General features: G+C 52.8%; 4 protein-coding genes across 8 annotated transcripts; 2 read left to right on the top strand and 2 right to left on the bottom strand.

Annotated features, from left to right (window-relative positions):
• The first annotated feature begins 35,146 nt into the window (after window positions 1-35,146).
• On the top strand, window positions 35,147-37,103 carry LOC115914572. Of its 3 annotated transcripts, none has more exons than XM_030967144.1 (2): window positions 35,147-35,504; window positions 35,973-37,103. In XM_030967144.1, the coding sequence occupies exon 2, from the start codon at window positions 36,006-36,008 to the stop codon at window positions 36,642-36,644; it is 639 nt and encodes a 212-aa protein (XP_030823004.1). In that variant the 5' UTR covers window positions 35,147-35,504; window positions 35,973-36,005; the 3' UTR covers window positions 36,645-37,103. The 3 variants fall into 3 exon arrangements, with proteins under 3 accessions (XP_030823004.1, XP_030823003.1, XP_030823002.1); XM_030967143.1 differs by having other exon boundaries at window positions 35,970-37,103; XM_030967142.1 differs by having other exon boundaries at window positions 35,956-37,103.
• Window positions 37,104-37,147: 44 nt separating this feature from the next.
• On the bottom strand, window positions 37,148-42,872 carry CSAD (cysteine sulfinic acid decarboxylase). The gene is made up of 14 exons (XM_030967141.1): window positions 42,585-42,872; window positions 41,645-41,771; window positions 40,906-40,996; window positions 40,425-40,531; window positions 40,208-40,323; window positions 39,657-39,736; window positions 39,526-39,580; window positions 38,831-38,947; window positions 38,693-38,757; window positions 38,499-38,580; window positions 38,215-38,414; window positions 38,096-38,147; window positions 37,503-37,592; window positions 37,148-37,396 (listed from the first exon to the last, which is right to left on the bottom strand). The coding sequence occupies exons 1-14, from the start codon at window positions 42,726-42,728 to the stop codon at window positions 37,223-37,225; spliced, it is 1,500 nt and encodes a 499-aa protein (XP_030823001.1). The 5' UTR covers window positions 42,729-42,872; the 3' UTR covers window positions 37,148-37,222.
• A 1,374-nt stretch (window positions 42,873-44,246) lies between these two features.
• On the top strand, window positions 44,247-50,054 carry ZNF740 (zinc finger protein 740). Of its 3 annotated transcripts, none has more exons than XM_030967237.1 (8): window positions 44,247-44,309; window positions 44,994-45,287; window positions 46,728-46,859; window positions 47,988-48,074; window positions 48,179-48,238; window positions 48,382-48,496; window positions 48,614-48,732; window positions 48,822-48,961. In XM_030967237.1, the coding sequence occupies exons 2-8, from the start codon at window positions 45,279-45,281 to the stop codon at window positions 48,912-48,914; spliced, it is 615 nt and encodes a 204-aa protein (XP_030823097.1). In that variant the 5' UTR covers window positions 44,247-44,309; window positions 44,994-45,278; the 3' UTR covers window positions 48,915-48,961. The 3 variants fall into 3 exon arrangements, with proteins under 3 accessions (XP_030823097.1, XP_030823096.1, XP_030823098.1); XM_030967236.1 differs by having other exon boundaries at window positions 44,253-44,309; window positions 44,994-45,173; window positions 48,822-50,054; XM_030967238.1 differs by lacking the exon at window positions 48,179-48,238 and having other exon boundaries at window positions 44,253-44,309; window positions 44,994-45,173.
• A 592-nt stretch (window positions 50,055-50,646) lies between these two features.
• RARG (retinoic acid receptor gamma) lies at window positions 50,647-58,757 on the bottom strand. Its single transcript, XM_030967292.1, is given in 10 exon segments — window positions 50,647-51,783; window positions 52,449-52,607; window positions 52,912-52,957; window positions 53,043-53,213; window positions 53,778-53,954; window positions 54,772-54,926; window positions 55,328-55,469; window positions 56,019-56,161; window positions 58,523-58,571; window positions 58,574-58,757. Coding segments are annotated over 10 exon segments (1,290 nt in total). The 5' UTR covers window positions 58,646-58,757; the 3' UTR covers window positions 50,647-51,607.
• Between the last annotated feature and the right edge of the window lie 331 nt (window positions 58,758-59,088).

The following is a 59,088-nucleotide window of genomic DNA, read 5'->3' as shown; positions in this document are numbered from 1 at the left end:
TTTATTTCCTCTTCCTGTTTCTCCCTTTCTAACCAACACTTAGCATATCTAATCTCTTTGTCACAAGGTTCTATTCGGGTACTGACATATCTAATTAAAGCTATACATAGCCATTTTTCTTTGTCCCGTACCAGGGCCAATAAATAGGTCCTTCAGCAATACTCTGTTTAGGCCATATTTCTGTACAGTATCTTGTCGTTTTTATCTTATCTAGATCCTTCATTCCTTCATTAGTATCCCAATTTATTAAAAGTTCACCTAAAGGATTACTAGGAGGTATTTCCTTAAAAATGTCCTTCCCTTTTCTCTTCCTGCTGGCACTTTTTCCATCACACTGTCCCATCTTTAACTGGCAATTGGTATCCAAATACAATTTTTTTTCTAATAAGGGATATGTATTAGTTATAAATGAGGAAGAGAAAATAAATATGAATTATTGTGGAAAATGTAATAATAATGGTTACTTTAAAAAAGTTCCTGATCATAAGAGACAAGACAAAGATGACAACTTTAAAGAAATGTTTGATGTGGAAATGAAATAAATATGGCGGCTTTGGTGGGAAACAAAACAAAAAAAAGGCAACTTAAATATTTAGCATGGGAAACAAAATAAATATGGCAGTTTAACAAGGGTTTCAGAATAATAATGTCAATTCAAATGAACTTTTATAACCTAGGAATAATGAAATGTTGAAATTAATTCCAAAAGGAAATATAATATCTATCGTTTTAGCGGGAAAACTAAACAATAATGATGGCTATTTCAAGAAATGAAACAACTTACAACCACTCAACTAAATACAAAATAGATGCAGTAAGCCACTTACTCTGGACAACTGGCCTCTGCACACCACACTCAACCACACACAAAATGGCCTCAATGAGCCATTTACTCAAAATGACCACCGCACACCACACACAAAATCAAAACGGCCGCTTCTCAGCCCACCATATGGAAAACTCAAAACGGCTGCTTCTCGGCCCGCCTCACCGAACTCAAAATGGCTGCTTCTCAGCCCGCCTCACAGTAAACTCAAAAATTCCTAAGGAGTGGTGGAAGGACTTTTGGCCTGCCCTCACCTCTGAACCTCACTCCTTAGGGGCCCTGACTATTAACATACAAGAAAAAAAAACAAAAAAAAGAAAAATTCTCCCTAATGGAAGCCAGTTCTAACCTCCCCTTCAGCCCTAGTGACTGAAAGGGCCCTTCCACAGCCGGCGGCCCACCTCCCCCCTGCAGGTCACCATCCCTGTGAAGTCTGTTTTCAGCCACTCCTACGACCCCCTTTAGCTGAGATCCTAGCTCAGGGTGAGCCTACTTCCACTCTATGACCCCCTTCCCACTGGGGTCCTAGTTCAAGGGGACCCTACTCCCCTTGGGTTGGGCACCCTCCCCTTCCCCGGCTTCAGAAAAGGGGCACTCCCCTACATGGTGGCCACTTTATTCAGTGGTCTCCGTATAGGAGTATTTTCTCCCACCCCCCAAGGTCCTAGTTCCTCAGGGACTAGACTCCCCCAGTCTATCCCTGAGGAACAGCCCTCCAGGTAGTTTGAGCTAGTGGTCGGAGCTCTACCCCTCACTGGGCAAGTCCGCCCCACTAACCCCCTTCGGGTACCCCTATGACCCCCCAATGGGATCCTAGCTCGGGATACCAAGTGTGTCCCCCTTATGACCCCCCAATGGGGTCCTAGTTCAAGGGGTACAGTTCATGCCAGGCGCTCAAACCACCCCTAGGAGCCTCCAATCACTGGAGGAACGGGAGCCTGCACGGGTAAGGGTGGCTATAGGTGGGTACTCCCCGTCTCCCCTACTCCCGGGGGTCCATAGGGGTACAGGCACTCCACAACAACACTTGCTTCCCTCCGTTACTGGGAGGACTGCACTTGCTTCAGGGGTCTGTACTCACAGCCCCCATCTCATTCACTCACACGCACTTCGCACCCCCTATTGCCTTCAACCCCACTCATATTGCTCTGAGGCAACATGAGCCCTGCTCCCTCTTGGAGGGCTCTCACCTTTTGGGTCGCTGTGTTCCCTACAGCCTCGGGTATAGGCGCAATCCCTTCCGCAGTCCGACGTAGTCCAATCTCTGGCAGCCAAAAAGGTGGCTGGACGTGTCTCCCAGGTCCTGGGCTACCCCGGACTGTTTTGGGGAGTGGCCTATCCCGGATGAGTCCCCAAAAGGTGTTATGAATATGAACAAGGCCAAACTTTCTCCGCAGAAAGAGGTTCTCGTTTATTAAAATAGCTACAAAGAACGGAGTACCCAGAATAAGCCCAGGCACCCACACAGCTAGCCAAAAACCAAACTAGTACCCAAAAAGAAGAACCCCAACCCCACCAAACTTCCCCCATTTATAGCCCCCTTTGAGTCCAGGATTGGTCCATTTTGGATCTGCATGATGACTGGTCCATTTCCAGGCTTCTCATTGGTCTTTAACGCCATTCATTCTGGACCAATCGTTTCTGCAGGGCTTTGAATGATTGGTCAGGTCTTCCATCCAATCCCTTTTCGACCTCGCCTTGCCCTGCCAGACCATTGTTCCACCAAATCCTGGACCCTTCTCTAGCACCTTCTAATAAGCACCCCCCCCTTAACATAATACAATTAATATAACATAATTAATACAATATAATTGAACTATACCCTAATTTAACTTAACTTTTACCTATAACAGGTATGCAAGGCAGGGAATGGGTTTACAAGGCAATGTGAGGCAAGGGACAGGTGGGCAAGGCAAGGCAAGGCAAGGCAAGAACACAGAAAGGTTTGTAAGAGAAGGGAAAAGAAGGCAGGGATATAAAAGGCAAGGCAAGGGGGAGGAAGGCATGGCATGGCAAGGCCTGGGAAGAACAGCGTAGGCAGGTCAAAGCAAGGGATGGGTATGAAAAGCAAAGTGAGGTAGGCATGCCTAAGGTTGGGTTAGCAAAGCAAGGCAAGTAAAAGTTAGGCAAGGCAGTGAGAGTCATAGGTGGAGCTGGCAAGGCAAGGCAAGGCAAGGCAAGGTATAGCAAAGTCTTGGCAGAGGATAGGTATCCAAAGCAAGGTAGAAGTAGGCAACGCAATAGAAGGAAATTAAGGGGAAGGCAAGACGAGACAGGATATGGGGAGTTAAGACAAGGCAAAAGAGAGTTAGGAAAGGAAATGGAAGGCAAGACAAAGGAGAGAAATGCAAGCCAGGGTAAAGCAAGGCCAGGGAAGAAATGGCTAAGCAGATAATGGTGGAGGATGACTATGAAAGACAATGCAAAACAAGATACAGGTATTCAAGGGATGGCATGGCAAGAGAGGAACAGGGATGGCAAAGAAAGTCAAGTCTGGGTAGGAATGGCAAAACAACGCAAGGGAATGGTAGACAAGGAAAGAGCCAGAAAGTGTAAGCAAGGCAAGGCCAGGGAAGAAAGTGTAAGCAGGACAAGGTGGGGGATGAGTAATAACACAATGCAAGGAAAGGGGAAGGTAGGCAGGGCAAGGCCTGGGGTAGGTTTGCAAGGCAAGAAAAGGCAAATCAAATGATAGGCTTGCAAGGTAAGAGCAGGCCAGAAAAAAAAAAAGGAGTAGAGAAGTCAAGTTGGGGAATGGGTGAGAGAGGCAAAACAAGGCAATAGTGTTAGGAAGGGTAAAAGTAGGACATCGAGGGGTCATTAAGGCAATGCAAAGTCCAATGCAAGCCTTGCATTGCCTTGCTCGCCCATGCACAGCAAGGAGGAGAGGGCAGGGCAAGGGCAAGACAAAAAGGCATTGGGAGTTCGAGGTTGTGAATGGGTGAGAAAGGCAATGCAAGGCAGTGGAGTTGAAGGAAGGACAAGGGAAGAACAAAAAGGGGTTGCTAAGACAAGGCAGGGGGAGTAGAAAAGGCAAGGCAAGTCAAAGGAAGAGAAGGCAAGGCAAAGCAAGGCTAGGGAAGAAAGGTGTAGGAAAGTGAAGGTGGGGGATGGGTAAGCAAGGCAATGAAAGGGAATGGAGTGGTAGGAAGGACAAGGAAAAGATACAGAGGGGTTGGTGAGGCAGTGCCAGGTTAGAGTAGGCAAGGTTGGCAAGACTAAGAAGGGGCAGACAAGACAATGAAGGGCAGGGAAGAAAAATTTAGCAATGTCAAGGTGGGGATAGGTATGCAAGATATTTCTCTTGCCTTGCCTTGCCTTGCCCATTTTACACCTTCCTTGCCATATTTTGCCATTCGCATCGTTTCTGTCCCTTGTCTTGACTTGCCTTTCCTTCTCCAGCTATGCCTTACTGATCTCTCATGTCTTTCCCTTTTACTTCCTATGACTTCATTGCCTTGCATTGCCTTGCTCACCCATCCCCTACCTCGACTTTTCTTCTGCTATTTTCCCTGGCCTTGTCTTGCGTTGCCTCCTTCTCCTATGAGTCTCACTTCCTTGCCTATTCCTCCCTTGCCTTGTCTTACTTTTCCTACTCTACCCCAAATACTTTTGCCATGCCTGACCATTCCTTCTCTTGCTTTACTGAGCCCTCTATGTCCTTCCACGCCCCATCTTATGACTCCCTTGTCTTGCATTGCCCTGCTCACTCATACCCTACCTTGACTTTCCTACCCCTTTTTCTCCTGGCATTGCCTTGCCTTGCCTACTCCTCCTCTTATTCTCTTTCCCTTGCCTACCTCTCACTTGCCTTGCCTTATAAGCCCAACCCTTTACTTACATTGCACTTCTACCCCTCCCTTGCCTTGCATTACCTTGCAGACCCTTTGCCTCACCATCATCTGCTTATTTTTTTTCTCCTCCATTGGTTCATCAGTCCCACCCCCTCAAACTTAGCTTGCCTTTCCTGTTTCAACCTTGCATTGCTATACTAACCCCTCTCTGTCTTCCCTTGCCCTTCCTACCACTCCATTGTCACAGTCTTCACTTACTGCAATCCCTAGTTCAGCTTGGCTGGGGGGAACTGGCAAAATAAATGAGGAACAGGTACCATGGTCTTGCCTGAAAAATAAAGACTTTAATAAAAAAATAACAAAAGTGGAAAGCTGCAGAGTTCAGAAGCAAAATCCAAAGACCCAGGGGCATGGTGAACACAACAAGGCATAGGGGTCTCCAAGGGCAAGGGTCCAATCACAAATGCAAACTTGGAACATGACCTTACAAGTAACAGATTCCAAACCCACTGAGAACAAGAACCAGAAACCTGACCAAGTATAGGATAGTTCTATTAACATATGGACTCCCATAACCCCACTCTTCTCACCATGACCTGACTAGGTATCCTGTTTCCCATGGTCTTGCATTGATGCCTCCTGTATATGCTATTGAGGACAAACCACCACTCATTCTAACCAGATGTGTTTCCATATCTCCTCCTCTCTTTAGAAAAGTTTTCCGTAAAGATTTCTGAAAAACTCTTAACAGACAACTTATGAAACAAGGTAACAACATAAACACAGCAACAACTACAAAAATCAATAAACCTGTTTGACCAAAGATAAAGCCCAAGCAGATAAGTTCCATTTTTTGAATAGTCCATTGAGCCAGTCTTCATCATCTTCTACTTGCAGTTTCTTGATTCCGTCAATGAGAATTTGGATGCTTCTGTGTATGGACTCTCTGTGATCTGAAAGATTCTTGCAGCACATGCCCTCAAAGTGCTTGCAATCATGTCCTTGTGCTAACAACAGGAAGTCAACTGCAGCTCTATTTTGCAGGTGCAATAATCTGTTGGTTCTCTGGGCTTTATATGGGTCCAAATCCAGCCAGCTCTGGACCCTGGCCCACACGGACTTGCACAGATGTAGGACGAAAGACAGAGAAGCGCTCTTCCCCACGTGGGTGCAAGAATCCTGTTTATTTGCTTGAGGCAGGACACTTCTGTCATGGGAACCACCCAGGTAGAAAAGAGGATGTGGCCTCCTTGCAGGGCAGTTTTGTGCCTCAAGGAAAGGGGGCGGGGAAAAAGGACCGTGGCCAATGGGATGCCACTGGGGAGGGGCGAGGGGAGGGGTACCCACGGGCCGACCACCAGGGGTGCATGGGGAGGAACCATGTGATAGGAAGGGGGAATACGCCATCCACGTGACCCAGTAACATTTTTCCATCACCCAAATACAAAGGCAGCCACTAAATAAACTATTTACTACAATACAACATGCAGGGTAGCATGTCTGATACTGTCAGCATCTGTTGGTAGCTCACTTGGTGCCTGAGACATTGCATTGGTTTGCTTACTCAGTCAACATCCTAGATTGCCCGTTTTTAAAGCTTTTGCCACAACAACTAGAGGTGCCAATAGTGAGGCTGCTGTTCTTTCTTCTTTACTCCAAAAGTTAGTTTTGTCTTTGCAATCTGATTCAAATTGGTGGATAAATGTCTTGTGCCTGACTTTTTCGTCACTAATTAAGGCTATCTCAGGTGCTAGCACAGTAAGCCTCTCCAAGCTACACGGTCCGCTCTTAATGCGAGATGGAATGACAGACCATGCTCTGTCTCCACAAATGAGAAATGTCCCAGATGGTAATTGTGACAGGGAATCACCGGACCAGGAAAAAATGGGTGAGGTAGTTACACTAGGTACTTTCATTTTTATAGACTGGATGATCTGGGGAAACATCCCACCATGTATTTGGTTGCTTTCTTAGAGCCTGGACATCAATGATACTTCACATTAATTTGTGAGTCTTTTTGATATAATGAAATTTAACACAAAAATCCATTTTTACAGAGCCCAGAATTTCCAGTTCTTGGGGTTCTAGTGGTGTGTGCAGTAGTTTCCAGGCCCAGTAATCCCAGTTATCAATGGGATTGGAATCCATTAATTGAGGGGACACAATACACAGATGGCGTCCTTGGTTAGCGGCCACACACCCATTGGTAACCCAACTAAACAGGTGGAAAAGGGGTTATCAGGGGTGACAGACACAGGATTTCCTGCTTGGTGATGCTAGCTAATGTAACACAGACGTTTTTCTTTGGCTGCAGGTCTTCCCAGGTCTTAGTGATGAGCATGGCATCAACTAGGATGGGTATAATGAGCAGGAGTCCTTTAAGAGTCATGTCTGGTGGAAAAACCTGCAGATAGAACTTAATAATGCTTAAGGGGTTAAGAAAACAGTGGCATTAATCAGCAATGGGTAGGAGGTGAGAGATGGCTATTTGCAAGCATCAAGGCGTCTTTTCTGTAGGTTCTTGCTGGGGTTCCTCTTGTTGAGCTTCTTGGTGATCTTGTAGAATCTGCAGGTATGGCTTGATGTTCTTTGCTGGAACCCACCGAGGTCCTTTACCTGTAGAGACACAAGCATATCCTTTCCCCCAAGTAATTAGAGGAAAGGGTCCTCTAATTTGGCCTGTTTCAAGATATTTCATTAACCCTGGGGGTCTGTCTTTTAATTGTGCCTGAGTTGTATTAGAAAAGTGCCTGATAACTGGGGGATTTGGTTCCATAAAGGAATTATTAAAAAAAAATTAAATACGTATGTGGCCTTAGCAAGCCTTTCTACTGTGGATAGCATTTCTATTCCTCCTTTTTTTGTTCTCACATGAGTTCTTTCAATAATTGATTGGCCTGTGGGAGACTGTGGAATGCCTGTGATATGTGATATGTTTGATTCCCCAGAGATTAAAAAACGTAACCTTACATGTAATGGGTTCTGAACAAACTGAGAACAAGAACCAGAAACCTGACCAAATATAGGATAGTTCTATTAGCATACGGACTTCCATGAGCCCACTCTTCTTGCCATGACTTGGCTAGGTGTCCCTTTTTCAGTATCCTGTTTCCCATGGTCTCAGGTTGATGCCTCCTGCATTTACTATTGAGGCCACACCACTACTCATTCCAGCGAGACACATTTCCACACTCCATTGCCTTGCAATGACTTGCTCACTCACCTCCTACCTTGACTTCCCTACCCCTTTTTTCTTTCCCTTGCTTTGTTTTGCCTGCTCCTCCCATGACCCTCATTGCCTTGCCTTGCCTTTCAGCCTAACCTTGCACTTCCTTGCCATTCCTGCCTGACCATCACTTCCCTTGCCTTACTGACTCAGTGTCATTCCCTTGCCCTTCCTACCACACCACTGTCTTACACTGCCTTGGCCACCCATTCCCCACTTTGGCCTCCCTACTATTTTTTGCCAGCCTTGCCTTGGCTTGGTTGTTTCTTCTATGACTCTTATTGTCTTGTCTATCTTGAAGCTATCCTGCTTTGCAAACAGAACACTGTCCTGCTAACCCTCCTGTCCTGGCAATATCTTGCATGCCCATCCTCTGTCTTGACTTGTCTAATTGCTTTCTTCCCTGGCCTTCCTTTACTTTGCTTGCCACTTCCTTGCCTTGCTTTGCCCTTCTTTCCAACCTTGCATTTCCTTGTCACTCCTTCCCTTGCCTTCCCATGCCTACTTGTTACTGATAGATTTGGGGTTTAGATAAGTCCTTGCCTTTTGCCCGGGCCTCTAGCAGCAGACAGGAGCTTTATTGAGGTGGCCAGCACCCTAAAACCCACTTTTGTTTGCAAGTTCTTTAATAATGGCTGATTTGGTGTATTATAGAATGAATTATTTATTTAATAGACAAAAACCTAACAAACGTAAGACTTAAACTAATACTACACAGGAATAGTGACAAAAAGAAACTACTACTAAACAAATACAATCCAGGGTTAAAGGTACCATTAATGCTACAGCTAGTGAAGAAATAATATAACTTAGGATCCAATGTACCTTACCATCCAGTTGTTGGTGGGGCACACATTGAGATCCTTTCCCTCAATCTCCAGGGAATCATCCACAGAATTTGTGTCCAAACTCCAAGGAGAAGTCTTGAATGCTTCAGGGTGTGCATGTAAGAGGCTTCTGTTTCTGTGATAACTCGTGTGTCTTTTATAGTTTGCAAAACATAATCTCTCAGTCAAGAATGTTTCTTTTATCTCTTCCCACATCTGCTCTCCAGACAAAGATGTTGATTCTTAGCTGAGGCCTGAGCCCTTTTAGTGCCAAAGATGACCCCTTGCTGGACCTTTCAGCCTTTCAGCCCAGGTTATGTCTTTATGCACCAACTATCTGTGGTAGAGAAGTGGGTGCAGGGGGGGAGGCTAGACATCCTGCCACACTACTTCAACCTTGCATTGCTTTACTGACCCCTCCAGGTGCTTCCCTTGCCCTCCCTACCACTCCAATGCAAGCCCTACATTGCCTTGCTCATCCATGCCCTACCCTGATTTCCCTGCTGCTTTTGTGTTGGCCTTGCCTAGTCCACCTCTGACTCTCCTTCCCTTGCCTACCATTCACTTGCCTTGTGTTGAAAGCCAACCCTTTTTCTTGCCTAGCCCTGCTGCCCCTTCCTTGCCTTGCATTACCTTGCAGGCCCAACCTCCCACCTTGATCTACCGACTGCTTTCTTCCTGGGCCTGGCCTTTCCTTGTCTTGCCTTTGCAGGCCTCCCTCTCCTTTGATTTGCCTTGTCTTGTCTAGCCATACCTTGCCATTCTTTACTGATCCTTCCATGTGTTTTCCTTGCCCTTCCTATCACTCCTTTAGTTTCCATTTTCTTACTCCCCTACCCCCACATTGCCTCCCTTCCCATTTTTCCTGGCCCCACCTGCCTTGCCTAGCCTACCTTGCCGTTGCCTTGTCTTGCAAACTCAGCCCTGGTCTTTCCTTGCTCTGCTACCCCTCCCTTGCCTTTCATTGCCCTACACATCCATCCCCTACCTTGAGCAGCTGTCCTATATTGCAAGCAATGTGTATTCTATTGGCCGTCTGTTAGAGGCGTGGCAGTTATCTTCTGTTAATGGGCCATTGCCTGTCACTGCATGACTGATAAAATTACATCATCCCATTGTGCAATGTTCGGCCCAGAGGGAGGAGTCAAGCATTCCTACCTGGATATATTCTGAGATCTTTGGACACAAGAACAGCATTTCCACTGGATTCCCAGAGGAACAGCTGCCTCTTCCACAGGATCTTCAGAGGAAGGCTACACCTTTCTACAGGATCCCTGCTTCAACAGAACCACACCTGACACTCCAGGAGGGCTGCAGCCACAATTCCAATTGGACTGCTGCCAACACCCTGACCCACAGGGTGTCAGGTTGTGTTCTGACTCTGTCAGTGTTGTTTTGATTTGCTGAATTGTTTCTTTTTTCTTTTCTTTTCTTTTCTTTTCTTTTCTTTTCTTTTCTTTTCTTTTCTTTTCTTTTCTTTTCTTTTCTTTTCTTTTCTTTTCTTTTCTTTTCTTTTCTTTTCTTTTCTTTTCTTTTCTTTTCTTTTCTTTTCTTTTCTTTTCTTTTCTTTTTTTTTTCCCTATTAAAGAAGTGTTATTCCTGCTCCCATATTTTTGCCTGAGAGCCCCTTAATTTCAAATTTATAACAGTTCAGAGGGAGGGGGTTTACATTTTCCATTTCGGGGAGGCTCCTGCCTTCCTTAGCAGACACCTGTCTTTCCAAACTGAGACAGCAGCCTACTGCTTTCTTCCCTGGCCTTGCTTTGCTTGGCCCTTCTCCTCTCTTGCCTTGCCTTGCCTTTCCTACACACCCTGCATATCCTTGCCATTCCTGAACATCCCTTGTTTTGGCACTCAATACCTCATTCTCTACCCCTGGTGTTTTTAAGGCTATTTTTAAATTAGTCCCATTGTCCGACTCAATTCTTTCATCACTGCCATGTTGCCACAGGACTTATTTTCCAAGGTCCCTGGTGGTGTTCCAGGCACTTGTGTGAGGCACAGGGTATGTTTCCAGCCCTCCTGTGGTGCCTTCTACCATTGTCAGCACATAAACACTAGCCTTGGAGGGGCTGCACACAATTGCAATGTGATGCAATTGATCTGCCAGGCCTCCCCATACTTTTATTTAGACCACTGTCCCCCAGATCATAGGGGTTTTACCTACTTGGCTTCTTGATTAGAGTGCACATACCAGTCATGGGTTACCTGAGATATGGTGTCCATGGTTGGGTACACCCCTCAGTCAGGAGCCCATTGGTATGTTGCATCTCTTTCCTGATGACCGGAGGCATCATGGGCCCACCAAGGTAGAAATAACTGTCCCTTGTCTTACCCATGCAACTTTATTCTTGGCAGCCCAATCCATGTGTTCATTGTTGTGATGATGTTCATTAGCCAAGCTCTTAGCCACATGACAGACTTTTTCACAGTCAATTTCTTTAGCCAGGCAGTGATGTCTTGCCACAGTTAGGCAGCCCAGATGGGCTTCCCTCTGCACTGCCAACTGGCCTTTTTCCATCATTCCAGCCACTCCCACAGAGCATTTCCTACCATCCATGAGCCAGTGTAGAGGTAGAGTGTTGGCCACTTGTCTTGCTCAGTGATATTCAAACAGCTGGACAGCTTTCAGCTCTGTAACCTGACTTGATCCACCTTGTCTCTCAAAAGTTTCCTTGAGTTGCCCAATAGCAGAGACTCTGGTCCGCACTGACAAGGCATGGAAAACATCCTCCCTATGCTCCATTCTGAGTTTCTGATGGTTCACTTCAATCCACTCATCCAATTTCTGCATATGCTTAGTCAGGTCTCTTTCCAAGGCTGAGACTTGGGCTGCTGTCAGGGTGTGGACAGTATCTTCCTATGTCTGAAGATTTCTTGTCACAGCACCGACTGTCTAATTTCCCTCATCCCATTGTGGTGTCACTAGGAAGCGGGAGTATGTTTGTGGCATGAGTTGTAAGAGTTTCATCCACATCATTTTATAAGGTCTGTACATAAAGTGGCTTGGTTGTTATTTGAAAAAATGGTCTCTAGCAGAGCCACTTCTCCCATGCATTAGATTCCTTGCTCTATGGATTTCCAAGGGCCTTGCTGCAGCTCACATGTGGAAGGGGCTCATAGCTGGCCTGTGAGTCAGAAAGGGTTAGTGAAAGAGACAAGATGATAAGAGTCACCTTTGCTCCTGAAATGAGCTTTACCAAGGGCATGGAAATGAGGGAGAGAGAGAGATAAAGGAGGGGCAGGCCACCTTGCTCCAATGAATACTGTGTTGATTTATTCTGACCAATGTGTAAGTATAAACTTTGTGAAAGACTACAAAAAGACAGCATAGTGTAAAATAAATAGAGAGAAGCGTTTCCTAAATACAGTATGTTCTTCAGTCTGTTATGACCATCTTGACAGCAGCACTCACACAGCCAAAATTTGGAATGCACTTTTGAAATTCAGTACAGCCAAGGATTGCTTACAGATAAAAGCAACAAGGACAGACTGGCCTGGCTGCCCTGGATCTGGTATGTGCCAGCTTAAATATATACATGAAACGCCCTGGATACATGCTTTGGTTCCTGTGCAAAAGATCTGTCATTCTAGTCCTGGAGCCCAAGGGTGAAATGTGGATTGCCTGTTCAAAATTCAAGACATGCAAGGATTGGTGGTGGACAAAAACTGCCAAGGACAAATAGGTCTAACCTCCCCTGGGTTTCCTGTCATGTGCACCTGAAATAGTGGGTCTATGTGCTTTCCCTCCTGTAGAAGAAAATGTCATTCTGGTCCTGAAGCCCATGGATTGTCTGTGGCAAAATGTGGATTGCCTGTCCAAAATTCAATACAGCCAAGGATTGATCCCAGACAAAAGCTGCCCAGACAGACAGGTCTAGCTGGATGGGACCTCTCCTGGGCTGCCTCTCATATGCATCTGAAACACTGGGGTCTGTGAAGGCATTGAGAGCCCTTGCAAGATCAAGCAGGGCAGGGCAAGGCCAGAAAATACATGGAGAAAGGGGGTCTTGATTTCCAGCAAGGTAAAGCAAAGCAAAGGAAGGGTTCAAAGACCAAGCAAGGCAAGTGGTGGCTTTACAAGGCAAGGCAAGGGAGAGATAAGCAAGGCAATGAGAGTCCTAGAAGGACAAGGAAAGGCAAGGCTGGACCAGGAAAAATGGTTAGGAAATTCAAGGTGGGGGATGAGTGAGCAAGCCAGTGCTAGGCAGTGGAGGGAATGAAGGGCAAGAGACGGCTCCAGAAGGGGCAACAAGGTAATGCAAGGTGTGTGTAAGCAAAGCAAAGTAAAGGAATGGTCAGGAATGGCAAGGAAATGCAAAGTATGGTAGACAAGGCAAGACAAGGCAATGCAAGGCAATGGGTGTCCAGACAGAAACAGGTAAGGCAAAGCAAGGCCAAAAAAAAAGCAGTAGGGAAGTCAAGGTGGGGAGTGGGTGAGCAAGTCAAGGCAAGGCAATGGAGTGGTAAGAAGGGCAACAAAAGGACACAGATGGGTCCAGAAGACAAGAAAATGGAAGGGATTGTCAGGAATTACAAGGAAATGTAAAGGAGGTACAGACCTAGCAAAGCAAGGCCCTAGAGGAGAGCAGTAGGCAGCTCAAGAGTAGGAGTTGGCATGCAAGGCAATGCAGGGCAAGGGGGGGTGCGCAGGGCAAAGCAAGGAAATCATTGGGTTTCCAAGGCAAGGCAAGTGAGCGTTACGTCATAGTACCCTCCCAGATGAAATTTGCCAAGACAGACAAGTCTGGCTGGCTTTGACCTTGCTTGGTTCACCTCTAATCTGCTCCTGAAACTCCGGGATGTGGAGGCCCATGAGTCTACTGAGGAAAGGGCAACGGTGATGCCCTGGAGAGAAGCATTGTAGCTCCAGGCATTCCCTACAGGTTGGGGTGGGGAAAAAGGCTTCCCCCATGGTGCCCCACAGCACAATGTAAATTATCCCCAGTTCTGTCCTCCCCACTGGCCCGTTGGCCTTCCCTACCCCTTTTACTCTCATATGTACATGTTCCAGCAAGTTCTTCACTCCCCGTTCCCCCACTGGCTCCTGTAACCCTGCCTATTCACCCTGGCATCCCTATTGGTCCCTTCCCTGTGTACTGCCCCTGTGCCCTCAGATCATTAGCCTTCTGATGCCCTGCTCCACCCCCTCTCTCCCTGCATTTAACCCTGGACCCTCCATTGTATTGGGTCTTCTGTCCCTGGACCCCTTTGGCATTGGACCCAAATAACCCTCATTGGAACCACACACAGAAGACCGTCCTGTGTTTCCTTGTGGACAGCTATCCATTAATGTGGTTTTTAGGGCTTCCAGGGTCTCCCCAACCCTGGCTGCCATGGGTGCCCAAGACAGAGAAGTCCAATTAAGCACGACCTGTCCAGGCCCCTCAGGCAGGCTCCAGAGGCAGAGGCAGTCTTAGCAAGATCAACTCTTAGTGATTATCAGCTTATTCGTGATTTTAGCTCTTGGCTTGCTAAGTGCCTTTGGCAGACTCTGGGAGAGAGATGAGAAGCACTGTGTGAGGTTACACAGAGATGTCTTTATTGGTGTCTTCTGCGAAGGGTCCCAGTGGCAGCTCTTCTACCAAACTGGGCAGGAATAGGGTTTATATAGGGTACAGGAGTTTTAGAAAACAGTCCAATAGTAAGGGTCAAGGTGAAAGTGACCTATCATCTTACAGAGAGATAAGCAAGGGTCTGAAGGCAGAAGAGGAGCTTCTTAGGTCCAGTCATCATGACTAGGCTTTTCCTATCTTAGGCTGCTGACTGCCATGGAGGCCTTGCAGGCCCTGTGCCTGCTACAATCCGTGGCATGCTTGAGTGCGAGTTGTGTGCGTGTGTTGTGAGCCTGCTCGAATGCAGTCTCCCCAAAGATGCTTTTAGGGAAGGTAGCGGCATTTTACCACCTCATTTGGCCTCTACACTGGGGCTGTATGAAGTCAATGTGAGGATCAAGCAACAAGGCAAGAACTGGGAAAATCGGGTAAGGAAGTAATGGTGTGGGATGTGTGAGCTGATCAAAGCAAGGTGATTGAGAGAAGGAAGGGAATATAAATTGCACAGAGGGGTCAGAAAGGCAAAGCAAGCAATGTTCAGGAATGACAAGTAAATTCAAGGTTGGGTAGGAATGGCAAGGCAAGGGAAGGATAGATAAAACGATAAGAGTCTTTAGAGAAACCAGCAAGGCAATGCATGCGAGATCTGTAAAAAATGGTTAAAGAAGTCTTTGTGGGGAATGGGTGAGCAAAGCAATGACAGGCAATGCAGTGGTAGGAATTGGAAGGGAATGGCATGGAACCCTGGAGAAGTCAATGGAAGATTGGGGGATGGAAGACAAGGCAAGGGATGGTCAGGAATTAAAATGGAAAGCAAGGTTGAGCAGGAAAAGCAAGGAAATGCAAGGGTGGGAAAGGCAAGACAATGAGAGTCCTAGGGAAAAAACATTGGAGAAATCAAGGTGGGGGTGGGTGAGCCAGGCAGTGGAGGGGAAGGAAGAACAAGAGAATGAATGATGTGGAGGGGTCAATAAGGCAATGCAAGGTGTGAGTAGGCAAGGCAAAGGGAACTGAAAGAAGGACAGGCAGGGTAAAGTCAGGCCAGGGAAGAAAATTAGTCATATCATAGCAAGGTGTGGGCATGCAGGGCAGCAAAGGCTATAGAAGTGTTAAGCAGGGCAAGGCAATTGATAGGTGTGCAAGGCAGGGGAAGTGCTAGACAGGCAAGGCAATGAGTATCCTAAGAGGAGTAGGCAATGTACAGCAAGGTCAGCAAAACTGAGGTAGAGAAGCCAGGGTGGGAGATGGGCAAGCAAGGCAATGGAGTGTCAGGAATAGCAAGGGAAGGACACAGAGCAGTCAGCAAGTTTTGAGAAGGAAAAGAAAGGCAAGACAAGAGAGAAGATAGGCATGGAAGGCAAAGTCAGGCAAGTGAGGGGTAAAAAGGGCAAGTTGAGGAAAGGTAAATACTGTTTATTGCCCTACATGCTCATCCTCCACCTTCACCTACCTAGCCCTTTCTTCCCTGGCCTTGCCTTTCTGTTGCCTGCCCCTCCTTAGATTTGCCTAGCCTTGTCTACCCCAACCTTGCATTCCCCTACTGAAAACTCACTGCCCCAACTTGTTCAATTATGGAGTTGATCTCCATCTTTCAAGGTAGTCTCCTGAAAGATGCAATTTGGCATGTAATTTCCCCTTCCCAAAGGTAGTCTTCTGAAATTTTTGGCAGTGCATTTATTTTGGACAATATAAGAAACTATGCTGTATCTTGATGTACAGCTGATCTAGGGCCCTGGGCAGGTAATGCCCAGTAACACAACCTTTGCGTGGGTTCAAATCCCATGGCACCCAGGAGAGTTGTTTGCTTACAATGTTTTGCTACAGTTGGGCAGAAGAGAGAGGAAAAAAAAAGAATTAATGAAGGGTTCGTGAGTTGAGATAAGGACTGGGACAAAAACACTCTAAGGGCAAAACAGGTTCAAATTTAAAGGCATAAAGTAAATTTATTATTACCAGAGTCAGAGGGGGACAAGGAAAAGTAAAATAAGCCCTTACAATATCTTTTTTCCCCTCCCTCCTTCCCACCAACAGCACTGGGATACAGGGCATGGAAGTTTTGGTCAGTTCATCACTCAAGATCTTCTGTTTGCTCAGGGAGAGGAGTCTCTTTTCTGCTTTGCCATGGGGTCCCTCCCATGGACAAAAAATTGCCGCAAAACTGTTGTGGCATGGGTCGCTTGGCCTTGGGGTGCAGTCCTCTAAGAATAGGCTACTCTAGTTGGGAAGCAAGGGCTCTCTCTCTCTGTGTCTGGAAGCAAGGGCTCTCTCTCTCTATTCGGGTCTCCCACTGGGTTACAGCCTTCTTTGGCATCCACTCGCTCCAGTGTGAACGCTTTTCCCACAGGCTGCAAGCGGATGTCTGCATCCCCTGTGGATCGTGTGCATCACAGGGGGACAGTTTGTTTCACCATAGTCCTCACCATGGCCTACAGAGGAATCTCAGCTCTGACACTTGGAGCACTTCCTCCCCCTCTTTTTTCCATTGACCTTGGTGCTGCCATGTTGTTTTACCTCACATGTCCTCACTTCCTCCTCTTCTCTGCCTGGAAGAAAAACTGCTGCCCACGGGCACCATTGCCAACAAGTTCCACCAGTTCAAAGATTCCTGCAGAATCCTGCAGCACTGTTGGAATGTTGGGGGCTACAAGACAGATGATGGACTTTGGACCTGGTTAACATAAGAGATTTGATAACAGGATGCCTTGGCAAAAGCAAATGGAACTATGAAAATTAGACCTAGATTGCAAGAAGATTAAATCAAATGGGTTTACTGGTAAAAGAAAATCCCATTTGTTGTGGTGGGACGTCATAGCTCGCCTCAGTTTCCCGGTGCTTCCCCAGGTGCCTATCACCACCCCTTTCCCTCTTCCTTGCCCCCTGCTGAGTGCTGTTTGTCAGTCTTGGCATTCCAGAAGGGTGTCGAGTGATTGGCAGAGTTCAAAAGATGCCTTTCAGCCCTGGGGACATTGGGCCATCCAGGAGTCATTTGTCCTCTGAAACTTCCCCTCCCTTACCTGGTTGGTGGGATCCCTACCCCTTCCCTCCCCCTCTCCCCGGGGTTAAAAGACACAGCAACCACATGGTTTGGGAAGTTCTGTTAGCGCTGTTGCTGGATTCAGTGGCTTGTGGGCCAGGAATAAAGCTCTGGATCAAAACCCTCCAGCAGAACCCAACACCTTTTCCTTCACCTCACCTTAAAGCTTCTCTGCCAGAGGTAAACCTGAGCTCCTGCATGCCTGGACTTGTCCCAAGTGCCCAGCTGCAACATCCATCCAGCTAGCCAAAGGTGTCTCTGAGGTGAAGCCACCACAGTTGCCTCTTTTAGTCAAGCAGCAAGGGCTGGGCAAGCCCAGGCACATTCCATCCGGCTATATTGGCTTTTAATGCCAATAATTGGTGCCCAACGTGCGGCTGCTTGAACCTGCAGCCCCGAGAAGACACTCCGGAGCTCCCGGACCTCAGAAGATCATGTAGAGACTTTTAAGGCAGCTTAGCGTCCACTGGTAGAGCTTTGATGGCATAGCTCTCCAGCAGAGACTTTGGGACTTATCCCACAGAAGCCTCGAGGATGTTCTGTGCCTCTGGAAAGTGCAGCTCCTTTTTGGTGAGCGACTCTTGAGAGGAAGAATAGGGTAGCCCCTCCTGCCCGTGGGGTCCTGCTCAGGTTGAAGAGAAGACCCTACCAGACCACAGCACCGACAGCACTGATTTGGGGTGAGTATATCTGCTCCATAAGGGGTAGAAACTCAAATACAGTCTCTGCCAAGAGATCTGTTTCTGTTCTTTTTTGCTCTCATTCAGAGCACGAAAAGGCTGCGCAGCCATGTGGAAGGGGGAGCAATAGCACGTTAGGCATAGCCCACAGTGGCGCTGCACCGCCGATTTTAGAACTCACATGGCAGCAAGCTTGCGCCACGGTGCTGGCTCAGAGGAGTGGGGGAGCTCTCCCTGCCCCTCCCCTTCACAGCGGCGCAGCGCCGGCTCAGCTCTCGAGATTTCTCAGGGTGGCATGGCTCGTGCGGCTCAGGGTTGCAGCGCAGCACAGGAGAGTTCTCAGTGCAGCACAGGAGGGCTTTCTCGGTGCAGCTTGGGGCGGCTCCAGTTTCAGGTTTGCTGCACAGGATGGGCCGGGAGGATCTGTCTATCCCCTGGTGCAGTGTGGTGACTTCTGATTCCATGCTGCTGCCGGTGGCACTTTTAAAAGCAGTACAAGCAGCTGCATTGTGAAGGGCTAAAGGTCTGCATGTTTTAGCTTCTTAACTGCAGTTTTTGGAAATCAGTAGCTGATTTGGTTTTGTCTTTGGCCGGCAGGAGATTGTGTTGTGCCTTTTACATCTAAAATGGGCTCTAAGTTAAGCACAGCACAAAAAGGAGTGTATTATCAGATTGTTGGAATTTTAGTTAGTGGAAATGTAACATTCTCTAAAGGAAAATTGAAACAGTTTATAAGGTGGCTTTTTCTACACGTCCCGCAAATTTCTCCTGATCAAGTCCACAATATCCAATTCTGGGACAAAGTAGGGCATGAATTGATAACCTTGGGAAAGTCTGGGGACATGCCCTCAGCTAAATTTGTGTTTTGGAACTTACAAGTTCAATCAACCTTGCTCAAGCAAAGGGAAGTGGAGAAAAAACCAAATAACAAGGAATGTACCTCTGCTCTTCCTGTTTCTCCCCCCCCCCCAGCTCTGAACCCTGTACCCCAAAACTTGGTCTTTTAAAGAGAGTAGACTCTGCTCATGCCCAGGGAAGCCAGCTCCCTGAGCACCCTAAAATGCCTGAGTTCCCCCATCCACAACGTCCTGGCCAGACCGCATGGAATTGTCCCCAAACCCCTGTGTCGCCAGCTCTGAAACCCAGAGCACGTGTTGGCTTTTCGGAGAGCAGTGACCCCCAAAATGGCTCCCAGTCCCCAGAGAGCCAAGAAAATGGAGGATGCCACGTGGCACCATCCCATACCTGGTCTCCTTCTTCCCATCATTCCCTTAAGCATCCCAAAATTCCTTCCTCATCCCCCACCCCTCCTGATCTTCGTGACACCTTCCCTCCCTCTCCCTTACCGGCTACTCCCTCAGCTCCGCCCCTCTACCCCTCCCAGGGAGATGTCACCGGGTGTCCCCACCCCCTGCCAACACCCTGTCCCCGCCCCCTGTTCCCACGGTGTCCCTGCCCCCTCCCCGGGTTCCCACGGTGTAGGTGCGCACGCTGCTTGTCTCCATAGCTGTACCTGGGATCCCAATGCTTCCGATTCAAAGGATACAGGGCAGGGAACAGCAGACCCAATACAGGGTCCCACTTTGTCATTCGCTCCTGTTACCTATCAGTATGCAGGGCAAGGGGGAGGAGTCTCAACTGCTAATTGGAAAGCTTTTCAACCAGAAATGATAAGAGAGGTCTGCAAAGCACACAAGGAGTATGGCCCATATAGCCCATACTTCCGTGGCCTTTTAAATGCCGAACTGAGTAGGACTGTAGTAGTCCCACATGATTTAAAACAGCTTTTATCATGCCTCATGACCTCTACAGAATTCAAATTATGGGAATTGGCATGGAAACAACTGCTAAAAGAAGCTCTCCCAGACTTGCATGTTGCCCCAAACACAGCAAAAGATGCCAATGGCCTGCCAATTACCATTGAGCATCTCTTCGGTGAAGGCTAATGGTCCTTAGCCCCAGTCCAAACTGCAGTAATTCCTGTAGAAGCACTTGAGAGAGTCAAAGAAGCAGTTGAAAAAGCTTTTTTTACCCTCCAACCTGAAGGCCCATTCAAGCCATATAGTAAGACCAGTAGCTACCATCAGAGCCTTTTTTGAAATTTGTAGAAAGGTTGACTAGATTTATTGAAATCCAAATTAAAAAAAGAGAATTCAAGGGAAGAAGTTTTAGAAGAAATGGCATTTACAAGTGCAAATGAACAGTGTCGAGGAGCCATTTTAAGCTTACCTCTAGAACTCCCCCCTACACTAAAAGATATGCTTCTAGTTTGTAACAGGAAAGTGTCTCTGATGAGTGTGGCTGAAGACACCAGACCATAGCTGCTGCCAAGACCACCTCAGCGTGTCGCTGTTGCCAGCCCTGTGCCCATTCCCGCAGCACAGCAGCACACTGGGCAGCAGCAAAGACCAGCAATGGTTGACCCCACAAAGCCATGCGTGCTTTGCAACAACCTTGGGCACTGGAGTAGCCAGTGCCCCCTGAAAAAGCAATTCGATGAATTTAGAAATTGCAAGGGAGGAGAACTTCAAGCGTTCCCAGAGGGTCAACAACAACAAAAAAACTGAATGGGGAGCGCCAGCCTGCCAGGCCCACAAACACAAAAAGAGCAGGCCAAGGAAATGAGGGAAACAAAAAAGTTTCCATCAGGTAACATCCCTATTTCTCTAAGTGAAGCAGATGCTTCAAGGACCACTTCCGCTGGTCCGCCATTGAAAGTGAAACCAAATAACCTTTACTATTACTTAGGTGAACCTATGTTAACCACAACTTCTGTTAATGAGCCTTTCAGGTTGCAGCTGACAGAACCACTCCACCTGAAAGACATTGACTGGCATTTTGTCTCCATCAACCCACAACAGCAGGGTACTTGGCACCGAATTCACTGTAAGTACATCGTCACTGGGGACATGAAACACACACCACAAGAGATCAAAATTGCTCCAGGAATGACAACATCAGATCCTGAGCAATTTGTTCTCGGGCTGCATTGTTTCCATCCACCCCTGTTTCTTCCCAAAGGACAAATTGTTGCACAAGCCATTCCAGTGCCAAGTTTACCTGAAGGCACTGAAAAACAAGGGCCCACAGTCACCCGGGTCCAAGATATTGGGAAGGACAAACCCAAAATCTGGTGTAATGTCAGTGGGGTTGGGGAGTAAAACCACATTGAGATGCTTGTAGACATGGGTGCAGACTGCACAGTGATCCCAGCACAGGACTGGCCAGCACATTGGCCTTTGCAAAATGTGGCTGGTCACGTTCAAGGTGTAGGTGGCATGCAATTGGCAAGACAATCCAAGAGCGTTGTCCAAATCGAGGGGCCAAATGGACAATTGGCAAATATACGTCCATTTGTGTTAGATTATCCGGAACCATTGTTAGGAGGAGATTTAGTGGCCCAGTGGGGTGTCACGATTGATATTCCAGACTCTCCACAGGATTTTTGGGCAGCAGTCACTGAAAAGTGCTGTACCCAAAAACTGAATTGGAAGACAGACACACCAGTTCAGGTAGAACAGTGGCCACTCAGTAAACAAAAACTGAAGGTGCTTAAGGAGATAGTGGAAGAGCAACTGAAAAAGGGTCACATTGTGGAGACCACGTCTCCATGGAACTCTCCAGTGTTTGTCATCCAGAAGGCTGACAAAAAGAGATGGCGGTTCCTCCATGACCTTCGACAAATTAATAACGTCATTGAAGATATGGGCTCTCTCCAACCTGGTATGCTGTCCCCAGCGATGCTTGCCCAAGATTGGAAATTGACTGTTATTGATATAAAAGATTGCTTTTTCCAAATTTCCCTACACCCTGATGATGCACCACATTTTGAATTCTCGGTCCCCACTATCAACAGGGAAGCCCCAATGAAAAGGTACCATTGGAAAGTTCTGCCTCAGGGACTAAAAGCCTCACCATCAATGTGCCAATGGTATGTCTCTTCCCTGCTGTCCCCAGTGTATGCAGCCACAGAAAAGGCCATCATCTATCATTATATGGATGATATCCTTGTGTGTGCCCCCAATGATGATTTACTCACCCACATGCTTGACCTAACAATCGATGCATTGATTGTTGCAGAGTTCGAGCTCCAGGAAAAGAAAATTCAAAAGATGCCACCTTGGAAATATTTGGGCTTAGAAATTGGAAATAGGACCATTGTTCCTCAAAAATTAGAAACTGAAACAAAGATCAAGACCCTTGCGGATGTCCACAAGTTGTGTGGGTCTTTAAATTGGGTAAGGCCCTGGCTGGGTCTGACCAACAAAGACCTTGCCCCTCTTTTCGATTTATTGAAAGGGGGAGGGGACCTGAGTTCTCCTAGGGCTATTACCCCAGAGGCACAGAAAGCTCTAGAAAAAGTTCAGACAGCAATGTCCCCAAGACAGGCCAACAGATGTTGGCCTGATCTGCCATTCAAATTTATCATCTCAGGTAAGTTGCCACACCTCCATGGAATCATTTTCCAGTGGGAGAAGAAACAAACACCTAAGGCAAAGAAAACACCTAAAAAGGGCCAGGACCAGAGGGACCCTCTCTTGATCTTAGAGTGGGTTTTCCTCAGTCACCAAAGGTCCAAGAGAATGACAAAGCCTCAAGAGCTAGTAGCAGAACTGATCTGGAAAGCTAAGACCCCGATTAGGGAGCTGGCAGGATGTGATTTTGAGTGCATTCACATTCCAATCAAGTTAAAATCGGGCCAAATTACTAAGAAAATGTTAGAACATTTGCTTCAGGAAAATGAGGCATTGCAGTTTGGTCTAGATTCCTACTCAGGAAAAATTTCTATATATCTGCCTTTTCAAACAAAAAGTTCAATTTACTCTGAAATTGGGAAGTATTCAAAGTAGGAGACCTTTAAAAAAGGCTCTTACCATCTTTACAGATGCGTCCGGGAGATCTCACAAGTCTGTTATGACTTGGAAGGATCATCAAACCCAGCAGTGGGAAATGGACATTGCTGAGGTCGAAAGTTCACCTCAGGTTGCTGAGTTGGCTGCAGTTGTTAGGGCCTTTGAAAAGTTCTCAGAACCATTCAATCTAATTACAGACTCTGCATACATGGCAGGAGTAGTATCCAGAGCAGATCAAGCAATACTGCAAGAAGTGTCTAACATCACACTTTTCAAATTGCTCACAAAACTTGTAAAGTTGGTCTCCCACTGAGAGCAACCATTTTTCGTGATGCACATCAGGTCACACACTGACTTGCCAGGGTTTATCACTGAAGGCAACAGAAGGGCAGATGCTCTCGCTGTGCCTGCAGAGATGGCCCCTCTCCCAAATGTTTTTGAACAAGCAAAAATCAGCCACCAGCTTTTCCACCAAAATGTACCTGGCCTAGTTCATCAGTTACACATCACTCGAGAACAGGCCAAAGCGATTGTGGCCACGTGCCCCAGTTGCCAACAACATGCACTCCCTACAATGAGTGTGGCAGCAAACCCAAGGGAGTTGAACAGTTGTGCACTGTGGCAAACAGATGTAACACACATAGAGTCATTCTGACAGCAGAAATATGTTCGTGTTAGTGTAGATACCTTTTCTGGAGCAATCTATGCCTCTGCCCACACAGGAGAATCATCTTCTGATGCCATAAAGCACCTCCTACTGGCCTTTTTTTTCATGGGCATGCCCAAGGAGTTGAAAACTGATAACGAGCCCACTTACAAATCCAAGGAATTCAGGAGCTTCCTGCAGCAATGGGGAGTAGAGCACAAAACTGGCATCCCCTACTCCCCTACAAGTCAAGCTGTAATAGAAAGGACTCACCATGATATCAAAAGTATCCTGGACCAGCAACATCAGGTTCTGAAAGTGGAGCCTCCCCACATCCGGTTGTCCAGGGCACTGTTCACAATCAAATTTCTGAACTGTTCTTTTGACAGCCTGAATCTGCCCATCCTACGCCACTTTGAGGGGGAGCAGTCAGATGTCAATGAAAGAAAAGCCTCTGGTCTTAGTAAAGGACCCTGAGACTTGAAAGACAGTGGGACCTTACAAATTAGTTACATGGGGACGTGGATACACCTGTGTGTCCACCCCCTCTGGTTTAAAGTGGGTTCCTTCCAAATGGGTAAGGCCCTATGTCCCCAAAGTCTCAGGGAAGTCTACAGAAGCACTCCAGGTTGCTAATGCTGCCTGGAGAAGGAAACGCCACACGCATTCTCTGGAGGAAATTCCATTTAAGCCTCCTATCTGGAATAGTTTGTAATATATGTTTATCTTAAGTTCCTTGTACCAGTTTAGATCCCACTGTTCGTGTGCAGTCTCGAGACACCATGAGAGCAACTCTGCTCCTTGTCCTACTCGCAATCATTCCACCAGCGATCTCCTGGATAGCCTCTCGGCTCAAAGCAAATGTATGGACCACCTTGAAATTACAACATCAAGAAAGAAACTAACTACTGGCTGAGTAGACTGCTCGAGGGCTGGGGACTCTCAGGCTGGTTGGGATCTATTCTGAAAACTGTATTTTTAGTATTGTTTATTTTAGTTATTGCTATTGTAGTCATTAGCATTGTTTTCGGACTAATAAAGTGCATGGTTCACAAGCTAATTTCAAGCTCATCTTCCTCTCCTGAAGTCTACCATTTGGAAGCCCTTAGTGCTCCAATGGATGACATGGAAGCCTCAGTGGAAAATACTGACCCTCCTGAAGAGGAGGACCAATTTACCAACCATGCTTTGGCAAGAATTCTGCACCCCAAACCCAGTCCTCTTAATTTTAAACAAAACAAGGGAGAGATGTTGCAGTGTGATGTCATAACTTGCCTCAGTTTTCTGGTCCCCAGGTGCCAACCACCACTCCCTTCCCTCTCCCTTGCCCCCTGCTGAGTGCTGTCAATCTTGGCATTCCAGAAGGGTGTCGAGTGATTGGCAGAGTTCAAAAGATGCCTTTCAGTCCTGGGGACATTGGGCCATCCAGGAGTCATTTGTCCCCTGAGACTTCCCCCCCCTTACCTGGTTGGTGGGATCCCTACCCCTTCCCTCTCCCCAGGGTTAAAAGACGTAGCAACCACGTGGTTTGGGAAGTTCTGTTAGCGCTGTTGCTGGATTCAGTGGCTTGTGGGCCAGGAATAAAGCTCTGGACCAAAACCCTCTAGCAGAACCCAACACCTTTTCCTTCACCTCATCTTAAAGCTTCTCTGCCAGAGTATTGGAATAAAGTCCCAATATTACTGGGTGGAACGTGCCTGGGCTTGTCTGGCCCTCGCTGCTTGACCAAAGGCGGCAGCTGTGGTGTTTCACCTCAGAGATACCTTTGGTTAGTTGTATGTTGCAGCTAGGCTCTTGGAAAAAGCCCAGGCAACAGAACTCAGGCTTGACCTCTGATGAAGAAGCTTTAGGCGAGGCAAAGAGGAAAAGGAGACGGATCCGGCTAGGTGGTCATCATCCAGAGTTTATTCCTGGGCACGCAGGCCTCTTAATGTTGTGACAGCTCCAACTGAATCCAGACCGCATGGTCCCGTGTCTTTTTAAGCTCATGGAAAGGGGGAGGGAAAGGGGTAGGTGAGCTACCAACCAGGTAGGAGGGGGGGGGCTCCGGAGACAAATGACACTTGGATGACCCAATTGTCCCCAGGGCTGAGAGGCATCTTTTGAACTTCACCTATCAGACAACGGCCTTGCTGACCTTCTGAGATTGATGGACAGCTCTCAGCAGGAGGCAGGGAGAGGGGAAGGGGGAAGGATTACTACACCTGGGAGGAAGTGGGAAAGCTAAGACAGGACATTGCTTCACACTGTAACACCAGAGGTAAACCTGAGCTCCTGCATGCCTAGACTTGTCCCAAGCGCCCAGCTGCAACATCCATCCAGCTAGCCAAAGGTGTCTCTGAGGTGAAGCCACCACAGTTGCCTTTTGGTCAAGCAGCAAGGGCTGGACAAGCCCAGCCACGTTCCATCCAGCTATATTGGATTTCATTCCAATACCAATAAACTCTGCAGGCAAGATATGTTGTTATATCCCTAACTGTGTGTATGTGATTTAAACCTAATCATGGTAGTACACATTACTAGTCTCCCTGAAACACTATATAAGTGTTTGTATCCCACAATAAAATCAGATTCTGATAATTGAGTCAGTCTCCCTGTCTCTCTCAATTCCCGACACAGCACTAAGTTGATTTTGTCTAGGTTCTGCATCAGGGAGCTGCTTGTTGTGCTTCCACTGTTGGCCATACAGCCCTGCTGCCATTGCAGGGTAGTGGCAGCCACCGTGGCGCTGGCGCTATTTAATGCCTCTCCTCATGTGGGGTGCTGGGAAGGGGACGCTGCTGCCACTGTCCCTGCCCTTTCCACCAGCAGTGCAGCTGGCTCGGGGCAGCCAGGCAGGCAAGGCTCACCGCAGGCCTTGCTGAGACAGCGGGGGCTGCAGCGCATTGCTGCAGGCTGCGCAAGGATGGCCCCGGCAGCAGGGCTTTGACACCCCGGGAAAAAACTGTGCAAACACGGTTTTGATTTTCTTCTTAAAGATGTCATCACAGAGGTGTTACCAACCTCTCTAATTGGGCCAGCAGCACGTCCATCTTCACAGCTGTCCCGATCAGACCCAGGGGGGTGCAGATGACGGGGTTGATTTTTTAGGTGCAAAATAACCAGAAAGGCACAGAGGATTTACGGCAACAAATCAGATACAGTTTTATTGAAAATCACAGCAGAATGGCGTTGGTGAAAGGGGGGAACCGGAGAGAAGAGGAAAAGACAAGGAAAAAGAGGGAGGAAGGAAAGGATATGGGCTATAGCTACCAAAACCGTGGTCTTGCTTCTCGCGATCCAGCTGTCAGAGGTCCAGCAGGGTACCAGGTCTTGGGGAGATCTCAAGGGGACAGCTGTTCTGGGATCCTAATTATACTGTTGTTCGTTGGGGGAAGGGAAGCGGTTTCACAACCGAAATCACGAAAAGGGGGGAAAGAACACAGAACTCGGGGTACAGGTACTCGGAGTCCAGATGACTAACAGAAACCATTGTTTTCGTGCTTCAGTGCCCGCGCTTCAGTTCTGGGCAATTTTCCCCCCTCCCAACAGCACAGCTCTCCCTCCCCACTACCGAGCTGGGGGGGCAAGTTTTGGTAGTTCAGTCCCAGTCTTTACAAGAAGGTACAAGGGGGTCTGGTGATACAGGGTCTTATTGTCTTGATCCTTCGATGAAGAAGCCCGCATCTTTATTTGTCACGATGGTTGAAGGCAGGCCGGGGCGGGGGGTCTCCTTGTTGGAAAGGGGCCATATGCACAGTCCAAAGCCAGCCAGGCCGAGAGGCGGGGAGTCCAGATCCATTGTTTGGAATCAGGGGGCAGGATGCCCCATGAAGTCGACAGGTAACTACCTAGGTAGCTAAGAGGCACACAACTTCCCCACCCTGCACTGGCTCAGCAGGTCTTTCGGTGGTCTTTTTGGCAATCGTGAGGCAGAAAAATGCAGGATTTCGGACAGACTCTCACACGACCCCGTGACTCACGATTGTCTTGAGGGATCTTCATCGGCAGAACTCTGGAGTGCTGCTGGCGATCGGAACTCGTCGCATTTCGGTAGCATAACCCGGAAGAAATAAAGATGTCAGGAAAGAAGAGGGGAAAAATAAAGAGAGAAGGAAGAAAAAGAGGGAAAAAGGGAAACAATAAACAAACATAATTAATATTGATTATCATAACATTTTTCACAAATGGTTGATTAATATTATAACAATTTCAAAATGATTTCAAAAAATAGTTGATTAATTTAAACAATATCATTTGTATAATCAATTTAACAATTTTCCAAAATGATTAATTGATTATAACAATATTATTAATTTAAAAATGAATCACAAATAATCAGAATAAGAACAACAAACAAATATAACAGTTTCAAAAGATGATTAATTAATTATGACAATATCATTTATAATTTTAGAAACATAGCAAACAAATCATAAGTATTAATTCTTACTACAGATCAAAAATTAATTGTAACCAAGTCATATTCAAGAATCAGAATTCCTTTAAAGCATATGTGATTAATTCATAACTGCTTTGTATCAGCTGTTTTGGGGATGTCCACTGTGTAGAGGACATCAGCTAGGCTATGGGCATTGATTATAGTCGTCAATCTCCTCAACCTTTTCATCATGTTCCAGTTCATCACAAGTAGGACTGCTGAAAAGATAAAACTAAATGCAATCAAAAGGACAGCAATGGGATGACACATACTGTTCAGGACACCTGTGGCAGTAGGGGACCACCCAAACAGACTATCCCACCAACTATGTCTGGCATCTTGTTTTACCCTCTCCATGACTCGGTGTATTTGTCCCACATCATGATGAACAGTCGCCAGGGTCTTCTGCCCGCTTTCCTTGATCTTCTCGAGGATTTCAATCAGGTCCTGATGTAGCAGGAGTTGTCTTACCAGGGTAAGGTTCATCCCAATAGGAGTAGGCATCAGTTTGTGGAGCAGTGTGTAGTTGGATTGCAATAGGTAGTGAGAAGTGACTGGAACTTCATAAGAGAAATCACATCCTGAAATCTTAGTAAAATTACAAGCACAGAAATTTAAGTGATGCTTTGTATCTACTACAACATCTTCTATAAGCACAGCAAAATGACAGATATTTTGCAATTGTCTTGAGCTATTATTGCATTGTTTTCACAGATGAACTCTTGTTGTTCTCGGGCAATACAAAATTCCAAATTAGCAGTTTGCCATTTCTTAATAATTTGATGGGCCCATTCTCTATGTTCAGAAAGATAGAGAATAGCTCCATCGTAATTCAGTTTTAATATTATAACAGGGAAAACCAAATGTACAGAAGCATTGTGTACAGTTGAAACAAAAGCAGTGTCTGTGTTTGAAACAGGGTCATAGGTAAAGTTCACTAGGTTCCACCAGGATTGGAATTCTCTTTCAAAGTCAGTGGCACTGTCTCAGACTATTTTCCAAATTTCTGTGGGGAAAGTGCCTTTCTACCAAATTGTGATCATTTATGTTTACTTTCTCCCAATTTAGTAATACGTTTGATAGCAGCCACTGGTGCGTTCACAAAAGCCAATAAGAATGACTACAGTGGTTGCTGTAATTTGATCAAATCTTTAATTGTGGCAGCCAATTTATTCAAGTTCAGTTAATTTACATGTTATGTGTAATATCATCACCTGGTGTTATCATAAAGGGAAGGGAAAACATTATTTCTGTTGTCCATCTCTAGTGTTATCTTGGTTTATCAGGTCTTCGTGTCCCTCGGAGTTCTTCTGTAAAAGCAAACACAACAGACTCTGCCACGAAGAGGCAGAAAGGATTAGAATGATGGAATTGTCAGAGAGGTTTTGAACAGCAGTGGTACTTCTCCTATAGTGACAGGAGGTCCACAAAAACAGGTTGCCCAGTGTAATGTGCTGGGTTCTTGAAATCATCTGGTCTCTGTAGTGAAGAAATTATGCTTGGAGCTGTTGGGCAAAAAGCAGTGATTTTGGGGCACTCATTTACCCCCCATCTATAGTAAGAGGTGTTAGAAGTCCATTTAATCTTTTCACCTTCTGTCCAATCCTGCACTCCTTTGACAGGAACGTGAGAAACATTATCAGATTGAATTTCCTGTGGTTTTAGGAAAATCCCAAACCACCCTTGCATTGCTTTAACAGTGTTATCTCCTGCAGCTCTTTTAAAAGCATTGGCCTGGACCAGCCCAAATATAAACATAGCATAGAACCTGGTGTAAATACAGACAAGAAAATAATTTTGTCCCTCACTTTGGAAAATACACCAAACAGTTAACAGTTCTTTAACCTGAGCATTGTCTTCTCCCTCTCTGTTAGCAGGAGCGGGGCAGAGAGGAGGGGTTACTTTAATCATAGAGGCAGGTTTATTTTGGCTGCTACCCAAGCTCCCAGTTTCTTGGATCGTCCAGTTCTCTTCCACCTCCCTGAGAGCCAAGCCAACAACAAACAACTGTTCCCAGACACTGCACCTTTTCTCAGCATCTTTGAAACCACAGGAATAAAAACCAACAGGCTTTGTCAGACCCTCAGGACTCCACAGCCAAATGTGTACTGAAGGCTGTGAGGAGGTAAATCCCCACTCCACCAGAAAGGGATCTGTAGCATGGATAGGGTCCTGTGCTTGTTGTGCTGTCACTTCAAAAATCAGCAATTGCAATGTTTTCTTCTGGAAAGAAGTCCAATCCCATTTTATTCTTTTTCTCAGCAAGTCAAAAAGGGGAACAAAAGGGTCATTCTGGTAACTAAGAAGTTTATTTGGTCTTTCTACAGGAGACATAGTTACTATGGTTTTCTGAAGGAAAATTGCTGTAAGTTTAAGTGTTTCTGAAAGCCCTTGAGTTAAAGAGGTAATTTCAGGCTTTACAGGTGATCTCATTGGTGACTCAAAACTAGGAATTAATTTCTTTTCATGAATTATTTGCAGGCAACTGGCTCTGTGAATGTTTTCCTGGAGTTGGTCAGGGGTACTGACCAAAGCGTCTCTCCTTTCCAAGGGGTTAAGCCCCTCTGCCCAATGAGCTGTGTGCTGAGTTAGGGACCATGGGATGCGTCTGTCTGCCGTTGTTAAGAACACCCCATGTCCCCAAAGCCCACCGGCTTCTTGTTCTGACAAAAGAATCTGATCTCTCCCAGTGAGAGACAGTTGGCATACGTATTCTGTTTCAGATTTTTGGGGGAGAAGCCCGTACTGCTTTGCAAGTTTTGTTAATTTGGTAGCAGTGTACGGGATTTCTTCAGTGGTTTTGTGCGGGTTAAGATCTTCATTATTGATATAGCTGTATTCTGTTTTAATTAGAGGTTTCATGTTATCACAGCAGTGTTTCCCGCAATTTTTCATCAGAGTTAATTCTTTTTGAGGGCAATTTTGATTAATGTGAGGAGTTTCTTTCTCCTCTGTTTCTTTTGAGGAATCTGCATTCTGTGAGTTTTTAACATGTTCTTCTCTTAAAGCAGCCCATAACAAATTGTTTCTTCATCCAATTGTTTTTGCAAAACTTCAACTAGGTTTTGGAGGGAGTCTATGATGGCATTTTCCCCACTTTTTCACTTAAAGCGAGTTTCTACGGCGGCAGTGAGGCAGGCTCCCAGAACTGAGCAAAGAATGTTCTTATTTTTGCCCATTTTGAATTTTGATTCATGTTGCAGAGAACATACTCTATCAATGACACTTTCCAGATTAAACCAATTGTTCTCCGCCCAAGTTTCTCCGCCAGGTGATGGCTTTGCATTGTATTTAGCGAGCAACGAATAAAAGTCACCTTTTACTTTCAGATTTAGATGTTCGCTCATTTTGTGCAAAGGGACTAGAATTATACCAGAGAGTTGCTCTGTAAGCTTAAGTTACACAATGATACAGATTTTCAGTGTCCCCTTCGTCTCTCTGGATACACACACACACACAAACGTTTCCTTTTTGAAGGGTTCAGTACTTACAACAGGGAAAAAGCTACTCAGCCAGCGCTGTGCCACCCCTCATCCCCGTGTGTAAGTGGAGGGACGATTTTGTCTAGAAGGCACTGTTCGGCTTCTCAGGTCTGTCCCTCCCTTTCTAGACAACTCAGTTTTACACAAATACAGCAGTACAGTTTACTCAGTCTCAAAAAACAAAACAAAACAGCAGTTCAATTTTACTCAGTTTCACAAAAAATACAGCAGTTCAGTGTTACTCAGTTTCACAAAAATACAGCAGTTCAGTGTTACTCAGTTCCAGCAGTCCAGTGTACTCAGTGTCAGTAATCCAGTATACTTAGTTCATTCAGTTACCCCTGTTTTGCACCAAAAAATCTTTTGTGACAATTCCGTAGCCTAAATACCCAATTGAGCTTGAGATTTGCTTTTTAGGTGTGTGTAGTTTGCGAGAGACACCCTCTCCTGTTACAGACTTCACAGACCCTGCAAATCTCTTTGGCTACTGGAATCCTGTCCGTGACACCAATTATGTCCCGATCAGACCCAGGGGGGTGCAGATGATGGGGTTGATTTTTTAGGTGCAAAATAACCAGAAAGGCACAGAGGATTTACGGCAACAAATCAGATACAGTTTTATTGAAAATCACAGCAGAATGGCGTTGGTGAAAGGGGGGAACCGGAGAGAAGAGGAAAAGACAAGGAAAAAGAGGGAGGAAGGAAAGGATATGGGCTATAGCTACCAAAACCGTGGTCTTGCTTCTCGCGGTCCAGCTGTCAGAGGTCCAGCAGGGTACCAGGTCCTGGGGAGATCTCAAGGGGACAGCTGTTCTGGGATCCTAATTATACTGTTGTTCGTTGGGGGAAGGGAAGCGGTTTCACAACCGAAATCACGAAAAGGGGGGAAAGAACACAGAACTCGGGGTACAGGTACTCGGAGTCCAGATGACTAACAGAAACCATTGTTTTCGTGCTTCAGTGCCCGCGCTTCAGTTCTGGGCAATTTTCCCCCCTCCCAACAGCACAGCTCTCCCTCCCCACCACCGAGCTGGGGGGGGGCAAGTTTTGGTAGTTCAGTCCCAGTCTTTAGAAGAAGGTACAAGGGGGTCTGGTGATACAGGGTCTTATTGTCTTGATCCTTCGATGAAGAAGCCCGCATCTCTCTTTATTTGTCACGATGGTTGAAGGCAGGCAGGGGGTCTCCTTGTTGGAAAGGGGCCATTTGCACAGTCCAAAGCCAGCCAGGCCGAGAGGCGGGGAGTCCAGATCCATTGTTTGGAATCAGGGGGCAGAATGTCCCATGAAGTCGACAGGTAACTACCTATGGAGACCGGTAGCTAAGAGGCACACAACTTCCCCACCCTGCACTGGCTCAGCAGGTCTTTCGGCGGTCTTTTTGGCAATCGTGAGGCAGAAAAATGCAGGATTTCGGACAGACTCTCACAACAGCCATCAGAGATTGGCTATGTCAGACATGGTGGAAGCTTCTAGCAGCTTCTCAAAGAAGCCATCCCTGTGGCACCCCCTTCCCCCTGCCAAAAACCAGGCTGTGCCAAGCCAACACATCTCCATCCTTGTGCCCCAGCCCTGCTGTCCTTGTCCCCATCCCATCCCCTCCTCCCCATCCTCATCCTAGTGTCCCCATCACGATGTCCCTATCCCCACCCATGTGTCCCAACCCCATCCAGGTGTCCTGATGCCCATCCAGGTGTCACGGTTCCCATGCCCCCTGCGGTGCCTCTGGAGCTGGCCAGGGTTCCAGAAAGTGTCCCCACACTCAGGGCAGAGGTGGGGCTGCTCTCAGCCATGCGTACGGTGGTGTTGCCGCAGGCTGGAGCTGACGCTGAAGCTCTTCCCGCATTCCCTGCATGTGTACGGCTGCTCCCCGGTGTACATCTGCCGGTGCTGCACCAGCGCCGAGCTCTCCCCGAAGCGCTTCCCGCAGTCCCGGTAGCCGAAGAGCTTCTCCCTGGTGTGGATGCGCCGGTGCGTGGCCAGGTTGGGATTCTGGCTGAAGCCCTTCCCACATCCCTGGAGCACCCCCAGACCCTGGAACTGGTGTACCCCCAGGCCACAGGAATGTGACACCCCTGTATCCTGAGACATGGAAAAGGGGAATACCTTGGAACTGGGGTACCCCCACACGATGGGTGCGGGATATTCTCACATCTCTGTCCCCCCTTACCCTGGAATTGAGGTACCCCTGTGCCATGGGAATGGGCCGCCCCAACATTCCTAAGATTCCCTTACTCTGGGATGGGGTCACCTCCATTCTCTGGGAGCGGGGTCCCTTCACACCGTGGCACCACAACCCGCCCCCATCCCTGGGACCCCCCGGGACCCGGGTCCCTCCCTGAGGTTTGAGGTCTCCCTGTACCACAAGGGCAGGGTCTCCCCCATTGCAGGTCCCTAAGGGACCCCAGAAAAAGCACCCACCCCCCCTCCACGATTCCAGGAGGCTCCCTCAGAACCTCTTACCGTGGCCAGGGGCCTCTTTGGCAGGAGGTGGAGAGGTCTCATCTGTGGGGGGCCCTCGAGCAGTGGGGTTTCCCGGGGATCCGTGGGGCCGGGGGAGGTCTCAGGGGGCCGACCCCCCCCCACCCTTCCCCCGCAGCGTCCATTGCCGCCGTCCCCTGGCTGGAAGGACCCTGCCGGGGGGGAGAGAGGGGGCAGGGAGAGAACTGGGGTGACCCGAGGACACCCCACGCACCCCACGGGGGGGCCGCTGCCGGTCCCAAGGGAGGTTCGGCCTGCCCGAAGCCTCTCCGGGCCCCTACTGACGCTGGGGTCACACACACAGTGACATGATGGCACTGTCCTCGTCCCACCCCACAGCCCCTCCCACTCCCCCATGGAGGAACCCCTATATCTGGGGAGGGGTCGCTCCCTCTCGCCCCTCCTCCCGCAACTCAGCAGTCGCGGCGGAGCTCTCGGAAGGGGAAGCGGAAAAAAGAAAGGACACGGCGGGGACGAGGGGAATTGCTCACTCTCAGTTTGGGGGGGATGTCCCCGGTGGCCACTCACCACTGTTGGGGAGCACGGGGGGCTCAGGGGCACCGGACGAAGCCGGGCGAAGGGAAGGGCTCCCGCGAGGCCGCCAGTGCCGCAGCGCGCTGCGGGGGGAGGCCTCCGACAAGCCCAAATCCATCCAGGGCGACCCCCACCAAACTCACCCCTGGGAGGGAGCCAACCCCCCCACCCAAAAAAAAAAAAGAGGGAGGAACAATAAGGACCCTCCCACCATCGGTGGAGGGACGGACTTGGGGCAGTCGGGGGAGGGGTGGCCAGGTCAGGCTGGTTGGGGGACACACTGGGGGGACACTCTGGGGACGCTGGGGGGTGTGGGGGATACACGGGGATATGGGGGCTACTGACTGAGGGGATTGGGATACACTGGGGTGTCAGAGATAATGGAGAGAATGGGGAATTGGGGGATTCTCTGGGAACTGGGGGTTGCTGGGGGGATTGGGGAATACTGGGCGGACTGGGAAACTGGGGGGCTGCGGAGACTGGGGAATTGGGGCGATACTAGTGGGCCTGGAGGCCACTGGAGGGTGCTGGAGGACTGGGGTGGACTGGGGTGAGTTGGGCGATACTGGAGGGACTAAGGAATTGCAGGGACTACTGAGGGCTTACTCAGGGTTACTGGGGGGAACTGGGGGAATGGAGGGGCTGGAGAATACTGGGGGGACTGGACCATTGGAAAGACTTGGGTGGCTGGGAGTACCAGGGGACTGGGGGTTTACGGGAGAGACTGGGGAACTGGGGGATACTGGGGGTTTGAGGGATTGGGGGTAACTGGGGGTACTGGAAGTGACTGAAGGACTGGGGGGGATGGAGGATTATTGGGAGATACTGGAAGCACTTGGGGCACTCGGGGCTGGACACTGGGCCCAGAACTCACTCCCCGCACTCCCGAACCGCCCCGGAGTCCCCAAACGACGCTCCGGACTCCGCTCCGGACGGCCCCAGGCCGCCCCCGGGCAGGACGCGCCCCGGGCAGGACGCGCGCCGTCCGTTCCAAGCGGCCCAGCTCCGCTGTGGCGGGAGAGGAGGCCGCGCCCCCTCCGCGCCTCACAAACGGAACCGCCGCGGCGGGAACGGAGCGCGGTGAGAGCGGAGCGGCGGCGGGGGGAGAACGAGGGGCTTGGGGGAGAGAACGCTGGGAATCCGGGCAAGGTAAGTACCGAGGACGCCGCGAGATCGTGGGGAGCCGGAAGAAAGGGCACTAGGCACACGGCGGGGATATCGGGAGGGACATCGGGGGGAGCCAGGACAGAGTGGGGGCACTGGAGTGACACTGGGGGTCCCAGGCCCAAGGAGGGATGCGGAGGCACAGGGGGGACCCAGCCCCAGGGTTGGGGGCCACTGGGGGGAGACTCGGTGGTCTCAGGCCCAGGGCAGGGTGGGGTGCTCTAGGGGGACGCTGGGAGGGTTCAGCCCCTAGCGTCCCCCTAGACGGGAGACGGGGGGCACCAGGAAAGCCCTCGAGGTGGGCGGTGACCCCTCTACCCCCAATTTATGGAGCACAGGGTGACCCCTTTCCACCCACACCCCGAATTGTTTGGGCCCAGGGGTGGTCCCCTTTTTTCCCCACTTTTTGGGCTGCGTGGTGATTCCTCTAGCCCAGCCCTTGTGTCCCAGCAGTGACCCCATTTCCCTACGGGATTTTCTGCCCCGATGGCGACAGACGAGCGGGCAACGCTGCTGGATGTGCACCGGGCGCTCTCGGAAGAGCAGTTCCAGAACCTGAAGTACCTACTGGAAAGCAAAATTCCTGCCGGGCTTGTGCTCCAGGCATCGCGCCCCGAGTTGTGCCGGATCCTCCTCCAGCGCTTCCCGGGGAATTCCCTGCATGTGACCGCCGGGATCCTGCGGCAGATCGGCCGCCTTGACCTCATCCAGCGCTTCCAGCTGCCCCTGGAAGAGCAAATCCTGGAGGAAACGCCCAGGGAACCTAATGGGGACACCCCCAACGTGACGGGGGACCCCACTTCAGGACATCATCCTGGAGGGATTCCAGCTCCACCCGTGAATCCCCGACGCTTGACAGAGAAGGATTTGATGACAGTCGCCCGAAGATTGGGAAGAGAGTGGCAGGAGGTGGGAATTCTGCATCTAGGGCTGGAGCGGAGCCGGTTAGAGCAGATCCAGGAGGAAAATCCGAACAATTCCATCCTGTGGAGTTTCGAGATGCTGCGGGATTGGCAGCGGCGGCAGCGACATGAAGCCACGGTGTCCCAGCTCCTAGCCTGCCTTGAGCATGCGCGTCTTGATCCCGAAATCCTCGACTTCCTCCGGAGCCTCCAGGGGAATTGAGGGACTCCCAAACTCCATTTCTGGGGGAGGGGAGTGTGATGTCAAATTCATATAAAATTGGGACCATTAAATGCTGTTTTATTCCATGAGTGTGGAGTTTTAGGATGAAGCACCGAGAACATCCATCTTTACTCCTGATTTAAAGATCCCAGAAAGAAGTCCAGGCTCTGCTCCACTTCCTCAGGGATGGACGCAGCAGGTTTTGCAGTACTCTCCCAAGAGTTTTTCAAGTACTAACAGATCCTCTTCCCTACAAATTCCAACCTCTAGAGCTTCAAGAAGTCATGGGAATGTCAGGAGAGTCACAAGGCCACAACATCCTGAGCCCAGAATCCACAAACTCCTCTGGAGCTTCCAGGGGAATTAAGGGACCCCCTACACCCCAAACCCTATTTTGAGGGTGGGGTTATACCAAATTATTATCGGATCAGGACCATTAAATGTTGTTTTATTCCATAAGTGTGGAATTTTGGGGTCATTTCCAATTTGGGATGTGGGGAGGGAATCAAGGCTCTGCTCCTCTTCCTCAGGGATGGGGGCAAGGTTTTGGGGTCTTTCACAGGGGTTTTTGGGAGTGCTCACAGATCCCATCCCAATTCCTGTATCTCATCCAGGAAGAAGTCCAGGTCCTGGCGGGTGACAGCAGGATTGGTGATAATCTGCCGGAAGAAGTTGACGTGGGATCCTTGGGGTTGGTATCCCACCATCATGGAGCCCCTCCGGATCATCTTTTCCTTGATGGCTGGGGCCACCTAGGGGGAAACACCATTTCAGGAGGATTTTGTTTTTCTTTTTGGGTGATTTTTGGGGATTTGGAAGGCTGCTGGTGGTGGGGGGAATTTGGAATTCTGGGCTCACCTTTCCCAGTTTGTCCCAGAATTCTGGGGAGTTCTCCTGGCCCCGCAGGCTGGGTGGGATGAACCAGAAGCAGAGGTTGATAAATTCCGGCTGCAGGAAGAGAAAGAGGAAGGAGATCGTGGCCATTCACCCAATTCCCATAGGGATTTGGACTGCCAGGAATTCAGCCATGTGTATTTAGTTGTCTGGGGTTGGAACCTGCAGGATTTAATCCTTCAGGATTTAAACCCCCAAAATGGAAACTTCCAGGATGATTAAAACTCCAGGATTTAAACCCCCGGGATTTCAACCCCTGGGATGATTTAAATCTGTGGAATTCCAAACTCCAGGATTTCAGATTCTGGGATTTAAACCTCTGGGATTTGTCCTCAGGGATTTAAACCTCCAAGATTTAAACTTCTGGGACAATTCAAACCTCTGAGATTTCAGCCTCTGGGATTGAGAACTCTGGAATTTAAACTTTGGAGATTCAAACCTTTGGGATTAACCCCCAGGGAGTTAAACCTCCAGGATGATTTAAACCTGTGGCATTCCAACCTCCAGGACTCTTAGGTGTCCATGTCCCCCATCCTACATTCCACCATTAACCTTACCTCAATCACCAGCTGGAATCCCTCCCTCCTCTTCACCTGCTCCAACAGATACCTGGGGAGAGCAAAGGGGTGAAGCCAAGTTTGGGAGGGTGGAGGGTCCCCCTGATCCTGGGGCTCACCGAGTGGCACCAAACGCCCGCTCCACACGCTGTGCCAGCCCCCGGGTCCCCACGGCTTTCCAGAGGATCCAGAGCTTGAGGCCGTCGGCGCGGCGGCCACACTGGGGGCTCTTGTCCCCTGTGTCCAGGGACACGTCGTAGAACTTGTCCCGCTGGAACAGGTACGAGGCCCCCACGCCATGGCAGCGCTGCAGGAGCCCCTGGGAGGGGCAGGGGGCACCAAAATTAATGAGGGGGCCTGTGAGGCATCCTAGGGGCACGAATTCAGGATGGGGGGCACCTACGGAGCTGTCACGGAGCAGGAATGCCGAGCACTGCAACCCCACCATCAACAGCTTGTGGGGGTTCCAGGTCACTGAGTCAGCTCTGGTGGGGGAGAACAGCAGAGTTTGGGGGGGCCCTGTGGGGAAAAAGGGTATCCCCAAAAGCTCAGAGGGTGGGTGGGAGTCATTTTGGGGGGCTAGGGGGAGGGACACACCTGTGGATGCCGGCAAGCAGATGACGGAGTCGGGGGGACAGGAGGGCGCTGCCCCCCCATGCTGCCTGCAAGAAAAGGGGGATCAGCGCCCACAGGGGGACCCCCGAGCCCCCCCCAGCCAAGCACCCCCGAACTCACGTCCACATGCAGCCACAGCCCGTGGCGGGCACAGACGTCAGCGATGGCATCCAGCGGGTCAAAAGCGCCCAGGACAGTGGTGCCACTCGTGGCACACACAAAGAGGGGCTCCGAGCCCTGGGGGGGGATTAGGGAGCAGTCTGGGGGTATTGGAGGGTGCAGGGGGCATGGAAGCGGGTAGAGGGCAGGGGAGCACAGGGAGTCAAAGGTGGCCCAGGATGGTGGCACAGAAAACGAAGGGGCTCTGAGCCCTGGGTGGGCATTTGCAGGGACTTTGAGGGGTCTCAGGAGGAAGGCTGGGCGGGGCTGGAAGATGCAGGGGGATATTGGGGGTGCAGGAAATGGGGTACAGAGGACTTTGGGGCACACAGGGGACTGACTTTAAGAGGGGACAGCAGGTCTGGTGAGGACAGGAGCCATTGGGTGCACTGAAGAGTTGAAGAGACAGTGGGGGGGCATTGGAGGACATTCAGGTTATTTGGGGGGACACTGGGGAGATTTGAGGAGACATTGGGGGACATGGAGGGTGGTTTGTGAACATGGGAAGGGCTTTGGGAACATTGGAGAGGCTTTGGGGACTTAGAGGGGGACACACGGACTTTGAGGGAGCTTTGGGATCACTGGGAAGGCCGTTGGGGATACTGCGGAGGCATTGGGGAGTTTGAGGGACTTTGAGGTGTGCAGCCTCTCCTGACCTCAGCTTTCACCCTCTGGATCTCCTTCTCCAGCTCTTCTGGGATCATCTTCCCCCTGAAGGGAAGGGATAGGGATGGATACATGCAGGAATCCCCTGACCTGGGTTCCCTCGGGACCTCCCAGCACCCACCTCTCATCTGTCCGCACCAGGTGAACATTGTCCGTGCCAATTCCCAGGAGAGCAGCTCCTTTTAGGATGGAGTAATGGCTCTGGGCAGGAGAACAGGTGCAGGATTGGGGGGACCCCAGGAACCAGATCTGGGGCAACCTCAGGGACCAGACTTGGGGTAACCCCAGATTTTGGGTAATCTCAGGGACCAGACTTGGGGTGACCCCATGGGCCAGGTTTTGAGGTAACCTCAGTGACCAGGTTTTGGGGTGGCCCCATGGATCAGGTTTAGGTCAACCTCCAAGGATCAGCTTTGGGGCGACACCAGGATCAGGTTTTGGGATGACCCCAGGTGACCCCCTGGATCATGTTTTGTGGGGATCCCAGCAATCAGATTAGGAGTGACCCAGGGGATCAGGTTCAGTGTGACCTCAGGGGGCCACATTTGGGATGACTCCAGGAGTCAGGTTTTGGGGTGACCCCGGGAATAAGGTTTGGAATGACCCCATGGATTAGAATTGGGATGACTCTGAGGATTAGGTTTTGGGATGACCTCGAGCCCCCACTCCCACCTCCTGGGATGCAAACAGGCCCAGGCGAGGCAGGTCCCAGTTCCCTCTGTTCCGGCTCTCCGGGAAACGCTGGAATCGCGCCACGTTCATGGCCAACATGTTGGACATAGAGCCCCCTGCCCAGGACAAGGACCTCTGTTTCACCCCCAGGGCACCATGGACAGGCTGCCAGGGGCAGAGGGGGGACAGGGATACTCCTCGGGAAGGTCCGGGATACCGGGAGCGAAGATCCCATCGCCACTGCTCCACCCTACGAGCTCCCGGAGCTTGGTCAGGACCTGCTCCTCCATCAGCACCAGCACTGGGGCCACTTCATATGTGTACCTGGAAGGGCCCAGCAGGAGTCGGGGGCTTCCCCTTCCCCTGAAACCTCAGAACCGCAAACAACTTCCCCCAGAGCCTCAGCACCCCAAAACCCTCTCCCCAGAACCCCCCTCCATCAGCACCAACACTGGGGGCTAGATCAGGGGAGTCAGCACAGGATTTTAGCAGGTCCTTTCTCATTTGGGCTCCTCAACACCCCCAAAACCCTCCCTCCAAACTTGAGCACCCCAAAATCCTCCCCCCAGCACCTCCCACTCCATCAGCACCAGGGGCTCCTTGCAGGTGGGTCTGGGGGAGGGGAGGGGAGGGTCACGGCAGGTTTTTGAGGAGTCTCCCCACCCACTAGCCCCCCTTTGGGAGTGTCGGCGGCTCACGGGCTCGTGTTGAGGGTCTCGGTGAGGAACCGGCCAGCCAGGGCGTGGTGGTCCAGCCCTGAGAAAAGCTGGTTGAAGAACCGAGGGTGACCTGGGGCGGAAACACGTTGGGGATAGAGGGTGGTCAGGGGAGGACATGGCGGGGGGACAGAGAGAGATATGGGAGGGGATAGTGGGAAATGGGGGGAACATGAGAGGGTGGGGGATGGCACATGGCGGGTGGGACATGGGAAGATAAGGGAAGGAGCTGGGAGGTTCAGAGAGGTCATGGCAGGGTCATAAGGAGACTGGGGAAACAGGAGGAGGACATGAAGGGCAGACTGAGGGGGTGCGAGGAAATGGGAAAATGGGGCGGCTAGGGGAGATATAGGGGAATCAGGGGAGACACAAGAGGGACATGGAGGATGGGGGGACATGGAGGATTGGGGGTGGGTAGAGAGGGAACAGAAGGGACTTGGGAGAGTTGGGGGTACATGGCGAGGGTCAGGGAGTTGATGAAGGGGGAAATGTGGTGGCACGGGGGTAGTCAAGCGAGACACAGAAGATCAGGGGGACATGGAGGGGAACATGGCAGGGACCACAACGTTTGACACTGGGAGGCACCAGGGGCCACACTGGGAACCGCTGGGCTGAAGTGAGAGCTGCCGTGCCAAACTGAGTTTGTGCAGGGCTAAACTGGGAGGCACTGGGCCTGCCCTGGGGCTGTACTGGTGTGTACTGGTGTGTACTGGGAGCGCACCAGTGCGGACGCTGAAGCGCAGCACGTCCCGGCAGCGCTGCAGGAGCCGCTCCCGCCCCTCCCCGTCGCTCCGCAGCTCCAGATCCAGCAGGTCCCGCAGCTCCTGCGGCTCCTTCCAGTCACACACCTGGGAAAGCGCTGGGAATGACTGGCAGGGACTGGGAATGGGACTGGAAACCGCAGGGGGAATGGGCTGGGAATGATGTTGAGAATGGGCTGGGAATGGAAACAAGACTGAGAAAGGGACTGGGACTGGAACCAGGAACGAGAATGGGAATGGGACTGGCACTGGAACTGCAAACAGAATGGGGAATGGAAATGAGAATGGGGCTGGAAGTGGGACTGCAAATAGGACTGGAAATGGAAACAAGATGGGGAACGAGACTGGAAATGAGAATGGGACTGCAACTGGGACTTACTCTCACTCCCAACCCCAGTGCCACTCCCAGTCCTGTTCCGAGTATCAGATTGGGAAGGGGACTCGGAATGGAACAGGACTGGAAATGGGAACGGGACTGAGAATGGGACTGGGAATGGGATTAGCTGTTGGAATGGGGCTGGAAGCGGGACTTGTATTAGGAACAGGATTGGGAATGGGACTGGAAGTGGGTTTCAGAATGGGAATAGGACTGGGAAAGGAGCAATATTGTGACCCTCACCCCCTTCCATGTCTGCTTCCAGTCGCACGCCTGGGAATGACTGGGAATATGATTGGGAATGACTGGGAATGAGAATGGGATTGAGACTGGGACAGGGAATGACTGGGAACAGGACAAGCAATAGGGACAAATCGGGAACCCCACCCCCTCCCAGGGGGCTCCTTCCAGTCACGTACCTGTGGGGACAGGAATGGGATTGGGATTGAGAATGGTACTGGAAACAGGAATAGGATGGGATGGGACTGGGGACCCTCCCCTCCCGGGTGCCCCAGTGTCCCAACCTTCTGTGTCACATCTGTGCTCTTCCGCACGCCCTCCTCCAGCAGGATCTGGAACACTTCCTGCAGGAATTCCTCCCCAGCGGCTGTGTCCAGGCCAGGACATTCCAATGGGATGCTGTCCCCAGCCCCAGAGGGCTCAGCCATGGCAGGAGAACACAGGGAGACCCCGAAGTGCAGCAGGAGGGACCCCGGAATTAGCAGCAGGTGGCAGGGGTGGGGGATCCCAGGATGAGCTTCTCCTGGAAGGAGATAATCTTGGGATAAAGTGATCCCGGAACAAGGATCTCCTGGGATAAGGCAGTCCCAGAACAAGGTGATTGTGGGACAAGGATCGCCTGGGAAAAGGTGATCCCAGGCTGAGCTTCCCCCTGGGATGAGGTGCTCCTGGAATAAGGCTCTCTCAGGATGAAATTCTCCTGGGATACGGTGGTTCCAGAATGATGTTCTTCTGGAATGAGGTAGTTCTGGAACAGGATGATCGCAAAATTAGGTGTTCCCAGGATGGGTTTCTCCGGGCATCGGGCTCTCTGGGCTCACCTCTCCTCTCACCTCTGCCAGCTGGAATTTTCCAAGATCACGTGCTGCCAGGAACAGGTTCTCCTGGAATTAGGTGATCCTGGGACCAGATGATCCTAGAATTAGGTGCTCCCAGGAGAAGCTTTTCCTGGATCAGGCTCTCCTGGATCAGGCTTTCCCAGCTCCTCTCTCTTCCCTCCCCAGGATGGAATTTTCCTCTGGTCACGTTGCCAGGGGGCAAGGAGCAAAGTCCAGGACTCGGGAAGGAGCCCTGGAGGGTTCTGGGGAGAGGGGGCAGGGTTAGGACTGTGTCCCCGGATCTGTGGGAAGAGTGGTGACCCCATATGACCTCCCACTCCCAGTGTCCCCACAATCCATTCCCAGTGTGCTCCCCACCCATTCCCAGGGTCCCCAAAATTATTCCCATTTTCTCCCCTGTCCCCAGCGTACACCCCACCTGTCCCTAGTGTCCCCCCATCACTCCCAGTGTGTCCCCCCGCCAGTGTTTGGTGTCCCCTATGTCCTGTGTGCCCACACCCATTCCCAGTGCCCTTCATTTCCAGTGTACCCCAAATCCCAGTGCTCCATTTCCAGTATCCCCCTCATTTCCCAGACGCCACAGGGGGAGCCAGTACCAGCCCCGTGGGGGTGGGAAGGGACAAAAAGTGGGGCAGAGGAAAGGGGCGGACCAGCCCCCAAAAGGAGTCACGGGGAACACCCGGAGGGAAGGGGTAGGAGTGAGGTGGGGGGGGCCCGAAGCGGGGTTGTATTAGGGGGTCCCCAAGGGTATGTCGCGAACGGAGGCCGCGGGGCGGGGCCCGATGGACGATTGGCGGGTGGGAGGTGGTCAGTCCCTCGACCGGGGGCTCGGGGGTGGGGTCGAGCCGTAGTGGGTCCCGCTCGCGGTAAGTCAGGGGGGATCGACAGGGGGTGCGACCCTCCCTGGGTGGGTCCCTCCCCTGGGCAGGGTCGGGGGCTCTCGGCGGGGTCCAGGCCGCGCCGTTGCCATGGTAACTCCCCCACTATGGCGCCGCAGCACTCGCCATCACCCTGCCGCTCTGCGCATGCGCACAGTAGCCCGCACTTCCGCCAGGCGCTCTGCGGCCCCGGAAGCGGCGGCGGGGGCGGGGGCTTCCGGTTCCGGGTGTCGGCGGCGGGGGGGCGGCGGGGCCGGGCTCGGGCGGTCGGAGCGCGGAGGGGCCGCAGCAGGTACGGATCGAGCCCGCCGTGACACCCCCTGCGAGCCTCTCCGGCACCCTCGGGGCCGCCCGGACCCCGCCCGGCACCGGGGGGCCCTTCCCACGGGGGATGGGGGGAGGGGAACGGGCTCGAGGTGGGAGGGGGATGGGGAGGGATTGGGGGGAGGTCCCTAACGAGAGAGGCAGCCCCGATCCCCGGTGCGGCCCCTCCCGGCGTGACCCTCCCCAGGCCTTTCCCTGGTTGTGACCCCCCCGGTATCTCTGCCCTGCTGTCCCCGGGGTCTCCCTAGTGTGTCCCATCCCCTCCGTGCTCTCCCCCTCCCCACTCACCCCCGGGTGCGACGGCCCCCCCGAGACTTGGTGATCCCCCCCGTGTCACCCCCCGACCTTTCCAACCCCCGCAGGTTACGGACACCCTCGAGATCCCCCGGAACCGTCCCCACGCCCACCTCCCCCTCCCCAGAGTCACCCAGCCCCAGGACCACCTCCATTTTTCCCCTTCCCCTTCCCTTTCAGGAATTTCCCCCCCAGTGCCATCCTGTCCTGGGACACCCCCCACATTCCTCGCGGCATGTCCCTGTTTCCCCCCTGGCTCCCACCCCGAGGTCCTCTTCAGTCCCTTCTCTGACCCCCTCCGGGCCCCCCTCTGAACCCCCCGACCCCCCTCTGACCCCTTTTCCTGCCTTTCCCCCAGGCGGATCCCTCTGGATTCAGCTCCATCCCTGCAGATCCAGCACCCGCCCAGCTTGGGGGGTCCCGGCTTTGGGGGGGAGCTCGGCCCTGTCTTCCCCCCCTACCTGCCCCAGTGACCCCCTCGGGAGGAGGAAGAGGAGGAGGAGGAGGCGGAGAAGAAGGAATGGCGGCGCCGTGGCGGGTACTGGAGCCCGCCCAAAAATCCATAAAAATTTACTGATCCCACCTTTTCTTACCCCAAACGAGCTTTACCTGGGCGAGAAGTAAGGCCAAAGGCTCCCACAGCATGGCTCAGGTAATGAGCCCCCACCCCCTGCATCCTGACACCCCCAGGCCCAGGAATTTGGGGGAACAACGGCCCCAAAAAATGGGAAAAGGGAAAGAAGAGGGGAGAGAGCTGGAGCTTCCCTCCCCCTGTGCCAGGGTGGGGGGTGCCTCCCCATCCCCCCATCCTGCTCCAGGGGATATCACAGGATTATCCCTGTTTTCCTCAAGATTATCCTGGTTTTCCCCAGAAATATCCTGAATTTTCCCCTTAGCCCTGAGGGCCTGTGAGGCCTCAAAAAAGGAAGTTCAAGCTGCCCCTCAACACGTGGACTCTTCCCAAACTTCCACAGTATTATCCCAAATTTTTCCCCTGATTATCCCAGTTTTCCCCAGGATTTCCCAAATTTCCTCAGTAGCCTTTAGGGCCCCAATAAAGGCAGGTCAGTCATTCAGTAGATGGTTTGGGGGTGTCTTTGCCTCCCCCCACCTTCCCCTCCCCACTTTTGGGGTTCTTCCAGAGTTATTCCTGAATTCTCCCGGTTTCTGCTGGAATTGTCCCAGTTTTCCCTGGGATAATCCAAATTTTCCCCAGGATTATCTTGAAATTTCCTGTTATCCATTAGATTCTCTCTGGGCTGGAAGAAGTTTTTCCAACCCCAAACACACCCTGGGGTCTTCCCAGAGCTACCCTAGGATTATCCCAGTTTTCCCTGGTATTCTCTCAAAATTTCCTCTCATTTATCCTGAATTTTCCTTGTGATTATCCCACTTTTCTCCAGGATTTCCCAAATTTCCCTGGTAGCCTTTAGGTCCTGTCAGGCCTCAAATTTGGGGTTCACTGCCCCCCAAACCCTCCTTCTCTGGGGCTCTCAACAGAATTATTCAGGAATTACGCCAAATTTTCCCCATAATTCCCCATTTTTTTCCTGAGATTATCCCCTAATTTCCCATTAACCCTTAGGTCCCAACAGGCCTCAAAAAAGGGGGTTCATCCTCCTCCATTCCCAGTTTTGGGTTCTTCCCATTTTGCCATGGGTTTATCCCACTTTTCCACAGGATTATCCCAAAGTTGCTGCATAATTCCCTTGAATTTTCCCATTTGACCTTAAATCCTCATTGGGCTGAAAGAAGAGGGTTCAACCCCCTCTGTTCCACTTCAGGGTTGTCTCAGAACTATTCTGGGATCATCCCACATTTGCCCCTGACATCATCCCCAAAGCTTCCCCAGATTATCTCAAACTTCCCTTGACATCATCTCAAAGTTTCCCCAGAACTTCCCTCAAGATCATCCCAAATTTCCCTCGAGATCATCCCAAAGTTTCCCCAGGATCATCCCAGAGTTTTCCCAGATTATCCCAAAGCTCCCATCAGGGCCCAGAAGCAGGGGGCTGCTGCCCCACCTCCCCTCCAGGGTGCCCCCCGGTGTTCGCGGGCTGGGGCTGATCCTGGGGGTCCCTCCCTGTTCCAGGCGAGTCTCCTGGCCTGCGAGGGGCTCTCGGGCGTCTGCCTCGTCCCCACCGTCGCCAGCAAGAAGATGATGCCCAAATCCGGCGGGAAACAGGACGGGAACCGGGAACGGGGCTCCAGCCCTGACCTCCTGGTACGGAGTGGGACGCCCTGGCTGGGATCTGGCACCTTCCATGGGGGATCCCACCTTTGACTGGGGGATTTCGCCCTTAATTTGGGGGTTTATGCCGTCAGTCTGGCTTTTCCCACCTTTAATTTGGGGCTTCCCTGCTTTAATTTGGAGTTTTCCACATCTAATTTGGGTATTGCCGCACTTAATCTGGGGGTTTCCACTTTTAATTTGCTTTTTCTATGTTTAATTTCTTTTTTTCTGGCTTTTATGGGGGGTTTCCAACTAATTTTTTTTCCTGCTTTAATTTGGGCTATTCTGCCCCAAATTTGGCATTTTCTACCTTTAATTTGCCTCTTCCTCCTTGAATTTGATTTTTTTCTCCTCGAATTTGAGGTTTTCTCCCTTTAGTCATCCTTTTCTATATTTTATTTGACCTTTTCCACTTCTAATTTGGCTTTTGCCTCCTTTAGTTTTCCTGCTTTAGTTTCATTTTCCCACTTCTCATTTGACCTTTTTCTGCTCCAATTTAGTTTTTCATCCTTTCATTTCCTATTTCTGGCCCTTACTTGATTTTCCTTCCTTCACTTGCCCTTTGTTTTCTTTTATTGGACTTTTTCTCCTTCATTTGGATTTTTCCTCTTTTATTTGGTCTTTTCCTGCCTCGGATTTTCCTGTTCTAATTCCACTGTTTCCCCTTCAATTCCATTATCCCCCAACCTCCCCATTCCCTGCTCATCCTGAACCCTCCCTCCCCAATTTCCTGCCCCGATTTATCCTCCCTAATCCCCCCATCCCAATTCCTGTCCCCCAATTCCTGCTCCCCAACCTGCCCCAATTCCTTCTTGCCCAATCCCCCATTCCCAATCCATCCTCCCCAATTCCTGCCCCCTTCCTAATCCCTGGTCCCTCCATCTCCCTTTCCCAAATGCCCCGTGATTCCTTCCCCCTTCCCAACCCCTCCCCCATCCCCCCATCCCAATTCCTGCCCCCCAATCACCCCTTCCCAAACCCCTCCCTGCCAATTCCTGGACCCTCAATCTCCTCTTCCCAATCCCCTCTCCCCAATTCCTGCCCTGTTTCCAACCCCTCCTAATTTCTGCCCCCCAAACCCCCCTTTCCAACCCCCCACCCCAATTCCTGCCTCCCCAGTCCCTCCGCCAGGACCCCGACAAGCCCCGTGCCCGCAAGGACGATGATGCTCCTGAGGCCTCCAACCCCAAGAAATCCATGAAAAAGGCAGGTTGCCTCCCCCAGCGGGGGTTCCCCCCTCGATTTTGGGGTCTGGGGGGGGGTCGGGGGCCATGTCGGGGGCCGCTGACACCCCCTCGCCCCCCCGGCAGCGCCGCAAGCGGGTTCCCGGCGCCGAGGGACCCCCGAGCTCCTCCCGCCGAGGATCGCAGGTTTGCCGCCGCGCCGCACGAGGAGGAGGAGGAGGAAGACAATCTCCCAAACTCCGGCAGGCGCAGGACGGCCGGGGGGGGGGATTTGGGGGGGCTGCTGGGGGTCCCCCCGGCTCTGAACCCCCAAATCCCCCCCATTTCAGATGGTGGTGATTGAGCAAAACGGCTCCTTCCAGCTCAAGAACTTCATCTGCGACCACTGTTTCGGCGCCTTCCGGAGCAGCTACCACCTCAAACGGCACATCCTCATCCACACCGGTAACGAGCCCTCGTTAATGAGCAGCCCCCCCACCTCCTCCCTCTACCGCTAATGAACCCTCGTTAATGAGCAGTCCCCCCAGCCCTTCCCTCGCTAATTCCCGGCCGGAATTCCAGGGGAGAAGCCGTTCGAGTGTGACATGTGCGACATGCGCTTCATCCAGAAGTACCACCTGGAGCGGCACAAGCGCGTGCACAGCGGGGAGAAGCCCTACCAGTGCGAGCGCTGCATGCAGGTATTCCCGGAGAATTCCCGTGGGAATGGGCGGGGCCCCCTGCCATCCCCAGCGCCACCGCCGGAGCTGACCCCGCCTTGTCCCCGCAGAGCTTCTCCCGCACGGACCGGCTGCTCCGACACAAGCGCATGTGCCAAGGCTGCCAGACCAAGACCCCGTCCGACTCCCAGCTCCTGCTGTGAAAATCTGGGAATACCGGGAAGTTCAGGGGGTGCGGGAGGAGGGTGTTTCTTCCTGCACCCCCCACATCACCATGCTCTGCCTCACCTGGATTTCTCACCCCTCTAAGGATGGGGAAGAACGCGAGCGCTGCCAGCATGAAAAAAACTCGGATCGTTCCTGCCCTCTGGCCTAAAAACTTGGATTATGATCCCAAAAATCCTCCTGGAATCTTCAAGTGCCCCCCCGCTATCGTTGTACCCCTGAATCCACCCCTCCCCCTCTTAGGAAAGACTGGGAACCCCCAAACTGCCTGAAATCCCGGCGGATCCGGGATGCCTGTGCACAGGTAGGAGGGTCCCACTGGGAACAGCAGCATCAATGCCTCTCTTTGGGAAAAGGAGGAAAACTGAAGATGTTGGGAGGTGCCTCAGCTTGGGGGGGGTGCACCCCCCCTTTTTTTTTTTTTTTTGAAAATAGGAAAAAAAAAGAAATTTGCCCCCCCCTTGAGTGGCGCATCCTGTGGGACACTCAGCAGCACTTCCCATTTCCTCTGGAACTCCTTCAGATTTTGGGGGGCTTCCCCTACTTCCACATAGTTTTGGGGTGCTGCCTATGTCTCCCCATGCTGGGAGGTCTGCGCCCTAGGTGGGAGCGAGGAAGGGGGGGCAAGGGGACCCCAGTTTCTGGGGAAACGCTGCTCCAAGGGAAAGGAAAACCCCTTGATCAGGGGCAAGGTGAGGGGGGCAGGAGCAGCCCCTGAAGACCACGAGGTGGGCCCTGCTCTTCCCCCATCACAGACTGCTCCAAGGGGCAAGAGAGATGAGTTTGCGCCCACCCATTTTTATGCCCTGAACCTCCTTTCTGGGCCTGCAGGAATTTTGGGAAGGGCCCAAATTTTGGGGACCTCCCCCAATGACACTTCAAGAAGAACTTTGGCTCTGCTGAGCCCATTCCCCCAAATTTGTGGGGCCCAGGGGGGCAGTTTGGGGGCTCCAGCAGGGTTGGGGTGCTGGGGGAGGTTGGGGGATTCTGGTGGGAGAGGTGGGGGGAGGAAACTCCAGGGCCCCCCACCTGTGAGGGCTCCCAGCCCCCTCACACCCCCCAGCTTCGTTTTTGGGGTGTTTTGTTGGGATTTAGGGTTTAATACAGTTATTTTGCTATGGGGGGGGAAGCGGGGTGCAGCCCTGGGGGGGGGGGGGTCACTTTTAAACTGTAGATTTTTCTAAGGGTCTCCAAATTTTGTGTCCCCCCTTTCCACTGTGTCCCCCCAGTTTCCCCCTCCACTGTGTGTCCTCCCTCCTCCTTTAGGGTTTATTTAAATAAAAACTTGGGTTTTTGCTTTTTTTAACCCCAAATTTAAGTCCTTCGGGGGAGTGAGGGGGCACCCCAGAACCCACTCATGCCAAACAAAGTCAGGGGAGGTTACACTGGGACTATGGGGGATTTAAATTGGGGAGGGGCGCAGAGGTGTCCCCTCTTTATAGCTAGGGGGAGTCCCCGGGTGACCCTCGTATTCTGGGGTGTCCCCCCAATTGGGGAGGGGTCCTCAAGTAGCCCCTTTGTCCCTGGAGGAGTCTGTAAGTCAGAAGGGACCTCAGGTGCCCCACCCCCATACCCCAGGGGTGTTCCCTCACTTCAGGGGGGTCCCAAGATTCCCCTCTCCCCCCAAGTTCCCTTTACAGCCCCCCCCAAATTCATGACCCCCCCCAAAATTTCCATAACTTTATTTTGCAAAAATAGAAAAGTCCCGTGTCCCCCCTGAGCGCGGGAGGGGGTGGGTGGGTTGTAAACATGGCAGGGGGGCCCCCCAAAAAGGGGGGAATTAGCAGGGTGCAGCAGCAGGGGGGGCCCTGTTCTGAGGGGGACCCGATGTAAACGGAGAGGAATAAATAGGGGTGAAAGTGCAGCCCCCGGGGGGGCCCTTCTGTGTAGTGTAACAGGCTCCCCCGCAGGGCTCAGCACCCCCACATTCGGGGGGGCAGTTGTAGGGGGGCCAGTAAGGCCGGACCCTACAATCCAGCCAGGCTGGGGGTAACTGATTTGGGAGGGCAGTTGGGTCTGGGGGGTCCCCCAGGATTTTGGGGTCACCCTATGGCTTGAGCCCACCCCGAAATGGGGGGGGGGGGGTTGTGGGGGTCACCTTGTGTCCCTCATCTTTGGTCTCTGTAGTGTTTGGGGGGGGGCACCAGGGGAGGGCAGTTTTGGGGTTTCCCTCATCACCCCAACAGCATCAAAAAGCAAAACCCACAAGCAGCCCCCTGCCAATATAAACAGTGTGCCCCCAGATTTGGAGGGTAGGATGTCCTGGGGGAGAAGGGGGGTGTGTTCCCCCTCACAAATCCACCCTGTGTCCAATAAATAAACCATAGGAGGGCACCGTGGGAGTGTCAGGCATTAATTTGGTGGGGAGGTGCTCGGGCCCCCAACTCTCCCCCCCCTCACACCCCCCCAGTACAAGGGGGGCTGGCAACAGGGTCTGAGGGGGCTTTGGCGTGAAGCTGAGCTTTGGGGGGTGCCCCCACTCCCCCAGCTTAAGGCAATAGCTTTGCTCTGTCAGTCTCTGTCCCCTTCCCCAAATTCAGGGAGGGGCACTTTGGGGAGCTCCCCCTCCCCAGAGCAAAAGGGAGGAGGAAGGCAGCTTCCCTGGAAGGCAGCTCTGAATGTCCCACCCCACTGGGGACGGGTTTTGGAGATCCCCCCCAAGCTGGCGGGGCTATGGGGATGTGGAGGGGCCAGGGGGACTGTCCTGGGCAGCAGGAGGGTCTGGGGGTGAGTGGGGGGCATCCCCCCCCACTTCGGTGAAGATTTCAGGGTTCTCCAGCATTTCGCGGATCAGGGGGGGCATCGGCCCCGGGATCTCCGTGCGCAGGGTGATGGCTCGTTCTGCCCCTGGGGGAGCCAAAATGTCAACACCCCTGAAGGCCTTGGGCCCCTCCTGAGAGATGGACCCCCCTTCCAAAAAATGAGCTTCAACACTCTCTCAAATTTCAACTCCCACCCAAAACCCTGAACCCCCAAAACCTTGGACCCCTCCAAGACCTTGAACACCTCCAAAATGAGCTTCAATTGCTGCAAAGCCTTGACAAGCCCCACAAGAGATTGAATCTCCCCGAGGCTTTGAATCCCACTCAAAAATGAACTTTAACGCCCTCCCAAATGTCAACAGTCCCCAACTTTCAAAACCCCGCAAAAGCTTCAACGCCTTCGAAACCTTGAACCTCCCCAGATACTCTGAACAACCCCAAAATGAGGTTCAACCCCCCCAACCCCCTAAAACCTTGAAACACCCCCAGGACCTTCAACTGTGCCTCTCTGAGAGCTTCAAATCCTGTGGTGCCAGGGGCAGGTTTGGGGGTGTCCTGATGGGTTTTGGGGTCCTGGAGGGGTCCTGGGAAGGTTTGTGGGTTGCCTCCTTTGGTGGTGACTTTGAACAGCGTTTGGGAAGATGACTGTGGCTAGGGGGTTTTGGGGGATCCCAAGGGGGTTTGGGGGGTTCTGGGGTCCTGGCAGGGTTGCCACAGTTGGGGGGCCCCGGGGATCTGGGGGTTGCTCACCCTTGGTGCTGATGCCACGCAGGTCAGTGATTTTGAGCAGCATCTGGGGGAAACGCTGAGGCTGCCACGGGCGCCGGCGCCGGGCATAGACCCGGAGAGCCTCGAGCAGCGGCTCCTGCAGCCGCTCCACGCGCCGGGGCTGCTCCAGCTCCATCCGGTCTGGGGAGAGAGAGACACCACCTGCATAGACATTGTCCCCATTTCCCCTGTCCCTGTGTCCCCATATCCCCACATGCCCATCTTCTGTCCTAGAGATCCCCCTGTTCCCCCAGTATCCCCTCATGTCCCCACCTCCGCAGCTGAGCGGCCACAACTCAGTCCCATGTCCCCATGTCTGCCATAGCCCTGATACGTTCCCACGTCTCTGCAATGTCCCCCAAAACCTCACCCTGACAGATGAGGCAGATGGCACTGAGCAGCCCTGGCTCAGTCCCCTGTGCCCCCCATTCCCCCATGTCCCCACCCCCACAGATGAGGCAGATGGCACTGAGCAGCCCTGGCTCAGTCCCCTGTGCCCCCCATTCCCCCATGTCCCCACCCCCACAGATGAGGCAGATGGCACTGAGCAGCCCGCGTCCCCGGTGTCACCCCTACGAGCTGCAGACGGCAGCAGCCTGCCCTGTGCACGAAGGGCGAGCAGCGAGGTAACACGAGGGTGAGGGGCCCGAACCCCGCGTTGTGCATCTGGGTCCGGGTCAGCGTCAGCCCGTCCGAGAACGTCATCGTGTCCTGCTCCGGCGTGTAGCGCGTGCAGATCCGCAACATCTGCAGGGCAGGGACCCCAAAATCATCAAGGGGCACCACAACACATCCAGGGACACCAAAAATCCATCCAGGGTCACCAAAATCACCCAAGGGCAACAAAATCCACACAGGGACACCAAAAACCCTAGAAGGGCCTGAAAACACCTCCAGGGACAACAAAAATCCACCCAGGGTCAGCCCATCCCATCATTGTATCCTGCTCTGGAATGAAGCAGGTGCAGATCCACAGCATCTGCAGGGCAGGGACCCCAAAATCCACCCAGGATCTGCCCACCCTGGAGCACTGTCGTGTCCTGTTCTGGCTCTGCCACAGGACAGACACAGCACTGGGTGGGGGTCGGGGTCAGGGACACCCCAAAATAGCCCAAGGTCACAAAAAGCACCTAAGGGACCCCAAAGTTTCCCACCAAGGGATCCTCAAACCCACCCAGGCCCTCCCAGGAGACCTCCCAGCCCCTCTCCAGGATATCTGTCTCTGGGGTGGCGAGGTCAGGACCATCGTGGGCCACCCCAAGCCCCTTCAAGGAGCCCCTAACCCCCCTGAGGAGCCCCCCCAAGCCTCACCAGAATGTCGAGGCAGGCAGCCTTGAGCAGAGTGATCTGGTCGGCCATGCTGAGCCCTGTGAAGCCTGGGAGCCTCTTGGCAAACTCCACGATCTTGATGATGCACTTGGTGGCCAATTCGCTGAACTTGTCCCACAGCCCCAGGTCCAGCTGCACCCGGTGGTCAGCGCTCGAGTTCTGGGGTCACGGGGGGGCCACGGCTGTTAGGGGACTGGTCAGGAGCCCCTGGGACCCCCTGGAACCTCTGGGACCCCAACCCCAGCACCCTGAACTTGTCCCACAGCCCCAGGTCCAATTGCACCCAGCAGTCAGCACTCAGATTTTGGGGGGGGATGGCTCAGTTATGGGGGTTCAGGGTGGATTGGGACTCCCTGAGACCACTGGGACCCCCTGAGACCCCAATCTCAGTAACCCCCAGTCCTAGGTCCAGCTGCACTATGTGGTCAGTGCTCAACTTATGAGGGACACGGGCTCACTTATGGGGGTTCAGGACCTGCTGGGACTCCCTGGAAAGTGCTGGCACTCAGTGACCCCCAGCCCCAGGTCCAGCTGTCCCCCCTTACTCAGCAGTTGAGTTTTCAGGGGTCAGGGCGTGCAGAGACCCCGCTCTGAGCTCCAGCATTAGAGTCCCTCCCATAAGTAACCCCCCAAACACCACCCAAGACCCCCAGCGCTGTCCCAGTGCCCCCCTAGCCCTGAACTTGTTCCCAGCCCCCCAGTGCTCAGCACTTGTGGTTTGGAGGGATCAGGAGGGAACCGGGACCCAACTGTAGGTGTGAGGGCTGGGTTTGGGGTCACCCCCAAAGGGACCCCCAAAAACCCCTGAGGACAGAAACCTGGTGCCCCACTCCCTCTGAACATGTCCCCAGCCCCAGCTGCCCCCAGTGCTCATGTTTGGGAGGATCAGGAGGGAGCAGTGACCCTGCCCCAGATTGGAAGGCTGGGGGAGGGTTGGGGCCCCCCTTGGTCCCCCCAGACCCCCAGCCCTGCTCACCGTGGTGTACTTGCCCAGCTGGCCCAGGGAGGGGAAGGTCTCCTGGTGGGCTCTGCTCACCCTCCGCACCAGCTCGGCCAGCTCGGGGTTCAGCTCATCCCCACCCAAATCCTCCTTCACCTCCTTCTTCCTCTTGTTCCGGTCGTTCTGCACGGCTGGGGGAGTGGGATTGGGGGTTGGGGGCATTGGTGTACCCCCTCAGATCCCTCCCAGGTGGGGTTTCCTCCCCCCTCCCCCAAAAATCCCCCCATGGGACAGGAACATCCCCACCATGAGCATCCCCAGAACCCTGGGACCCCTCAGCAAAGCTTTGGGGGAGGGGGTCTCAATTTTAGGCAACTCCTCTGCAGGACCAAGGGAGGAAAAGCCTCACACCCAAGGGTGGAAAGCCTCACACCCACAGTCCCCCACAGCCCCAAATCCTCCCCAAGTCCCTTCCAAGAACAGGAACATTCCCAGGCCCACCGGACACAGGCGGCGCCTGCGCCAGGGGCCCCTCGGCAATGTTTGGGGGGGTCCCCAACTTCGGGGGACCCCGGCCCAGACCCCCTCGCACCTTCCTTGGACATTCCGACCTGGAAGCACTTCTGGAGGCGGCAGAACTGGCAGCGGTTGCGGGTGACCTTATCGATCTGGCAGTTGCGCTCTCGGTGACATGTGTACACCATGTTCTTCTGGATGCTCCTCCGGAAAAACCCCTGCAGTGGGAAAACGGGGGGTCAGGGCACCCCCAAACTGGGAGCACCACTATCACACCCCCAGGGATCCCAGTAAGGCTCCCCAGTGCTTGGGATGGAGCTCCTCGGTGGCTCCCCAGTATCCCAGGGTGGGGCACAGGGCTTGGGGGGCTCCCACTTCCCTAGGGGGTGCCCACTGGCCTGGGAAGGAGTCCCCATCCCCCAGGTGTGGTCCCACTCACCCCACAGGGTCCGTGATGTCCCCAAGTGTCCCCATTACAACTCCCCAGTGCTTGGGGGATTCCCACTCTCCCAAGGCGTTACCATTCCTCAGGTGGATCCCCACTGCCTGTGGCGAGCCCCTTTTATTGGGGCAGGTCCCCAGGAACCCCCCTCCTCCAAGTGCTGGGTCCCCACTGCCCCCCGCTCCCATCACAGGGTCCCCACTGCCCCCCCCCTTCCCCCCCCAGGTTTCCCACTGTCTCGGGGTGCCCCTGCCCCCCCCAGGTTTCCCACTGTCTCGGGGGTGCCCCTGCCCGGGGGGTCCCGGTGCCCCCGGCTCCCCCGCACCTTGCAGCCCTCGCAGGAGCTCACTCCGTAGTGGTAGCCAGAGCTGCGGTCACTGCACACGAAGCAAGGCTTGTGCACGCGGGGGGTGGTGGCGAGCGGGGGGGCCGTGTCCCCCAAAACCCGCCCAGGGGAGGGCTCCAGGGCTGGGGGGGCAAAAGGTAGAGGGAGTTAAACAGCCCCTCTCAACCCCTCTCCAAAGGGGCCCCAGCCCACAACGGGGGATGGGGGAAACTGAAGCACAGAGGGCTTCAGTGTGATTTTGGGGGTCTCGCTGTCACCTCCACGGCCCTAAAACCTGAGTTTCAAATCCCCAAAATTGGGGCTGAGGGGCTGGAATCCGGGGGTTCCACCATGGGTGGGGGACATATCAGCGCTCACCCTCTCCCCTCTGATCCCCAACACCTGGCATGGGAACATACCCAGCTTCCCCAAACCCCAAAATCCGGGAGAAGGGTCCCCAGCCCCCTCAAACCCCCCCGCGCAGTGCCGGGGGTGACACAGGGGGAGGGAGGAGCCCCCCGACGCGCAGCCCGGGCGGCAGTGGGGGAGGGCCGGCTGGTTTCAGATTTTTTTTTGGGTAGGTTTTGTGTGTTTTGCTAAAAAAAACCCCAAAATTGCTGAAATTGAGGAAATTCCGGCCTCGAGTGGCGCGTTTATAACCGCGGGGGAAAGGGGGAGCGAGGGGGACCCCGCCCAGCGCGTGCCATGGGCACCCCAAAATAACCCGCGGGGGGGCGGGGGAGGACCCCACCCTAAAAACGAGGCCGCAATTAGGGAACACACTCCGCCCCCGGCACGAGGACCCTCCCAGGCGCACCCCAGGTTTGGAGAGGGCTGGCTCTGACCGCCCCCCCTCTCCCCCAATCAATTCTGGGGATTCCCCGCAGAGGGTTGAGGCGGGGAGGGGGTTTCATTTGCGGGGTGCACATCTGGGGGACCCCACCGTGCGTGTTTTCTCTTAAAGTTTGATTTTTGAAGGGGGAGGAACCCAAATTAAATCATCCACCCTCCAAAAAACAGCACCCTAAAAACATCGGCGGGGGCCACGACTCTGTGGGGCCCCCAGTTTTGTGGGGTCTCCACGCTCCAAGGGGCAGTCTCCCATTAGGCCTTAAACTGGGGGAGGTGGGGGGAAGTTCCTCCGCCCAGGGTGGAATTTGTGGGGGCCACGGGGGTTCCCCCCAAAACCCGGGGGGTGACGCCCCCCCCGCCCTGCTGGGAAGGGCCTCCTCCCCCCTGTCCCCACGCCAAGTGGGGTTCGGGCGGGTTTGGGGCAGCCCCGCAGGGGTTAAAGTGCCACATTGGCAGCGCGGGGGGAACGCGGGGGGACGCGGGCGCGGCCACGACTGGAACCAGTTAGGCCGAGGAACTGGGAGGGAGGAGGACACGGGAGGGGGAAACGCACCACTAGCATAGGTGGAAGGGGGGAAATCAGGGGTATTTTAGGGGATTCTGTCCCCTCCCACCCCGTTTGTGCCCAGATGTACACAGTAGGGTTCCTGTGGGGCCCCCAGGACCCCCCTCGTGGGCCCCCCAAAACCGGGTGCCTCTTTCTACCCTCACAAAGGGGTCTGCGACCCCCCCAAAAGAACAAGGTTCGGGGCCCCCGAGCCCCTCCAAAGCAGGGTCCAGGACCCCGACCCCCCCAAAAGTGTCCTGTGTGGTCCATGTCCCTGTGCCCTCCAATACCGGCTCCCGATTTCTGCCCCCCCAAAGGGCTCCGGGACACCATGACCTCCCCCAAAAACAGGCTCCATGTCCCTCGAGCCCCCAAAGGGGCTCCTCCAGTGCAGTCCCCGCGTCCCTGTGCCCCCCCCAACCCGGGTCCCTCCTGGGGGGAATTTGGAGATGCCCCCCCTTACACACTCGCCCCCCACTGCGCGCACGCCCCTGGCCACCCCCTCGCGTCATTCCCGCACACGCCCAGGCCGCTCCGGCACCCACGCGCGTCACTCCCGCCACCCCCGCGGCACCCCCGGGTCACCCTCACCCCCCCTCACGCGCGTTCACACCCTGAGACACGCTCGCACCCCAGCTCCCGGCAAACCCACGCACCCACCCGCGGACACGGGGCTAACCCCACGCCCGCCCCGACACGCCGGCTCCCGCACACGGGCACTCGCTGGCGCACTCGGGCTCACTCTCGGAGACCCCTCCCCACGGCCCCGACCCCCCCACGCTCCCCACACCCACTCGCAGCCGCGCCCCCGCCCCTCCCGCGCAGTCACCCCCGCGGGGGCACAGCCAGCGCACGCTCACACTCATTTGCACACGCACTCGCACGCCCAGAGGGTCTCCCGGGCACCCTTCGCACCCACTCGCGACACGAACACCCCCCACGCATCCACCGCGCGCCCGCACTCGCTCTCACGCCCGTTTGCACGCTCAGTTCACACCTGGCCGCGCTTCCCCGCCCCCCCCAGCCCCACACCCACTCGCGAACCCTCCCACCCCTCGGGCGCTCCCGATCCCCCTCGCTCCTCGCCCCCGGCTCCCCCCAGTACCTCTGCGGACGGGGCCCCCGCAGCCGGCGGGCACCGGGACCCTGCGCAGGGGACGCAGCCCCCGCGGTTCGTCACGTCGTGCAGCCGCCGCGGCGCCGCCGCCTCCTCCATGCAGCCGAACATGGCGACCCCGGCCCCCCTCCCGGGCCCCCCGGGCCCCTCGGCCCCGCCGCGATCGGTCGCGATCGGCCCCAGTCGCGATCGGCCCCGAGTGGCCCTGGAGGGTGCGGCTGCGGGGGCGGGGCCTGGGGGCGGGGCCTGCGCCAGGGGCGGGGCTTGAACACGCTGGGGCTGGAAGGCGAGCGGGGAATGGGGCGGGGCCTGGGCGGGGCTTCGGTGGGAGGCGGTGAACGGCGAGGGGAAACGGGCCGGGGCCTGGAGGGGCGGGGTCGTTTGGAATGTGAGAGCTGGAGTATGGGCGGGGCTTAAATGGGCAGGGCTAAATTGGGAACAGGGCCGGGGATGAGCTGGAGGGTCTTGGAAGGGGCGGGGCCTGGAGTGGCCAGGCTGAGTAGGAACGAGGCGTGGCTTCAGAGATGGGCGGGGCGGAGCCCGATGGCTGCAGA

The sequence above is a fragment of the Camarhynchus parvulus genome, chromosome 29 (assembly GCF_901933205.1).
Source record: "Camarhynchus parvulus chromosome 29, STF_HiC, whole genome shotgun sequence".
NCBI lineage: Eukaryota > Metazoa > Chordata > Aves > Passeriformes > Thraupidae > Camarhynchus > Camarhynchus parvulus.
Note: the sequence above shows the minus strand (reverse complement) of the source record. Positions and strands in the feature narration are given on the sequence as shown.

Coding starts and splice junctions, on each gene's coding strand:
- ZNF740 (XM_030967236.1), top strand. Junction 48,239..48,381: donor CCTCCCGCCGAGGATCGCAG/GTTTGCCGCCGC, acceptor CCCCCATTTCAG/ATGGTGGTGATTGAGCAAAA. Junction 48,497..48,613: donor GCACATCCTCATCCACACCG/GTAACGAGCCCT, acceptor CCGGAATTCCAG/GGGAGAAGCCGTTCGAGTGT.
- CSAD (XM_030967141.1), bottom strand. CDS start 42,728: ATGGCTGAGCCCTCTGGGGCTGGGGACAGCATCCCATTGGAATGTCCT. Junction 41,772..42,584: donor GCACAGATGTGACACAGAAG/GTTGGGACACTG, acceptor GCGCTTTCCCAG/GTGTGTGACTGGAAGGAGCC. Junction 38,581..38,692: donor CTGCTTGCCGGCATCCACAG/GTGTGTCCCTCC, acceptor CTCCCCCACCAG/AGCTGACTCAGTGACCTGGA.
- LOC115914572 (XM_030967144.1), top strand. CDS start 36,006: ATGGCGACAGACGAGCGGGCAACGCTGCTGGATGTGCACCGGGCGCTC.